Source organism: Rhinopithecus roxellana, chromosome 8 (assembly GCF_007565055.1).
Source record: "Rhinopithecus roxellana isolate Shanxi Qingling chromosome 8, ASM756505v1, whole genome shotgun sequence".
In the NCBI taxonomy this organism is placed as follows: Eukaryota; Metazoa; Chordata; class Mammalia; order Primates; family Cercopithecidae; genus Rhinopithecus; species Rhinopithecus roxellana.
Window position 1 is genome coordinate 73,939,343 of NC_044556.1, and position 72,089 is coordinate 74,011,431.

Here is a 72,089-nt window from a genome sequence, read left to right on the forward strand (position 1 = left end):
GAAAGCAGAAACCAGTATAGATATTTCAAACAGAGGAAATTTAATTTAGAGATGTGGTTACAAAATTATGGGAAGGATTGAAGAAACAAAAAGGGTAAAAAAGAAATACATGTAATTGTAGGGAGCTATTATTATACCTTCAGCTGGAGGAATTTAATGAAAGATGGTGCTACATAGAGCCCAGGTTTGCTGGTCACTGAGGCTGCTGGAGCATGCTCTGCTACTGCAGCTGTTAGAAATTCTGGCACCATGTTTTAGAGCTTGCAAAGCATGACCATCACCCCAACTTGTATAAAGTTAAGAATCTATCTGTATGTTGAATTGTAAGCCAGCTGGGAAAGAAGTCTGGGAAACATAGTTTACAGGCATACTTCCCACTATTGTGTTGTAAAGAAACGCAAAGAAGGGGGAAAAATGGAGCTGGGAGGCAAGAGACAAACAATTGACTCAAGAGATATACCAAAAAAATTTGTTTTTAATTACAAGATATTGAGGCCCAGTGCGGTGGCTCATGCCATAATCCCAGCACTTTGGGAGGTCAAGGCAAGAGGATCGCTTGAGGTCAGGAGTTCAAGACCAGTCTGGGCAACACAGCGAAACTCTGTCTCTACTAAAAATACAAAAATTAACCAGGCATGGTGGCTCATGCCTGTAATCCCAGCTGCTTGGGAGGCTGAGGCGGGAAAATTGCTTGAACCCAGGAGGTGGAGGTTGCAGTGAGCCGAGATCATGCCACTGTGCTCCAGTCTGGGCGACAGAGTGAGACTGTCTCAAAAAAAAAAAAAAAAAAGACATTGAACTTTGAATATTTAGCTTTGTTACAACAGTCTACTACATAATGTTGGTTGTCTACCTTTTACTTAAAACTCCAGTCTTGTATCAGTTACCCAATCATCCTCTGCTATGCATTGTATGTATGGGTCCCTCCAAAATGCGTATGTTGAGACTTAATACCCATTGTGGTTGTATTAAGAGGTGAAGCCTTTTGTAAAGTGATTAAGTCATGAGGGCTCCATCCTTGTGAATGGTATTAATGCCCTTATGAAAGAGACTTCTGAGAGTTGTCTGGCCCTTTCATCTCTTTGCCATATGCAGACACATTGTTCTTCCCCTCTGGAGGATACTGCAACAAGGTACCATTTTGGAAGCAGAGAGAGAGCCCTCACCAGAGACTGAATCTGTTGGAACTTTGATCTTGGACTTCCCAGCCTCCAGAACTGTAATAAATAAATGTATATTATTTACTATATCATATGTTGTAATATAGTACCATATTACTTAATCTAAAGTATTTTTTATAGCAGCCCAAATGGACTCAGATACCCACCCTCATAGGAATCAGGGCAAAACCCCATCTCCAGCTCTGGGGGTGTTGGGGTGGACTCTGATGGGTCTTAGCTTGGTTCTTGGATCAGTTTCACCACTGATGTTTGTGAATAGGTATGTGACCCAATTCTGTTTAGTGATACTGCTTGAAAAATTTGCTGAAGAAAGTTTTTCCTAGTTCTTTGATATAGCAAAGAGAAGCCAGTCTTTCCCTCCTGTCAGGCATTTGAAGAAAGCGAATAGCCACCTTGCCACTGGCAGCTCTTCTATAAGCATGAAAGGAATCAGAATTAAAGTTAACAGTAGAGATGGCCAAGCAGAGATGTGGAAAGAACCAGATCCTTTATGACATTATTGCACCACCAAATTAACCAATACTGAAATCCCACCCCACTCCTACAATTTTTATTATGCAAGCTTATACATTTAAAAAATTTTTAAACTGATTTGAGTTGGATTTTTTTTATTTGTAGCTAAGATCACTATGATAAACATTCAAGGTTTTAATAATGCTACATTTTCCCCTTTCCAATAAACCTCTCTAGTGGGAGATAAAGAGGTCAAGTTATGTCTAGGAGATTAGAAAGTATATGTAACACCAAGAACCTCTATGTGACCACAATTTATTATGTCCACTGTAGTGGTTTTTTTTTTTTTTTTTTTTTTTTTTTAAAGGTAAGTGTTATTCTAACAAATTAGGAAAGAATACAAAACCATTCTCAGCTGAGAAAATGTTTAGCTGAGCACCGAATAGATTTACGTAATAAATTATTTTGAGCCTTATTTGAAATATGGGAGAAAGATTCTACATTGTTTTAGAGGATGTAGCTAGGAGGAAACTGGCAAAATTCACACTGAAAAGTTTCAGTGCTTTAAAAAATAAAATTATAGTTTCAGAGCTGTCTAAAAATGGATGGGGCTTCTTGAAGACTAGGAAGTGAATTCTTTATCGTTGGGGATATTTAAGCAGAGATCGAATGACCACTCTGGGAGTGTTAGAGAGGAGAGTCATGTTGTGGAAGGAAGATGACATCTGAGAGTTTTCTAACTCTAAGAGTGTGATTATATTTCGGTTATAATGTGGTTATATTGACTTCGGTTGTATTTACCATAGAGTCTATGGAAGGGCACACCTAGTCAGTCTCTTGGAAGGTGAATTGCCAACGAGCAGCTCAGATGTTTTATGATGTCAAGTTTAGAGCTGCTAATATGTTGTTGTATTAATCCATTCTTACTCTGCTAACAAAGACATACTCAAGACTGGGTAATTTGTAAAAGAAAGAGGTTTAATTGACTCACAGTTCAGCCTGGCTGGGGAGCCTCAGGAAACTTACAATTACAGCAGAAGGGGAAGCAAACACTTCTTTACATGGCAACAGCAAGGAGAAATGCCAAGCAAAAGGGAGAAAACCCCTTTATAAAAGGATCAGATCTCTATCTATCAGAACTATCATGAGAACAGCATGGAGGTAACCACCCCTATAATTCAATTACCTCCTACCAGGTTCCTCCCACGACACATGGGGATTATGGGAACTACAGTTTAAGGTGAGATTTGGGTGGGGACATGGCCAAACCATATCAGTTGTGTACTTCAGAAATGATTAATTCCCTTGGGGGAAAGTTGAACCCATCAACTAAGATGAGATTTTTAGATTTTCCGTGTGCTATCTTTATACTCACCATCCCTGACTTACATCCCAGGAGTGACTGAAAGTAGGCACAAACTACACCACAAATATCAGAGAATATAGGCAAAGCCCAGACAAATTAGTGTCCATGCAGTTCACCCCATGAAGCACGCCTAGAAGTCAGGGCAAGAGCAACAATTAAAATATCACACGATGAGCTGTAGACCCCAGTAGGTAGAGCTTCTTTGTTTTATGACCTTTCTCCTAGTGTGATAGCAAATACAATAGGCTGGCCTCATAAATCATACCTCCAGAAAACATCCACAGGGCAGACTTTGACACTGTTTGCATATTCAAATGTCATCCTGTTCATAAGAGGAAAGACTAAACACTTTTTTTCCTCTCAAAAATGTCAGCATGGCTGGATTAGAAAAGATAATTCGGAAGTACTTCTAGACAATAATTACCTCTGGCACCTATCTGCAGTTACTTAATGAATGGGAAGAGAATTTTTTTTTTTAATTTTTAAAAATTATGATTATTGCAGTAATTAATCAGGTGCTCAGTGACAGCTTATCTTGAGGGGGAAAAAGTGCCTCAAAGGCCATCTTGCTTCTGTAGGGCACCTTGTTGATTTCACATCACATATGCAAAACATATCCTATTATTATTAGCAACAAAAATGCTTGTGGAAGTAGAATTAGCTTCAATTTCCTAATAGTCAGGAAACTCTCACATTTCACAAGTGAGAGAAAGAAAAAAAAAAAAAGCCAAACCACCCCTAATCCCAAATGGTAGTTGGAAAAAAAAAAGTTTTAGACTTGCTCAGCTGTGATTGTTAAAACAATCTCTTACTCTTAATTACATGCAAAAGTTCCTGGTTCTAATTATGGACCTTGGGGAAATAGCCATCTTCCCAAACCAATAACGCCTCATGTTAACTCTAGTTATTTTGTGCTTAATATCTTACTGCTGGATTTCAGCTTCCCTAGATGATCTGGAAATTTGGCTTTTTCTACTTTATTTTTCACAGTGCTTCTCAGAACAGGGGCTAGGACACTTCACTTTTCCCAGTGATTCTTTTTATCACATTTCTTGCTACTTGAGTACAAAATCCTCTAACCTGAGATACCCACATCAGAGGCAACTTCTTTCCTCCACGGTGTTCCTACCTGTTTTTCTGCAGCTCAAGGCTCTCACTTACTGCATCAAAGGTTCTTGGAGTGATGTAAGTGGCAGCATACTCATGAGGACTCACTGGCAAATACGGAGGTGAGGGTGTTTCTAGAGGTCAACTGGCCCAGGTGCCTTCCCAGCATTGGGCCCTGTACCTCTGAATATTCTGATGACTGAACAGAGCAAAATGCAGCACGAGCTGTCTGGGAGCTTAGAAACAAGAGATGATTACCACTCAAGGGGCATTAGAGAATATCCGGTCCAAACCCCTCATTTTTCAGATGAGACTGAGTTCTAGAAAAGGAAAGGAATTTGTTCATATCACAGAGGTAGTTAAAGACCAACCCAGCATCGTGCTTGGTCTACTATCCATACACACCAGGGCTGGTGCTTCGGAGTTGTCTAGATTCTATCTATTCTGTCTAGGCTAACCCAAAAGGTGGACTAGCATGAGTTACTTCAGCACTGTGGCCCTGGGTCCTCCTCTATCCCTTCTGTTAAAGAAATGTTTGACTTCATAAATATCAGTTCCCTCACCAGTGAAACAGGGGTTATACTACTCACTGTTTAATAATATTGTTAAGGGGGGAAAAAAAAGAAAAGGGGGACATGGACAAATTTGAGAAGGTCTCTTAAAGACTAAAACATTTAAAACATTCTCTAGGTTTTGCAAATATACAAGACAAAACCACCTGTAACATTTTAGAGGCTATGCTTGGATAAATCTCATTTTACATATTTCAGCAAACTATACTTTGAAAACATTAAAATAATGAGGAAATCTTGCAAAATGTGTGTGTGTGTGTACTTTCTACAGAGCTCAGGAGTTGTAACATTTTTGTATTTTACATGTAGCCAGTGTTTACTATTTTGCACATAATAGGTATTCAGTTCAGTACAGTTTGGTGAAATGAGTGAATGATGCTCTTCCCACCTACTTTCCTTTTTCACTGCCCATCTAAATCCTACCCATTTCTCAAGGCTTAGCTCAAGATTCACTGCATGACCAGCCCTCACTGATTTCTCTCTTTTTTGAAATAATGACTATTGTGCTAGAGCCAGCGTTCTGGATTCTAGAGGCAAGCTCTTGATTATAGACAATTTTCTGTTGTAATCTATTTCTCTCATGTGTGTTTACTTTAGCTTTTTAAGAAGATTGTGAATTCCGTAAGGGCAGGGGCTGTATGTTATAATTCTCTGATAGGACCCACAGTACCTGGCATGGAGCTTATTTTTAAGCAGGAAACTAATCATGCTGAAATTCAATGATTGTTGCTGACACTATGGTCTTCCGTAAAACATGTGCTTATATACATATATGGAATCTATTGACTATAATTTGTGTTAAGCATTGGTTTTGCTAACTCTTAGGTAGGTAGTAGGTGGCAGTTAACTGCTAAGGGATTTCTGTTCTTCCAGGAGACAGAATGTTTCTGAGTCACAAATAACATATTAAACAGAGCCAAGAAATCTGTTTAAGCAGAAATCTAAGGTTAGTTGGCAAATGAGAAATGGTTGGGTGAAAGTTTGTAACCTAATAAACCTGCTCAGAGACTACCCAGGATAATTCTAATTTGTTTTTGTTTGAGTAGGAGAGGGATTTCAAGGACTAAATACAGGTTATTACTTCCTTGGATGATTAAACATGTTTAGTGTGAGAATTTAGCTTAGAATGGGAAAAGGAGCATAATTTAAGTCAATAAATATGTAATGAGTGAATAAAATTTCAGAGGTAACAAAAGGAAGGTACATTAGTCCATTTTCATGCTGCTGATAAAGACATACCTGAGACTATGCAATTTACAAAAGAAAGAGGTTTAATGGACTTGCAGTTCCACATGGCTGGGGAAACCTCACAATCATGGTGGAAGACAAGGAGGAGCAAGTCACATCTTACCATGGATGGCTGCAGGCAAAAAGTGAGAGGTTGTCCAGGGAAACTCTTGTTTTTAAGCCCATCACATCTCGTGAGATTCATTCACTATCACAAGAACAGCACAGGAAAGGCCCACCTCCATAATTCAATCACCTCCCACTAGGTCCCTCCCATGACACATGGGAATTGTGGGAGTTATAATTCAAGATGAGACTTGGGTGGGGACACAGCCAAACCATATCATTCTGCCCTGGCCCCTCCCAAATCTCAAGTCCTCACATTTCAAAACCTGTTAAAGAAATTTTTGACTTCATAAATATCAGTTCCTTCACTGGTGAAACAGGGGTCATACTACTCACTGACTTCCCAATAGTCCCCCAAAGTCTTAACTCATTTCAGCATTAACTCAAAAGTCCACAGTCCAAATTCTCATCTGAGACAAGGCAAGCCTTTTCTGCCTATAAGCCTGTAAAATCAAAAGCAAATTGGTTACTTCCTAGATACAATGGGGGTACAAGCATTGGGTAAATACAGACACTCCAAATGGGAGAAATTGGTCAAACAAAGGGGCTACAGGCCCCATGCAAGTCCAAAATCTTAAAGTTCCAAAATGATCTCCTTTACCTCCATATCTCACATGCAGAGTACACTGATGCAACAGGTGGGCTCCCACAGTCTTGGGCAGCTCCACCCCTGTGGTTTTGCAGGTTATAGCCCTCTCCTGTCTGCTTTCACTGGCTGGTGTTAAGTGTCTGTGACTTTTCCAGGTATACAGTGGAAGCTGTTGGTGAATCTCCCATTCTGGGGTCTGGAGAATGGTGGCCCTCTTCTCACAGCTCCACTAGATGGTGCCCCAGTAAGGACTCTGTATGGGGGTTCCAATCCCACATTTCCCTTCTGCACTGCCCTAGAAGAGGCTCTCCATGAGGGTCCCATCCCCACAGCAAACTTCTGCCTAGGCATTCAGGTATTTCCATACATCCTTTGAAATCTTGGAGGAGGTTCCGAAACCTCAATTCTTGACTTTTGGGCACTCACAGGCTCAACACCATGTGGAAGCTGCAAAGATTTAGGCCTTACACCCTCTGAAGCAACAGCCCTAGCTGTATCTTGGCCCCTTTCAGTCATGGCTGGAGCTGTTGGGATACAGGGCACCAAGTCCCTAGACTGCACACAACAGACAGACCCTGGGTCTGACCCACAAAATCATTATTTCCTCCTAAACCTCCTGGCTTGTGATAGGAGGGGCTGCTGTAAAGGTCTCTGACATGCCCTGGAGACATTTTCCAAATTGTCTTGGTGATTAACATTCAGCTTCTCATTACTTATGCAAATTTTTGTAGTCATTTGGATTTCTTCTCAGAAAATGGAATTTTCTTTTCTATAGCATTGTCAGGCTGCAAATTTTCTGAACTTTTATGCTCTGTTTCCATTTTAAAACTGAATGCCTTTAACAGCACCCAGGTTACCTCTTAAATGCTTTGCTGCTTAGAAGTTTCTTCCACCAGATACCCTAAAACATCTCTCTCAAGTTCAAAGTTCCACGTATCTCTAGGGTGGGGGCAAAATGCTGCCAGTCTCTTTGCTAAAACACAACAAAAGTCACCTTTGTTCCATTCCCAACAAGTTCCTTATCTCCATCTGAGACCACCTCAGCCTGGATTGCATTGTCCATATCATTATGAGCATTTTGGTCAAAGCCATTCAACAAGACTCTGGGGAGTTCCAAATTTTCCCACATTTTCCTATCTTCTTCTGAGCCCCCCGAACTGCTCCAATCTCTGCTGGTTACCCAGTTCCAAAGGTGCTTCCACACTTTTGGGTATCTTTTCAGCAGCACCCCACTCTACTGGTACCAATTGATTGGATTAGTCCATGTTCACACTGCTGATAAAGACATACCCAAGATTGAGCAATTTACACAATAAAGAGGTTTAGTGGACTTACAATACCACATGGCTGGGGAGGCCTCACAATCATGGTGGAAGGCAAGGAGGAGCAGGTCACATCTCACATGGAAGGCAGCAGGCAAAAAGAGAGAACTTGTGCAGGGAAACTCCCATTTTTAAAACCATCAGATCTCATGAGACTCACTTCACTATCGCAAGAACAGTGCAGGAAAGGCCTGTCCCCATAATTCAATCACCTCTCACCGTATTCCTCCCATGGCACGTGGGAATTGTGGGAGTTACAATTCAAGATGAGATTTCAGTGGGGACAGAGCCAAAACATATCAGAAGGAATAGTAAATCTGACTACCTAAAATTAAAAAAAAGTTTCATCATGAAAAATACCACAATTAAACTCACAGCTTGGGCAAAAATATTCACAACATACATATACCACAGGCAAAGAGTTAATATCTCCAATAAAATGAAGAAATTTTAAAATTGAGGACCAAGGTACCCAAAACATGATAGTTTATAAATATAAAATTTAAATGTAAAAAGGACATAAACAATTCATAAAAATGTCCTCAAATAATCAAAAAATGTTCAATATTGCTTACAATGAGTGATATACTAATTAAAATAGCTCAGAGATGCTATTTCTCACCTATCAAATTAAAAAACATTTACAAATATGGCAACACAATGTGCTAGTGAGGCTGTAAGGAAACAAGCACTCTGGAGTAAAATTTGTCAATACCTAATAAAACTATGTATGTAAGTACTTTTTGACCCATACCCCTTAGCTAGGAATGTGCTCTGAATATTTACATCTAATAATATAAAAATTCATATGTACAAGGTTATTCATTGTAGCTTGTTTGTAATTGTAAAATATTGAAAATGACCCAAGTACACTCTGAAATTTTATTCACTCTTTTATACCCATTGTGTTAACTATGCTACATCCACACAATGGAGTCCTACATAGCCATTAAGAAAAACAATGAAAAATATATCTAGGAACCGATACAAAGTGATTTCCAGAATATGCTATTAATGAAAAAGCAAAGTGCAAAATAGTATCTATGGCATACTACCCTTCATGTAAGAAAGACTATAAGAAAATGCACATGTATCTGCTCATTTGTACAAAAAATGAATAAAAGATAAACCACAAATTAAGGAAATTGGTTACTTTCTGGAGTGGGAGGTCTGTGGGAAAGGAGTGAAATGAAGGTGAGTCGGAGTGCTTTGCAGGAATGGTGAAGGAGGTTCCTTCTCTGAGTACAACTTCTGGCTCTTGAAATCACAATAAGGTTTCACACACCCTTTGAATTCCACCAAAATAAACAAACCAATCAGGATTTGGATGGGAGACCCAACACAAAATAGAAAAAAGTAACAAATGAACTTAACTCTATAGCAGATGAACAACATAACCAGACTGAAGGGGACAGAGAAGGAAAGAACCAATGAAGTAACTTTGGAAAACATCATCTTGACTGGATACTTTAATAAGGCTATAGGCAAAAATAATTGACCACAAGAGCTGAATCTAGTCATTTAATTTGTTTTTCACAGGAGTGTGTTAATATACTTTTTCTGTATACCAGTATCAATCAAATATGTAAATATATTGTACAAATAAGGGCTAGCTTTTTTGCATCAGAGTGAAACTACAAATAAAGAATAGGGGAGGACTAAAATGAATTCTGTGGAGTCAGATGGAACTGAGAAGTATCAGTATAAACCTATGGTTTATGTACACACATATAATACATATATGTGTGTGTGCGTGTGTGTATTCCAACCCACATACACCATATACGTGTGCTCATGCACATATATATAAATATGAATATATATATGTGTGTATATATATACACACACACAAAGAGAACAGAAATACAGATGTATGTGTATACATGGGTTAGCATATATAGATGTTTGTCCTTGCTATGTCAGCTGAAGTGTCTAAAAGTAATGACACACCAATTACAATGAGCATACTTAGTGTCCAGATTTTGGTTTCTAAACACCATTATCTGAGAAATGGTTGATATGAAATCTGAGACAGGAAAAAACAAGATGTGCTTGTAGCATCTTATGGTGTCACAAAGTAAGGAAGTAAGGAAGTGCTTAAAAAAAAAGGATCTAAAAATATCCCCTAATAGTTAAGACTGGAAATGTTAATATTTGAGCCTAAAAATAATGACAGTCTGGATTCTAACCTACATAATAAATATCCATGAGTCATATTGATATAAATAGTTGAATAAATAAATAAATGGGGGAAAAGGACAGCTCTTTTTTTTTTTTTTTTTTTTTGAGATGGAGTCTTGCTCTGTTGTCCAGGCTGGAGTGCAGAGGTGCAATCTCTGCTCACTGCAAACTCCACCTCCTGGGTTCATGCTATTCTTCTGCCTCAGCCTCCCGGGTAGCTGGGACTACAGGTGCCTGCCACCACACCTGGCTAATCTTTTGTACTTTTAGTAGAGACGGGGTTTCACCGTGTTAGCCAGGATGGTCTCGATCTCCTGACCTCATGATCCATCCACCTCAGCCTCCCAGCTCTTTCTTACAGAAATAATCCAATGATAAAAGTAGAGGGAAAGAGGAAAATAGAAAAAAAGCACCATCAGGCAAACACCAAAGTGATGATTTTTGAAAGTAAGATCCACTGATGGATGTTGAAAATTGTAGGAGAAAATTTGAGAAGAAACAGGATATTTGCATAGCCTCAAAGTATGTCCACACATATTTATTAATTACAAAGGGAAAAATGTAATATTACAGAGGACAAACCTACAGATACCACAGTAACCAAGTGATCAAGGTTAATATCATCAGTTATAAGATATATCGATGTAATGGGGCCCTTGAGAAATACACATCTTTCCACGATATTCTTGCCAAAAAAGCATAATCTTATTCAAATCATGACAAACTATCAGATAAATCCACACTGAGATACAGTCTATAAAATACCTGAGCAGTACTGTTCAAAAGTGTCAAGTTCATGAAAAACAAGGAAAGACTGAGGCAGTGTCATAGATTAGAGGAGACTAAGGAAGCACAACTAAATAAAATTGAATCTTGCAACAGAAAAAGGATAATGGAAAAACTGGTAAAACTTTCACAAAGCCTAAAGTTTAGTTAACAGTTTTATTTCAAGGTTAACTTTATGGAGTTGATAATTATCCCATAATTATGTAAGTGGTTAACATGAGAAACTTCATGAGGAATACACAGAGACAATCTGTATTATTTGGTAAATACTTTGTAAGTATGAATTTAGTTCAAAATAAAAATTTAAAATAATATGTAATGAGTGCCTACTTTTAGACACTCAACCTATTCCACCTTGTCCTCCAGCCTCGTGTTTCACCAAATTAGTTCCTTATCACCTCCTGTTCATAGTCCTGTTTGCTTGGCTTCCATGATACAGCATTCTTCTGGTTTTTTCTTCTCTATCTCCTTGGAAAATTCATTCTCTAACCAGATATGAAGTGTTAGAATTCCTTAACTATTTATCCTTTTTATCTTACTCTCTTACATTGTACTTAAGTAATCTTATTGATGCTCAGATCTTCTATTACCATGTAAATCTGCAAGACTTGCAATCTTCTGTCTCAAGACCCAGTTTCTTATCTGAGCTCCATGTGTATGTATACTTGAGATTTGCATTTCCTAATGGACCCTCAACCTTAGCAAGTCAAAAACTAAGCTCATGATCTGGCACCCCATCCCACGGTGGTTTAAACCGTATCCACAGTTTAATCGACCTGCCTTTCAAAAGGTGGGGCCTAATTCCACCCTGAGTGTGGGTTGGACTTAGTAACTCACTTCTAGTGAACAGAATAAAAGCAGAAATGACAGTGTATGAATTTGGGGATTAGGTCATGAGAAGCATTTCATTTCTTGCAGCTTCTCTCTTGGATTACTCACTCTGGGGAAGCCAGATGCCGTTTTCCCTTAAGAAGCCCATGTGTTAAGGAAGGAAGGCCTCCAGCTAACAGCTACATGAGAAAGTTTGGAAATAGATTGTCTAGTCCCACTCAAGCCTTCAGGTGAATGCAACTCTGACTAACATCTTGATTACAACCTAATGGGACATCCTGAGCCAGAGCCACACAGCCCCTGATACTCAGAAATTGAGATACAGTTGTTATTTTACACCGTTAAGTGTAGGACCAACTGTTATACAGTAAAAGATAGTTGATATTCCTTTCACCCCCATAAACGACCAGATCATATTTCAATTTTGCTGTTTTTAGTGAATTACTCACTATCCCATTTATTACACAGCCAGGAAAAGAGGCATCACTCTTTTTTTTTCTTTTCTCGACTTTCATTTTATTAATAGATTCAGGGGGTACATGTGCAGGTTTGTTACAAAGGTATATTGTGTGGTGCTGAGGTTTAGAGTACTAATGAATCCACCACCCAGGTAATACACATAGTACCCAACAGGTAGTTTTCAAACTTTCCCTGTCTTTCTCTCTCTGCCCTCTTGTATTCCCCAGTGTCTATTGCTCCCATTTTTTATGACCATATGTACCCAATGTTTAGTTCCCACTTCTAAGTGAGAACAGAGGCATCACTCTTGACAACTAACTCTCTTACTGATTTCCCAACTGAAATCCATTATTAAGACCTATTGATTTAGGTTCCCAATTATCTCTCAAATCTGTTCACTTATCTCTCATCATCGTTCCCTCCATACTGGTCCACTCTACTGTTATTTCTTGCCTATATAGCCTTGTATTAGGCTCTCGACTCTGGTACCTCTCTGATACACTCTTCACATTGTTGTCAAGATAATCTTTTCAAAAACACTTACTAATCACCGATTCTAAGCTAGATATACTGCCATGGGTCCCTGGACAGCCAGAACACTCCCAGGGGCAGAAACAACAAAGAAAACGCCCTAATGGAAAAGTGTTGAGGCCAGGGGCAGTGGCTCAGGCCTGTAATCCCAGCACTTTGGGAGACCAAGCAGGCGGATCATGAGGTCAGGAGATCAAGACCATCCTCGCTAACATAGTGAAACCCCATCCCTACTAAAAAATACAAAAAAATTAGCCAGACACGGTGGCAGGCACCTGTAGTCCCAGTTACTCAGGAGGCTGAGGCAGGAGAATGGTGTGAACCCGGGAGGCAGAGCTTGCAGTAAGCCGAGATCACGCTACTGCACTCCAGACTGGGTGGCAGAGTGAGACTCCATCTCAAAAAAAAAAAAAAAAAAAAAAAAAGAAAGAGAGAAAAATGTCTTCACCAGGCTATTCATTGCCTCTGCCCTAAACATTCTTAAAGGCCACCATTTGGGGATGGATAAGTGGTCCTTGACCAACTTGCTGATTTGGAGGATTTTTATAACTTTTCATACTTTCACATTACTTTTTAATGTAATATGTGCTCATATTTAAAAAATTTGGAAAGTGCATATATTTTAAAAAGAGCAAGAAAAAGCATTTCTAATTCCATCATCCAGAAATTTTGGCTTATTTCTTTCAAACATTTGCCTCATGCTTTTAAAACCTTATTAAGATCATTCTGTATATTAATGCAATTTTCTATTCCGCTTTTTGTGCTTAAGGTTATAAGATTTTTTTCCATATCATTAAAAACTCTATGTAAATATCATTTTAATAGCTGCTTAACATTCTATGATATTAGAAATTTCATTTTGAAATTTGTTTTTTGCCCAGTGTCTAAACGAATAATTTTACTTTTGAGGGAGGTAGGTGGTGGCAGTGGGAGGCCTGTCTCCATGGCTTGATGATACTCAAAGGTTGCTGTTTAAATATGTTACAAAATTACATCTCTCTCTTTAGCTATGGCCTCAGTCCAAAAGGTAACAGCCAATCCGCTTGCTGATTCCAGCACTTTCTAACAATATTTACTCCTTGAGGCTTGTAAAGCTAAGGCACATTTGGTTTTCTAGTGGATAAGCCAATAAAGCCTCTGGGATGTCATCTGGGTCAGACACCCTGAGAAAGGGGAAGAGAGGAAGGCAAGAAACCCCAGAGGAGCTGTGCTAAGTATGCAGACATGCATTTGGCCCTTAAAATACCCACACCTAGCTGCATATATTTTCCTTACAATGTACAGTGATTAGTAATCCAGAATTTATGGTTCTAATTAATTCTTCCCTATATCATGGAGAGAGACTCACCCAAGCGTGCCATTCTGACAAAGCTCCAATACCAGGTTCCAGTGAAGCCCTGGATTTCCTTGCTGGGAACTCATTTGGCAAAACCCATTAAGCTGGCAAAAGATCCAGAGCATTAGAAAGGGGGGCACCCCTCCCCCTCCACCCACCATCACCCCATTCTACTTTATTCCAGGAAGAAACAGACTAACAGAAAACAAAGCTGACTGTGCCAGTTAACTGAGGCCACACCTCCTTCAGGAGAACCAGCTGGGGCCTGATAGTAAATAAAACATAATTGCAGCCAGGGCAAGATCACCAAAGCAGATATTCTAGACTTTGAGGCTTTGAGACGGGTTCCCAACAGGAAGAGGCAAGAGTGTGAAAATCAAATCACTTGCATGTAACACACCTCTCTGGTTCTCTTAGAACCTGCTGACCTGATTCAAGTGGATCCAAGTGTTTTAGAACTTTAAGGAAGGCTCTTGTTTATAATCTGGCTGGATCCCTGTGTAACTGAAGACTGAACATTTTCTGTCACTAGACAATGGGCCAAGGAGCCTGCTAGTCCGTACTCTACCTTTTTTGGTGAAGTATACTAGTTCATGTTGATTGAAGACTTATTGTATACCAGGGGTTTATTAATTTATTTAATGCTCACAGCAACTCACAGTGGTAGGTACTATTGTTAACTAGAGCAGACATTCCTGACAGCAGGGCCTTGGTTTGGGTCCCGGCTATATCCCCACACCCTAAAACTGGTCTGGTGTAGAGTGGTACTCAATCAGTATTTTTGTTCAATGGATGAATATTCATTTGACAGATGAGAAAACTGAGGCAGAGAACAAGTAAGTGGCAAAGTGAAATCCAGAGCTCAAGCATTTTTTTTTTTTTTTTTTTTTTTTTTGAGACAGAGTCTTGCTCTGTCACCCAGGCTGGAGTACAATGGTGAGATCTCGGCTCACTGCAACCTCCCAGGTTCACACCATTCTCCTGCCTCAGCCTCCTAAGTAGCTAGGATTACAGGCACCCACCACCATGCCCAGCTAATTTTTTGTAGTTTTAGTAGAGAGAGGGTTTCACCGTGTTAATTAGGATGGTCTCGATCTCCTGACCTCATGATCCACTCGCCTCAGCCTCCCAAAGTGCTGGGATTACAGGCGTGAGCCACCGCACCTGGCCGAGCTCATGCTTTTAAGCATCACTCAATGGTGTGTGCCCAACTTCTGCAGGAGTTTGATTTCATTTCCTTGTTTGCTGAGGGATAAATGCAACAAATGTCCTCAAGACTTTTTTTTGTTTTTTTTTGTTTTTTTTTTTTGAGATGGAGTTTCACTCTTGTTGCTTAGGCTGGAGTGCAATGGCACAATCTCAGTTCACTGCAACCTCCGCCCCCTGGGTCCAAGCGATTCTCTTGCCTCAGCCTCCCAAGTAGCTGGAATGATAGGTGCCTGCCACCACACCCAGCTAATTTTTGTATTTTTAGTAGAGATGGGGTTTCACCATGTTGGCCAGGCTGGTCTCGAACTCCAGACCTCAGGTGATCCACCCACCTCAGCCTCCCAAAGTGCTGGGATTACAGGCATAAGCCATCACCCACGGCCCTCAAGATGGATTTTTGAGTTCAAGATGTAATGTAGACACCAGATGTTAATTATCACTGGCACAGAGCGGGGCATTAGACAGGTGTAGCAGGTGATTGATAAAGGCATTGCCACTATTATATTGAAATGATCATGGCCTGCCTGTGGAGGAGACATTTATTTATTTTTCTACCCTGAGCAACCCTGAATGTTCTAAGTCCCCTTTCTTATGGCAGGCTTTGTCGGCCCTCAGACACTTTCACTCACAGGCCAAAGAAAATGGCCCAACTCTACAACCACAAGAACATATGCCCTTTATTACCACCTCACCTTTGTTCCTTTGCTGTCTCAGCTTTGATTTAATTTGATTTCTTTCTGATCTGCAGATTGATGAAATCGCTTCTCTTTTCTAAGCCTGCTTGAGCCTCAGACTGTAGCCTGGTGGGCCACGTGAGAGCAGCGCCCGCAACCACAGCTGAGAGAGGTGTTATTTACATATTTATTAGAAATTCTGTCCTGCTGGCAAGAGACGCTCACTTCTGACTTTAATTCCGATAAGTAAACAACCCCATTGGCAAGAAAGAGGGGGGGAAAACAAACCAGAGTAGTTTGCACAAGATAATATAGTAAAGCAGAAAAATATCCATAATGCAAAACCATTTGCAGTGCAAAGCAAAAGAGAGAGAGAGAGAAAAAATTCCATCTCCAAAGCCTAGCTTAGGTTAAATACTCTAAAAGAAATAATTACAAAGTAATTCAATTATATTTGGTATCAGTTGCCTCACAGGCCAGTGGAATGACAATTAATCCCAGGGTGTCTTTTTTAAAAATTTTAATACTTTGTGGTTTGTTCAGAATTACCCTCCAGCAGTTAACTGCACTCAGCAATCCTCTGGCTGATTGTGTCTCTCTTCTCATCCTCATCCATTCTGGCCCAATAACGCCCCACACCAGGGAGCCGTTCTGCCAAGTTCAACCTTCTCTGACCCGTCTCTCAAACTGTCCAGCATCCTAACATTTTGCTTAGGTGCCCTCCTGCTTCCCCTTAATTCTATTGCATTGTGAGAATTGCAACAGGGGGAGAGTTTAGAATCCTACAGCTTTCTCCTAACATCCAAAATTGAGCCAACATCATCATCCCTGTGACAACACAATGAATTAAATCCTTTTCAGCATCGCATGTCTAGCTATCCTCAGAAAAAAAATTACATTTTAGGAACATTAAAATGGACTGACTTTAATCCACAATAGCAAAAGAGGCAAGAGATAGAGCTTAAATCCTGCCTGATGTTCTGACCTGAACTTATTCTGCAGATAAAATCACACTGAATTCTTTGCATTTCTATAGCTTCTTTCAGTCGGGGATTGCAAGGTACTTTACACACAGTAATAAGCTTCACAGCCTTTCTTTGATGCTGCTTTCTAGCTCCTGGAAGGGTTCATGTGTCAGAAAACTGGAAAATGATGGATGGAAAGGGAATGGACCAGGCAACCTCCCCAGTTGACCATGGTGGAGAAAAGAGAACACAAACAGTTGGCTGCAGCACTGAACACCAATGATCAAGAAAATAATTGTACTTCTAAACTGCAAACATGCTTATAAAAATTCAAAATAAGAAATTGTGATACGAGCATTGTGCTTTGTTTTTCAGTGATTCAGTTGATCAAAGGGCATGTGAACCCAATAACTTACAGTGAAAATTATTTCTGTTATTCGACACATGTCTATTCCATCACAGTGACCCTTATGTTCATGAAACAAGCATGTTCTCAACAATGGGATATTACCAAAATCTTATCACTGGATATAGAAATAATAAAGAGGTATGTTATAAACCAGATAAGTTTGTTCATAGGATTAAAAAAAAGCCATTGAATGCTAACTAAATATAGTAGCTGCAGGTAATTCAGTGCCTATTATGGGACAGATGTTGTGCTAAGCTCTTTCTGTGCATTAACTAATACTCCCAGTAGCATGATACAGCTGTTGATTTCATTTTCCAGACGGGCACAGAGAGTTTGAACAACTTTCCTAAGTTTGCACAACCAGTATCAGAGCTAGGATTCTAATCTAGCTGGTTTGACCCCAGAATCCGTACTGAGTATTCTCTAACATAATAGAGAACATGAAATATACGTCTTGGAGTACTTAGGGGAGGAGAGGAAACACATGGCAGTGGCTGGGAAATCTTAATCTTAGACACAGAAGTGGCCCCAGTTCTTGGAAGAAATGTTTGCTGCACCTTCAACTTCCTTTACTTCCAATAGAGGAGAACCAGTGTCATGCATGTAGTGCGTGAAAGTGGAGGAGACATTTATTTATTTTTCTGCCCTAAGCAACCCTGAATGTTCTAAGTCCCCTTTCTTATGGCAGGCTTTATCAGCTCTCAGTCCAGCATAAGCTGGACTGCTTGAGTCTGAACTCCTGGTCTACCACTTTCTTCTTGTGTCACCTTAGTTCCCATGTGTCTCAAAGGCTTGCGCTGAGGATTGAGTTGATGCATGTATCCTGCTTAGAACAGTGCTTAGTGCTTGGTCTATGAATATTAATATGATTTATAATGATTTTACAAAGGCCTCTCAGGGAGGTTCATCTAGTCAACATGTCTCCTTTTGTGTTTCCAGAATCAGAAGCAAGAGCCTTGAAGTGGTGGTGGGGCATGACAGGCACAGTTTTTAAGGTTTCATTCCTTTCTGATTACCCTGGTTTAATCGGTTTTACCTTCAGACCGTACCCTCTTGTCCTTATATACTCTCCTGCCAGCTCACTTACATGTTAATTCCTATAGTGGATAACCCAAGCCTTTCATCATACAACTGGAGAATATATTCAAGAGATAAACTCCTGTGACTGAAAGTTATCCAATCATTCATGAGTGCTGGTGAGCAAAAACAGGCCACCTTCTTCTCTCATGCAGTGTGCTCTCTAGTAGCAGGCAGACAAATACATGATCACACAAATAAGGGGGAAATTACAACTGTGGCAAATTTAACAACATGAAATTATAGTAGGTGAAGGAAATGTCATTCCTGGCGAAAAGAGCAGCCTGTGTAAAACGGTGGAGAAAACATGGTAAGAAATAGAAGATGGCCAGGTAGGTGAAGTGCAGACAGAAAGAGAAGAAGAGATAGAGACAGTTTGGAAAAGATGAGATGCTATAGCTGTAGGCAGCAGCTAGGCCAAAATATTTCAATCCTTTTTCATCCCCTGAGAACAGTGGGAACCACTGGAAGAGTTTAAGCAAAAATGATGTATCAGATTTTTTCATTTAGACATCATTTTGCCTCTTTTAGTCCAGTTTTCATCACACACATAGTCACCCATTTAAATGCACAACTGCAGTATCTCCAAATGTCTAAAGTTCTTTTTCAAGTTCCTTTGTGTATGCATTCATTCTTTCACAAGCTATTATTATGAATAGTTATTATTGGCTCTTGAGCACCTGCACTGTGTATGAACACTTTGCTATACTCACAGCACGTGAATACAATTAATAAGCACATGGTCCATCAGGGAACACAGGATTAAAAGGTAAATTACGATACTGTGATCAGTGGTGGGAGAGAGGGAAGTTCAAAACAGAACTGAAAGGAGCCATTTAAATCTTGCTTTGGAAGAGGGCAAGCCTCGGGTGAAGGAATATTTGGGTTAGTCTTTTTTTTTTTTTTTTTTCCTGAGATGGCATCTCACTCTGTTGCCCAGGTTGGGGTGCAGTGGCACAGTCTCAGCTCACTGCAACCTCTATCTCTTGGGTTCAACAAATTCCCCCACGTCAGCCTCCCAAGTAGCTGGAATTACAGGCACCTGCCATCATGCCTGTCTAATTTTTGTATTTTTGTAGCGACAGGATTTCACCATTTTGGCCAGACTGGTCTTGAACTCCTGACCTCAGGTGATCCACCCGCCTTGGCCTCCCAAGGTGCTGGGATTATAGGCATGAGCCACTGCACCTGGCCAGGTTAGTCTTAAAATAATTAATATGAGTTTACCAGGGGGAAAAAGTAGAATATATTTATTGTGGAAAAACTTTGAAAATGCAGAAGGAAGTATAAAAGGAACATCAAATTACACAGAATCCTTCAACTTAGACCCTATGAAGATTATGAAAATATTGATAAAATATTTTAGAAGAGTATCCTTTAAATGTAGAAAATCCTCAACTTACAAATATATTGTGTTTCAATGCTTCAATAGCTTTTAAGGAAAAAGTTTAGAATTCAGAGTCTGCTCTTCCACAAGAATGACATTATAACTGGATTGAAGATTCTCAGGCCAAACTATTACAGTTATATATATATTAAATATATATATAACATTTAAACATATGCACATATAAAAGGCCATAAGATTCATAGATTATCGTATTAGTTTCTATTGCTATGTACCAGATTACTCCAAAACTTAGTGTCTTAAAACAAGCACTTCTTATTTCACAGGTTTTGAACCAGAGTCAGGAATATGGGCCACAGCCTAGTTCAGGATCTCTTGAAAGTTCATACTACCCTAAATCAGCTTCAGTTCCATTCTTAACATCTTCCTAGAGTTCTTGAGCCTTTTCCTGTTCTGTGCTACCTCACTCTCATTTTTAACCTAGCCTCCAAATAGTATTCCCATTTTTTGAGTGCAAAGGAATCACTGGTACAGGATGGGGCAGAGGATCCATCTGAACAAAGTTACATCAAGAGAGGGATCCCTGGTTGAGTGGCACTATATAGGTCTGATAAATAGATGTCTACTTTATGGAATTGCAGTCAGTCAAACTAATGGAAATAAGAGTTTTCAAATTATTGAGATAAATGTTTAGTGGATTTAGTGAGGTTTTTCATAGGATCATTTTTCATAAGTTGGTATTATTGGCACTTTACTTCTGAACCTGGAAATTATCTAAGACATCAGGTCTTCACCCCACTCCCACTCTTCAAATTTTCAGGTGAGCAATATCAGGAACTTCAGCTATTGTATCAAGAACAAACAATGATGGCTTCCTAATCCCTATTTCTCACCACTTGGAACGTCAGATTTGAGGAAAAAATACTCTAGCACTTTCTTCCACTAACCACAGATAACCACAGATCAAAGAACATAAAAAAGTCATTTTGAAACTTTTACTGGGCAGTTTCCTGGAGACAGAGATTTGGGTGACTTGAAAAAGGTACACTCATAGGGTCTTTTTCTTTGTTCCTCAAGCCTTGGGGGTGAACTTTAAAATCAGAAAATAAATAACTTATACATAAATGGGGGTTGTTGGGTGGCAGCTGTGGGTCAAGATTGTTCAAGGGGCAGGTGGCACTATTTTGGTTAACATAACTTAAAACATAATTCTCTGTTTAGGCAAGGATCTCTGTAAATTATGTTGTATTTGGGGGAATGATATCCAGATAAACAGAAGAAACATTTCCTATGAACAGTTGATGCTCGTAGAGTTCATCTAGATTGAGGAATTGTATTGTTATGAATGACCTTCACCAAGAGATAAAGGAATGGATTCTTGTATAAGATTAATTCTTGTGGGGTTGACCTTAGAAGAATGGTGGGGATTTGCACTGTGAATATTTGAAGGAGGAGGCATTTTTGAAAGGAGGGCGGATTCGAGGATAAGGGAAGCAAGGCTGCAAATGGGGATGGAACCTGCCTAGACCTTCTGTCAAATGCTTTTGTGTTTTCACTTGGACTATGGAAACAGATATTTTTCTTCTTCTCACTCTCTTATCTTGCAATTCACTTTACTTACCTCTTAAATAATTTCTGTAGTTGGAGCCAATATCATAGCCTTATATACATTATGGAGAATAACATCCAGGGGACTTCCTTTCTTCTCCATCTCCTTCAGTGTGGTCATGTATTATGTGATTCTTTTGTCATAAATTAAATTCTGTCACAGTCTGGAATCCACCTGCCCTCCCCATTGTCTTGATGGATTTTCTGAAAAACAAAGAAACAAACATGGTAAAATTTATTCTTTTTGGTGAACAGCTCTATGGGTTTTGACAAATGCATAGATCCATGTGTCTGTTACCACAATTGCATGTAGGAAAGCTCCATCAGCCCTGAAATCCACTGGTGCTGCCTCTTCATAGGCAACTGTTCCTCCTGCTATGGAATGCCTGGAAACCACTGTTCTATTTTTCTTCCTTAGGGTTTTCCTATTCTCCGAGTATCATATAAATTGAATCATATAACATGTATCATTTTGAATCTAGTTTCTTTCACTTAACAAAATGCATGTAGGATTCGTCCACATAGGACGGGCTCATGCCTGTAATCCCAGCATTTTGGGAGGCCAAGGTGGGCAGATCACTTGAGGTCAGGAATTCGAGACCAACTTGGCTAACATGGTGAAACCGTGTCTCTACGAAAAATATAAAAATTAGCTGGGTGTGGTGGCGTGCACCTGTAATCCCAGCCACTCAGGAAGCTGAGGCACAAGAATTGCTTGAACCTGGAAGGCAGAGGTTGCAGTGAACCAAAATCATTCCACTGCACTCTAGCCTGGGTGATAGAATGAGACTCTGTCTCAAAAAAAAAAAAAAATTAAATTAAAAGAAGATCATCCATGTTGCTTGTGAATCAATAGTCTCTTCCTACTCATTGCTGTATAGTATTATTCCCTTATACAAATCTACCATCGCTTGTTCATCAATTCTCTGGCTGAAGGACATCTGGAACGTTTTCAATTTTTGAAGAATATAAATAAAGCTCCTATAAATGTTCATACAAAGTACATGTTTTTGTAGGAACATAAGTTTTTATGTCTTTTAGTTTGATAGCTAGAAGTGGGATTAATGGATCATAGCATAGGTATATGTTTACCTTTGTAAGAATTGTTGAAGTGTTTCCCAAAGAGACTGTAATATTTTGCATTTCCACCAGCTATGTATGAGTTCTAGTTGGTTTATACCTTTGTCAATGCTTGGTATTGCTAATTTTTTTTTTTTTTTAATTAACCATTCTAATAGGTATGTAGTAATACATCATGGTAACTTTAATTTGTGTTTTCCTATCATTTATGTTGTTGGGCATCCTTTTGCAGGCTTATTTTTCATAAAAATGTTTTCTTTGGTTAAATGGTTTAGATCTTTTAACTACTTTTCTTTTCTTTTCTTCTTTTTTTTATTGAGACAAGATCTTGCTTTGTCACTCAGGCTGGAGTGCAGTGGTGTAGTCATAGCTCACTGCAGCCTTGCCCCTCCGGGCTCAGTGATCCTTCCACTTCACCCTTCTGAGTAATTGAGACCACAGGTGTGTGCCACCATGCCTGACTAATTTTCTGATTTTTTGTAGAGATAAGGTCTTCACTATGTTGCCCGGTCTGCTCAAATTCCTGGGCTCAAGTGACACTCTCGTCTTGCCCTCCCAAAGTGCTGGAATTACAAGCATGAGTCACTGGGTCTGGCCACTTTTTTTTTCTTTTTTGAAGACATCAAAGATGACTTTATAAAGATTTCTCACAATTCTATTCTAAATATACAGAATAAAAAATGGTGTCAGTTAAATTGCGAGACAAAACCAGATTTTCTTTATACTGTCTCAAAATTTAAAGATGAGTTTCCCCAGAAGGTGTGTAGTGCATCATAAAATGGTTTCATTTTTTTAGGGTGGGAGAAGAAGGACTGGGAAAGATGCATATTAAATTGTACCATGATAGATGTGCAAGACTGTTATCCAATCTAGATAATTTATATACATTTTGGTGACTTAGAAAAACAAACAGGGACTTCTCCAGTTGTATCATGTGGGCCTTTTGAAAGTAACAAATAAGGCCTGGTGCGGTGGCTCAGACCTGTAATCCCAGCACTTTGGGAGGCCGAGGGGGGCAGATCACTAGGTCAGGAGATCGAGACCATCCTCACTAACACAGTGAAACCCCATCTCTACTAAAAATACAAAAAATTAGCTGGGCATGGTGGTGGGCATCTGTAGTCCCAGCTACTCAGGAGGCTGAGGCAAGAGAATGGTGTGAACCCGGGAGGCAGAGCTTACAGCCAATTTCTGTTGAGTTTTCTGGTGAACAACACATTCCACCTTAATAAAATGCAACATGGATTGAGTTGAAGGCTGCTACCTTAATACGCAAAGAAAAGTATGTAAGAGCAAAATATGAGCTAAACTGACTTCAGGGGAAAAAAAAGTCTTTCAAATTGGAAAAGGGACATTTCCTTCCTGTATTGGAGTCCTCCCAATTTAAAGCAGACCCCATCTATTCTAATTTCTGCAGCTAAAAGCTTACTCTGCTTATTTAGTTTTCTCCTCTGAGTTTAACTGCTGCTGAATTACTTTGGCATCACTTTGTGCCATGGAATTGATGATAGGATGAAGTCAGACACCATCACAACAACGAACTTCTTCAACATCCAGGACAACAGATTTCTCCCATCTGGACTTAAAAAGCAAGGATTAGATAGGAAGAGGAATATAATACAATAGAGAGCTCTTGAAATCCTGTGAACTCTTTTTAGTGGATAAAAACTCTTCCTTCTAAAAACCCCTTAAAGGAGCAAAATCTCTCCCACTAACATATCTGGGTTAAACAAGGAGCTGTAAGTCAGGAGCTACTTCTAGCAGAAGTGTTAGTCTTCAGAGTGAGGCCAGTTCAGTGGATAATACAGACTGGTGTGGTACAAAGAATAAAATCTAACCACTTTTTAATTGGGTTGATTTCCCATTGCCGGATTTTGAGAGTTTTTATATATCCTGGACAGAAGTGCTTTGCCAGAAACGTGATTTGCAAATATTTTCTCTAGTCTGAGGCTGTGTCTTTTGAAGAGCAAACATTTTTCATTTTAATTAAGTACAATTTATTAAGCTTTTGCACTTATGGATCATGCTTTTGGTGATGTAACTAAAACTCTTTAAGTTGGCACAAATTTTCTATTTTTTTCTAGAAGTGTTATAGCTTTATATTTTATATCTATAATCTATTTAGGGCTAATCTTTGTAGAAACTGTGAGATATAGGCTGAGATTATTATCTTTTCTTTTACCTATAGACTTCCAATTGTTGCAGCACTGTTTGTTGAAGACACTGTAGTTTCTCCACTGAATTGCATTTGCACCTTTATAAAAAATCAGTTGACTATATTTTATTGGTGTGAATCTATTTCTTATTTTTTGCTATCTGATCTATTGATTTATGCATTTATCCTTTCATCAATACCACAACTGTCTTGATGACTGTAACTTTAAGTCTTGAAATAAAGAAAGGAAGTCCCCTGGATGTTATTCTCTTTCAAAACTGTTCTGGCTATTCTAGTTTCTTTGTCTTTGCACATACATTTTAGAATCACCTCATCAATATTTACAAAAGAGCCTTCTGGGATTTTGTTTCATCTCTAGACTAAATTGGGAAGAATTGATATCTTAGCAATATTGAGTCTTACAATCTATTAATACGATATGTCTCTAAATTTATTTAGGACTCTAATTTCTTTCATCAGTATTTTGCAGTTGTTAGCATACAGATCCTACATGTAATTTTGAAGATTTATATACCTCAGAACTTTTTGGCATTATAGTAAGTGGCTTTTTTTAATTAACTTTGAATTCCAATTGTTAACTTTATATTCTGTGACCTTGCTAAGCTCTTTTATTAGTTCTAGAAGTGTTGTTGTAGACTTCTTTTGGGATTTTCTACATAGATACTTATGTCGTTCATAAATAAATATTTTTTCTCTTCTTTTGTCTTAATTTTCTTGTTTTATTGCATGGCTAGGGCTTCCATAATGATATTGAGAGAGACAGAGAACATCCTTACCTTATTCTTGACTATAGGATGAAACAAATCAGTCTTTCATCATTTAATGTTCATTGTGCACTTTCTCAGATTAAGGAAGCTCTTTTATTTCTAGTTTGCTAAGAGTTTTTACCATAAATGGAAGTTTAATTTTGTCAAATAATTTTTCTGCATTTATTGATGATCATATGTTTTTTCTTCTTTCAAGTTCATTCATTTCTGGTTTTATTTATATTTAATTTTGTCTGCTTGCTTTGGACATAGTTTGCTCTTTTATTTCTAGTTTTGTAAGGTAAAAACATATCTTGTGGGTCTGAGATCTTTTTATTTCTATAGTAACCATTTTATACTGTACACTTCCGTGTAATCAATGTTTTAGTCATCTCATTTGTTGAAGTTTTGCAGGTTCATTTTCATTCACTTCAAAATACTTTAATTTTTTTTTAAGACTTCCTCTTTGATCTATGGATTATTTAGAATTGTGCTGTTTAATTTCCAAGTATTTGGAGATTTTCTAATTGGCATTCTGTTATTTTTCTCTAGGCTAATTCTGTTATGGTCTGAGAACATACTTTGTATGATTTCTGCTCTTTTTAATTTGTTGAGCTTTATTTTGAGCCTGGATAAAGTCTATCCTGGTGAGTGTTATAACGCACTTATAAAAGAAAGTATATTTTGCTGTTGCATGGTTTGCTCCAGAAATGTCAATTAGGTATAACTGGTTAATAATGTTGTTAAGGACTTCCATATTCTTGCTGGTTTTCTCTCTACATGTTCTATCAGTTACTGAGAGAAAAGTAATAAAGTCTCCAACTACAGTTCTGGCTCTGCCTTTATTTCCTTTCAGTTCTATTTGGTTTTGTCTAATGTATTTTGAAACTCTGATGTTATGTGCATAAGCGTTTAGCATTGTTATGTCTTCCTGTAAAATTGATTATTTTATCATTATGTTATGTCTCTCTTTATCCTTGATAATGTTCCTTTTTCTGAAGTCTATTTTGTTTCTTATCAAAATAGCTATTTCAGTCTTTTGGGGTTAGTGTTTACATGGTTTATTTTTTCTTTCTTTTAATTTTTACTTTATAAATGTCTTTTATTTAAAATTGATTTATTGAGGACAGCATATTGTTGGGGTTTGCTTTTTGATCCTATCTGACAATCTCCCTTTTTTAACTGGTGCATTCAGGCATTCATATTTAATGTGATTGTTGATATGGTTGGATTAACATCTACCATCATATTAGCTGTTTTGTATTTCTTCCATATGTTCCTCATTTCTTTTTAACTCTTTTTCTCTTTTCTCTTGGGTTAATTGAGCATTTTTATGATTCCATTTTATTTCCTAATTGACATTATTTATACTACTTAAAAAATGTTTTTAGTGTTTGCCCTAGGGTTTACAATATACAACTGTAATTAGATAAGCTCTTGTCTGTAGAAAGTATCCCAGGCCTAAAACAAACAAGCAAAAAGGATGCAAAATCACTGAACTTCTTTATAGATTGATATAATTAATATTTACTTCGTGTCCATCATAGTCCAGGTATAATTCTAAACACTTACATGTATTAACTGATTCATTGCTCTTAGCAACACTAAAAAGTGGATCCAATTGTTAACCCCATTTTATGGATAAAGAAATTGAAATTGAAGCCTGGAAGTTATTTACCATGATAAAATCATGTTCCCATGATCACAAGAAGACTGGTCAGACTCCAGAGCTAATACTTAAAAGCACTGTGTTATGCTGCTATGTGCTAGCCTAGAAAACTGCCATTTAGAATTTTAATACCTAGACTTTCAACTTACAAAACATCATTTGAGGGCATTTTTCCCAAATATGCTACAGAAGTTGACCTCTAGAGGGAGTGGGGGGGTGGGGGAAGAAATTGATGCTTAGCTTATATTTCTACATACTGAATTTTGTAAATCAAGTATTTTTAAGTCAGTGGTATCATAAAATGATACTTTCTAATCACCTAATTTTAAAACTGAGAGCATACTTGGATATCGTCCAATGTTCCGATTTTGCTGATAAGGGGAATCATGCCCCCAAGAAATTACATTTCTTGCCTAATAATTAGTAACAGAGCCAGAAGTTGAACCCATTATGGAGCTCCCTCCCCAAAGCTCTGCTATCCACCTCCTCTGTGCTCTCATACGGTTTTATACATACTTCTTATCACTGAACATATCATCACACTAGGGGCTATTTGTTCTTTTATATATTTGCATCCCCTATTAATTTTTTTTATTTTATTTGTTTATTTATTTTCTGATACTTTATTTATTTATTTAAGTGAAAGCAAGTTTATTCAGAAAGTAAAGGAATAAAAGAATGGCTACTCCACAGACGGAGCAGCCCCAAGGGCTGGTTGCCTATTTTTATGGTTATTTCTTTTTTAAAAAATTATACTTTAAGTTCTAGGGTACATGTGCACAATGTGCAGGTTTGTTACATATGTATACCTGTGCCATGTTGGTGTGCTGCACCCTTTAACTTGTCATTGACATTAGGTAAATTTCCTAAAGCTATCCGTCCCCAGTCCTCCCACCCCATGACAGGTCCTGGTATGTGACATTCCCCACCCTGTGTCCAGGTGTTCTCATTGTTCAATTCCCACCTATGAGTGAGAACATGCAGTGTTTGGTTGTCTGTCCTTGTGATAGTTTGCTCAGAATGATGGTTTCCAGCTTCATCCATGTCCTATGGATGAAGGACATGAACTCATCATTTTGTATGGCTGCATAATATTCCATGGGGTATATGTGCCATATTTTCTTAATCCAGTCTATCATTGATGGACATTTGGATTGGTTCAAAGTCTTTGCTATTGCAAATAGTGCCGCAGTAAACATACGTGTACATGTGTCTTTATAACAGCATGATTTATATTCCTTTGGGTATATGTCCAGTAATGCCATGGCTGGGTCAAATGGTATTTCTAGTTCTAGATCCCTGAGGAATCGCCACACTGTCTTCCACAATGGTTGACCTAATTTACAGTCCCACCAACAGTGTAAAAGTGTTCCTATTTCTCCACATCCTCTCCAGCACCTGTTGTTTCCTGAATTTTAATGATCGCCATTCTAACTCATGTGAGATGGTATCTCATCGTAGTTTTGATTTGCATTTCTCTGACGGCCAGTGATGATGTGTCTCAAAAGAAGTCTACAAAGGCAGGCAGTCCTCCTTGAGCTGTGGTGGGCTTCACCCAGTTCGAGCTTCCTGGCAGCTTTTTTTACCTACTGAAGCCTCAGCAATGGTGGATGCCCCTCCCCAGCCTCACTGCCACCTTGCAGTTAGATCTCAGACTGCTGTACTAGCCATGAGCGAGGGTCCATGGGTGTGGGACCCTCTGAGCCAGGAACGGGATATAATCTCCTGGTGTGCCGTTTGCTAAGACCATTGTAAAAGTACAGTATTAGGGTGGGAGTTTCCCGATTTTCCAGGTACCACCTGTCACGGCTTCCCTTGGCTAGGAAAGGGAATTCCCCGATCTCTTGTGCTTCCTGGGTGAGACGATGCCCCACCCTGCTTCGGTTCACACTCCATGGGCTGCACCCACTGTCAGACAAGCCCCAGTGAGAGGAACCTGGTACCTCAGTTAGAAATGCAGAAATCACCCGTCTTCTGCATCGCTCATGCTGGGAGCTGTAGACTGGAGCTCTTTCTATTTGGCAATTTTGGAACCTCCCTCCTAATGTTTTTTTAAGAGACAGGATCTTGCCATATTGCCCAGGCTGCGTTCAACCCCTGGGCTCAAGTGATCCCCCAGCTTCAAGCCTCTCAAGTCGCTATTACCTGCATGAGTGGTAGCTTCCATTCTTATTTGACTTGGTATCCTTAGCAACTGTCATAGAGCATGACACATTATAACCATGTTTTTTAAAAAGTTTGTTGAGTGAAAAGTCCCCAATTTTTGTTCCAGTCCAGAACTCTGTTCTTCAGATCATTTAATGCTTATGAAATACAAGCGACCAGACTCTGGAAGGAAGTTATACAATCTCAGGGTTAGAATTTAAACTTCTCATCAATGGAAATCAGAGCTATTTCAGGAACAACAGAAGCATATCAGGACTTAATGGCATTCACTTCTGAATTGTCTATAGCTTTTTCTTCTATAGGATGCAAATCAGGATGACTCTTACATCTTGATTATATTCAAAGACTCCCGGAGGACCATCATGGCATGCCAGGCTCTTTCTTGTGTTGCTCCTGTCTACTCCTTCATCCAAATCTCCAGCCTTATGATGATAAACTCCTTGTGGTTAGCAGAATTATCTCTATTGGTTTTTGATCTTTGTCATTGTGCATTCAGCCTCTTCTACCAGAAATACTTTGACAACTTTTGCCTGGTGAACTTTTTCTCCTTCTGTGACTCAGTGGTTGGTTTTTATGTGAACTCTTTGCCAGAAATGATGGTGTGTTACTTACTAATTGTGGTGAGTGGCACTGAAATGGTGCCAACCGTCTCAGCCTCCCAAAGTGCTGGGATTACAGGCTTGAGCCACCGCGCCCAGCCGGGAATAATTAACTTGGTAAATTTAAAGTTCATTTTGCCACTTGGGCTGGGACCACTCAAAAAGAAAAACTTCTCTTTTTGAGCCAAAGACCAGAAAGAAAATAAGATGGATTTTTACACCTTCTTGGGCATGACAAAGGAACAGTTTAGCTGCAAATCTATGTTTTATAAAAGAAAAAAAAAAAAAAAAACTTTGTAGAGTAAGTGGTAGAAGTGTTTGTAGCTCATGACCCAAGAGGACCCAATTACTGGGTGTCTGTGAAGGAGACAGAAGTGTCAGAGGGCTGATGGCAAACAAGCTCTCAAAGCCTGCTTCCAAAACCTGCTCACACAGAGCAGAATTCTAACAAGAAGCAGATGATATTCACCACCTGGGACCTGTCAGGGAGCTCCAGAGAGTCAGAGGGCCAGCTCTGGGAGGCTGACAGAGGCAGTCAAGTGCTTCTGGAGGAAGGTATGGTGAGATGAAAAATTGGGAGACTGACTCTCCTTGTTTTTCTATTGCTTTGCTGCACCTCCCAGAGAGGCTTAGAATATTGCTCAAGACACATTGATTTCCTGCATGTTCTTACTTTGTGATGGAAGGCTTCTGGGAGGGAGAGACAAGCACTGTGAACAATGAGAAATAGAAGATGAAAGTAAAATAGCACCCGAGTTGACTTCATGCCAGATCAAGCAGAGATCCCTGAAGAGTGTATGGGTGCATCAGAGGATAGGAGAAAGGGGAGAGTGGGTGAAAAGTGAGGTGGAGTCTTGGCTAAAATGAATTTTAAATTTATTGGTAAATTTCAATTACACAGGCTTTCCCTGAGGCAGGTTACTGGGATCAAAACTCTACTGTCATTCCTAACAGAGTGGAAATTCTTACACAGTCTACTTCATTTTAGAAGTGAATTAGTCCCTAGGAATGTTTAACTAAAAGAGATAATTATAACAGCACCCAATGAAAAACACACCGTCTTATCATCTTTTCAACCACAGAATAAACATTTTCCAGACACACTGAAGTGAATTTTCCTAACTCCAGGGCTTAGCACCAGCTACCAGGAGATGCTCACTAAATAATTCTTGAATGAATGAATGTCGTGAATGATCCTCTATGTGCCAGAGAGCTTTCAAGAATTGAAAAAAAGCAAAGATTAGTAAGAGGAAACTTCTGATCAATATGGTGGCCCCAGCAGAAGTAATCAAGCTTTCATTCTGCTCCAAATATGTAGAAATGCTGACTTAGATAGAACACATACCTTTTCTTAAACTATATAGCTGAAATTGAAAGCAGGAAGAAGGAAATATCACAAAGTCCCAGAAATGAACAAGAAACTCAAAGCCAGAGTGGTAGAATGATGAATGTTTGTGGGCATATACGAATCACATTTGTACCTAAGGGTGGGGACGTGTATCAGTCCTAAGTAGAATCAAACTATGACACAATATCATGGATGATAGCAAGATAATTGACTTTAATTACTCTATATTCCTCTAATTCAGTTGTATAAGAGAGATATTGATTAGTTACAGATTTAGTTAACTTTGTGCATTAGCATTATAAAGGCAAATACCAAAAAAGGGAGGAAAGAATGCAATGTTTAATTCCTAAACCAGTAGAAAGGGGAAAGAAAGGAAATAAAGGAAATGTGGACCGGGCATGGTGGCTCATGCCTGTAATCCCAGTGCTTTGGGAGGCAGAGGAAGCAGATCACCTGAGGTCAGGAGTTCAACACCAGCCTGACCAATATGGTGAAACCCCATCTTTACTAAAAATACAAAAATTAGCCGGGCATGATGGCGCACGCCTATCATCCCAGCTACTCAGGAGGCTGAGGCAGGAGAATTGCTTGAAATCAGGAAGCAGAGGTTGCAGTGAGCCAAGATTGCACCACTGCACTCCAGCCTGGGCAACAGGGCAAAACTCCATCTCAAAAAAAAAAAAAAAAAAAAAAAAAAAAGAGTGCTTGTGCATGCACATGCATGAAAGAGAGGGTGTGGGAAGAGGTACGGGAATGAACTCATCCTTTAATCAAGAATCCACTCCCATAATAACAAACCCACTCCTGCAATAACAGTCTTAATCCATCTTGAGGGGAGAGTCTTCAGGACCTATTCACCTCTTAAAGGTCCTGCCTGTCAACAATGGGATTGGGAATTAAATTTCCAACAAATGAACTTTGGGGAGCACATTCAAACTACAGCAACAGCTAACAGGAGTGCTTTTCTATCTGTAAAATCAAACAACAAATTCAAGGTTGCTAATAACAAGGCTGAGAGCCATCATTCCAATAAAAATTACAATCCCCTGTCCAATATCCAGTTTTTAAACCCAGAACCCATTGACTTGAGAAGAGGCCCTTTTAGAGGAGCCCTGCAAAATCATGACAAATGTATGTGGTAGTGGCTACTTCAGATTTTCTCAAAGGGAACTACTGCCTTCTATTGGGTAATTGTAGCCTAGGGAAAGTGGAATATCCAAATACTTTAAAGACTGTTGGAAACAGATTCCAAGCTGATATTGATGTCAAAGTGTCATTATGATTTTTCTGTCAGAGTGGGGACCTGGGATAACCAAGTCCAGCCCACAGTGTGTTTACCATGTCTATGAACTCATCCAGTGGTCATTTCTGCAGACCCCAAATAATAATTGTAACAGACATGCTTGGTAGTTGGCACAATCTCCACATTGAATTTTTACCCTACAGGATTAAGGGAAAAGTTAAGAAGAAGTCTGTGAAAACAGCTCATCCTCCCATACTTGTTTCAAGATAGTTACTTCAAAAAAATATTGTCCAATATGAATGGTTGAACTTAGTGCCATTTTACAGTTTTTTAAAGGATACAGGAATGATGGTCCCCATCAGTCTCTGTTTAATTCACCAATCTGATTTCTTCAAAAACAAAACGTATTATTACTGTGGACTACTGCAAACACAGCCAGGCATTGGACCCAGTGGCAGATGTGGTATCTTTGCTAGAGCAGATTAACATGTCATCAGATATATGGTATGCAGCCATATTTCCACTGCTCTGGAAAATATGTTTTTTCATCATTAGGAGGAGGAAATGAAAATAATTTCATTTAAAGTGGACAACTGAATCAATTACATGTTTGTTTCAAGGCTGTGTTAACTCCTCTGGCCTTTGTTTAAATACAGTATGAAGAGATACAGACCATTTAGACATCCATACAGAATACCACATTTGTTCACTATATTGACAACATGCTAATGGAACCAGATGAGCCAAATATAGATGCTAGTTGGAGGATTTGCTAAGAAGCATATTCCCTGGAGAGTTGGAGTTAAACCCTATGAATATTCAGGGCCTGGCGCATTAGTAAAATTATGGATGTATGGTGTTTATGGCATGATAAGAGTCACCCATCCTCCCCAAATAAAGAAAAAATGATCAAGATTTGTATTATCAGCATGAAGAAGGAAGTAAAATGCCTAGCAGGTTTCTTTGGGCTACAAAGGCAGCATATTCCACATTATGGGAACCATATCTGGCAATACTAATGTGACCTAAACACCAGATGATATGAAAGGCTGCCGGATTTTAATAGGGCCCAGCTATGGCTCCTGTCTAGCACTTTGGGCAATTCATGCCAAAGGGTCAGCAGGTAAGGAAATGAATCACCATCTTGGCAGGAGTAAGTCAGGATGCTGTTACACAATGAGAACATTAGGAATATATTTAGCAGCCAGATAATACACTTAAGTATCTTTGAGTGTTTCTGTATCAAGTTTTGACAATAATTGCACAAATACAGTAACTCTGGTCTGAGAAGGTAATGATAATGAGGAAGGGAATTAGACCGCACAGGGTTGAAGATCTAGTTCACATCACCAGGGAAGTCTCCAAGACCACCATAGGTGCTAGCTGAGGGTAAGGGAAATTTATAATAAGTGGTAGAGAAGGGAGATAGTGAAGACCATGTATGGACTTGAGATAAGCAAAAGTGATGGGGACTGTAGTTTATCATCATATATTTTTTTTTCTTTTCTAAGTTTGTCCTCTGGAATGTTAGAAGAGTCACTCCCAGGACCTATATGAGGAAGTGAATCCAGGCAGCTTGAGGTGTAGTCTGTGGTGAGTACTATAATATGCCTCCAGATTCCTCTTTACTAATTAAGGACATACTCCCCCAGCTTCTAGAAGTACTGATGAAAGACAGTCTTCAGCTGTAAACTTCTCCTGAGAGATTGCCTTTACCAAAAAAACTGTCTCATCCCAAATCACACTTCTTTCAGCGAAGTCCACATCTGGTGACTGATCATCCAGAGGTTATAAAGTCCTGGCACCCTTACCTTAACTGGGCAAACTCTAAAGAACCATCCCAGCTCCAGAGCTCTTCATGTGGTCATCTTAGATCTCTGTTGAGACTACATCACAGCTCAACTTCTCCCTCTGCCCAATCGTGGTTGGTTTTTTTTTCCTTTTCTTCTACAGGTTTTGATCCCAGGAGTGCCACCTAATAAACGTCTTACCTGTTAATCACTATCTCATGGTTGCCTCTCAGAGAACTTAAACTGTATCAAACATTATATACTGATACTATGACTGAAACCATAACTATCATGAATTTATATATATACGTTTTCTTACTCTTCTCATGCTGCTAATAAAGACATACCTTAGACTGGGTAATTTATAAAGGAAAGAGGTTTAATTGACTCACACAGCTCTACATGGCTGGGGAGGCCTCACAATCATAGCAGAAGGTGATGGAGAAGCAAAGTCATGTCTTACATGGCAGCAGTCAAGAGAACGTGTGCAGGGGACCTCCCATTTATAAAGCCATCAGATCATGAGATGTATTCACTACCATGAGAACAGTATGGGGGAAACTCCCCCCGTGGTTCAATTATCTCTCCCTGGCCCTGCCCTTGACATGTAGAGACTATTACAATTCAAGATGAGATTTGGGCAGGGACACAGCCAAACCATTTACAAATTTATAAAATAAATGCTGATAGAATTACATGAAGGAATTTAGAAGTATACAATACTTGTGTAAAGATTTTAACACCTATTTTAGAAACTGATAGATCAGGAAGTCAATATTAGTACAGATACTAAAGATTTGAATAAAATAGCTGTTTTCTCTCAGGTAATATAATGTAACATATCATAATACAACGTAACTATATTCTTATGTAAGGAATGAGGTGCACATATGTTTTTTTAAATATACATGTATCATTTTAAAAAGCTGGTCATGCATTAGTTTATAAAAGGTCTCAAAAATGTCCAAATAATTGATATCATATAGAACATTTCATCTTAGCAAAGTATAAGACACAGTAAAATAGAATTAATACAGTTGGGCCTTCACAAACCTGTATTAGAAAAATAATGATCTATAACAAAAATTAATTAGTAATCAAAAATTCTCCCTAAAAAGGCACCAATCCCACATAATTTTATAGAGAAGTTTTTACCACAAATCAGAAGCTCATAATTCCTTTCTGATACAGTCTCTTTCAGCAAATGAACAAAGAGAGTAAACTACCTATTATTTGATATCAAAATTAGGCACAGGAAATATAAGAAATGAGATATATTGTCCAATCTCACTATAGCACAGATGAACAAATTATAACAAACCCAGAATTGGATTGATAGTACATCAGGATAAAACAGATTATCCCAAGTACGCGAAGATATGTCAATATTTAAAAGATCTATAAATCTTCATTCAACACATTAACAAAAAAAAGACAAAAACGTGAGCATCTCAGTGAATGTAGAAAAATATTTTATAAGGTCAATATTCATTCACAAATTAAGGAAAAGACCAGTACATAAGAAAAGAACTTCCTTAACCTTATAAAGAGCATCTATCCCAAACCCACAGAAAATGCCATACTTTATGGTCAGATTTTAGAAGCATTCATATTAAACTCAAGACAAGAAATTATTCACTAAAACCGCTTCTATGTAGCAATTACTGGAAGTTTTAACCCATTCAAAAATGCAATAAAAAGAAATAAGTGATATAATTATTTGAAAAAAAGAAGCACAATTGTTATTTGCAGATGGTATCATTGTTTGCATATGAAATGCAAAAAGAATTCACAGACTATTTAGAATTTAAAAAGTTCAGGAAGAATGCCGGAAATAAGATCAACATACAAAAATAATTAGTGAGATTTTATTTAACAATAATTGGAAAATAGAAAACATTATTTTTTAAAGATCTCATTCACAATTGCATTCAAATTTACACAGTGCCTAGGGCAAAAATAATCTAACAAATAGTATTTAATACTTTTATAAAGAAAATTACATAACTATACAAGGTCAAAAAGGAGCTTGGTTATGAACATGCAAGTTCAACATCCTGAATATATGCTATAAATTATTTCTCACATTGATCTATAAATTCAATGTAATTCCAACAAAAATTGCAATGAAATTATTTTCCATGGATTTGATGGACTTATTTTATTTATTTATTTATTTATTTATTTATTTATTTATTTACAGAGTCTCTCTCTCTCTATCACCCAAGCTAGAGTGCAGGGGCACGATCTCAGCTCACTGCAACCTCTGCCTCCCAAGCTCAAGTAATTCTCGCACCTCAGCCATCCAAGTAGATGGGATTGCAGGCAGGCACCACCATGCTCAGCTAATTTTTCTATTTTTAGTAGAGATGGGGTTTCACCATGTTGGCCAGGCTGTCCTCAAGCTTCTGGTCTCAAGTGATCCTCCCGCCTCAGCCTCCCAAAGTGCTGGGATTACAGGTGTGAGCCACCGTGCCCAGCCATGATGGACTTATTTTAAAATTCCTGTTTATGAGTAAATGTTCAAGAATAGGCAGGGCAGTAAAGAACAAGAACTAAGAGGAGTTATTCTCCTGAATTTCAATAACTGGTTTAAAGCTGTAGTAATTAGAGCAGTGTGGTATTTTACAGGGTTAAAAATATGTTAATTCGATAGACTCAAGGGCTCAGGAATAGACGCTGGGGTATATAGGAACTTGATTTATGAGAGAAGTGGTTTCACAAATCAAAATTTATTTAAATACTTATCTGTATGAGACCAGGTGTGGTGGCTCACACCTGTAATCCCAGCACTTTGGGAGGCTAATGTGGGCAGATCACTTGAGGTCAGGAGTTCAAGATCAGCCTGGCTAACATGGTAAAACCTCATCTCTACTAAAAGTAGAAAAATTATCTGGGTATGGTGGCTCTATCCTGTAGTCCCAGCTGCTTGGAAGGCTGAGGCAGGAGAATAACTTGAACCTGGGAGGCAGAGGTTGCAGTGAGCCAAGACTGCACCACTACACTCCAGCCTGAGTGACTGAGAGAGACTCTATCTCAAAAAAACAAAAACAAAAACAAAACAAACAAACAAAAAAATCCAAAAAAGTTATCTGTATGAAAAGAAAATTAGAGATGTACCTCTATATAAAAACAAATTAAAGGTAGACAAAGGTTTAAATTAAAAAAAAAGATTGTAAAAGTTAAAATAGGAGCACAACTTTATGATCCTATGAAGAAAAATATGTTTGCATAGAAAAAAAGGACAAATTATAAAGAAAATTGATAAATTTACACTAAAATTTCAAATACATTCATGACAAAAGTTTACAAAGTTAAAAGACAAAGAAGATTTTTGTAACATACTTAATAGACAAAGAATCAGTCTGGAATACATAGAGAACACTCCTTGAAGATGATAATAATAGCTACCATTTATTAAGCAGTTACTATATTCCAGGATCTCTTCTAACAGGTTAATATGTATTAACTCTCTTAACCACCACAAAAATCCTATGAGATACTACTTTTTTTTTTTCCATTTTAGAGCTGAAGAAAGTGAGCCAAGGAGAGGTTAAGTCACATCCCCAAGTACACATGCCTATTAAGTGACACATTTATAATGGGAATTCATGATGATTGGCTCCAGAGTGTTAGCTCCAAAAAAAGAAAAAAAAGAGAGAGAAGAAAAAGACAGATCATTCAGTTGAACAGAAGGCAAAAGATTTGAGCAGGTTATTCATGGAAGAGAAAGCCAGAACTGCCAATAAAGATGAAAATATACCCATCCTCACTAATCAGGGAAATGCAATTTAAAACCTCAGTGACGTTTCTCAACCATCAGATGGGCAACATTTTTAAAAGTCTAAGAAATACTAAATGTTGACCAGATTTGACAAAAAAGGGGGATTCATATATCCTGCTGAAGGGAGTATAAATTGGTACACACACTTTTGGAAGCGAGTTGGCTGTATCTAGTAAAATTGGCGCAGCATATACCTAATGACTCAGCGATTTCACTTTCCAGGTATAGTCACATGCAAAGGAAACATGTATAAGGATATTCAATGCGATTTTGAACTGTAAATAGAGAACTGGAAAGAGTTTAGGGAACAAGAAAAATAAATTGCAGTGTAATAGTAGGATATAATGCTCTTTAGCAATTAAAATTAATGAGTTAAATTTGTATGCATCAAATTGTATGGATCTCTAAGATTGTACTATTGAATGAAAGAAGTACTGTGTAGTCCCTATACATGTGTGGAATATTACATCTTTTATGTAAGTTTTTAGAACATAAAAAAAACTATGTGTTGTTTATGGTACTTAAAGTAGAAATACGTGAAGTGTAGGGCATAAACTTACTTAATAATGGTTGCTTCTGGAAAGGGAGGGAGGTGAATATGACTTCAGAGACATACTAGAATTTAGTCACATATTTAATATTTATTATATAAAGATAATGCACATATGACAATGTATTCTGGTGATAGGTGCATGGGTTGATTATCGTCTGCATATTTTACTATATTTTTAATAATAAAATAGAATAAAGGGACAAGAAAGATGATTAAGACATAGTCCATACTTACAAAGATCTCATCTCTATTCATTCTGACACAAAGCTCTATAAGTAAACAGTATCCTTTAAACAGTAAAGACATACACAAGAGTAACGCTTCCTGCCTACCTAGCTTGTATTCTGTCCTCCTGGGTATCTGCTTTTGCCTGCAGCTGGGAGAAAAATCAGAGTTGAGGCAGGACACAAACATCATCTATGGCCCTCACGGAAGAGATGAGGAAACTGAGCTACAATGGGAGAACTGGCCTAGGATCAAGGATTATAGAAAGCCAATAAGTCATAGGACTTAGACCAGAACCTAGACCTCAAGATTTATAAAATAGAAAGTACAAATTGGAGGCCAGCAGGTCAAATTAGGTCCACAGACTTCTATGTAGTTTCTTTTATTTTTTTTTTAAAGAAATGTGAACATTATTATAATATTATATTAAATGTGTATAGTTAGCCACAACCTCTTGAAATCCCTATTTTCTCATGTGAACACTTTACTCATTGATGTTACCCTTAAGTATATTTAAATATATTTGTGTTTGTGACCTTCATCATGGAATCTTTGACATGGAAGAAACCTTAGGGAAAAAAGGTGACATGTTCTCAATGTAGTAATTGCCTCGACGACATCCCTGACAGTTGGAACATGCCTCTGCTTGTACACTTCAGCTATAGGATGCTTACCAACTCTCAACATCGCCCAGAAAATCTTTGAACAGCTCTGTTAGAAAGTTCTGCCTTTTATGGAGTCAAAGTGTGTCTGACTTCCTTCTCACTCATTATTCTTAGTCCAGTCCTCTAAAGGTGCCTGAAATAAATCTAATTGCTCTTCTGAAAATATTTGAAGACAGCTAACATTGTTGAACTAAATCATTTCTTCTTCAGGATAAACACTTTTGCTTCTTCTCACTCTTCTAGAGTTACTGGTTTTCAAACTCTTAGTGATGCGTTCCAACTCCTTGCTACCTGAAGATGAGGGAGAAAGATTGGTTATAAAGGTATTAGTCCATTTTCACACTGCTATAAAGAACTTCCTTAAGACTGGGTTGTTTATAAAGGAAAGAAGTTTGACTCACAATTTGGCATGGCTGAGAAGGCCTCAGGATACTCACAGTCATGGCAGAAGGGGAAGCAGGCACCTGCTTCATAAGGCAGCAGGAAAGAACAAAGGAGGAACTTCCAAACACTTATAAAATTATCAGGTCTTATGTGAATTCACTCACTATCATGAGAACAGCATGGGGGAACCTGCCCCCATGATCCAGTCACCTCCCTCCCTCAACACCTGGGGATTACAGGTCCCTCCCTCAACATACGGGAATTACCATTTGAGATGAGATTTGGTTGGGAACACAGAGCCAAACCATATCAATGGGTATCAGAGTTAACACTCTTCATCCACTGCTTTACCATTCATCTACTTACATTCAGAAGAATGTATGGCTTCCTCCCTACTTCTCCAGCCCTTTTCCCACTTACTTCACTTCATTTTCTTTTATCCTTTCTTCTCTTTGCCTTCAGCCTGTGCCATATTGACACGTTGTTTTCACTCCAGCAACCATGAACAATATTTGAAGTTCTCTGAACAAAGCATGCTATATAAAATAGTATCACTATGTCACTTCATATCCTGCTTTCTCCACATGAAATATCTCACTAATGATTTCCCCCTGGGAACTTCCATTTATTCTTCAAAACTCAGCTTCAATGTCACTGTCTACTGAGGCTTTCCTATGCCTTCAGCCATCTCCTTCTCCTCTTTTACACTCCAATCAAAGTCAATCCCTTCCTCCTGCATGCTGACTTCCGCGTTATGCAAACTTCTATTCTTGCACATCTCCCACTGGATTACAATTATTTGTTTGCATTTCTAGTTCCGTCTTTTTTATTATAATCTATTGGAGGGAAGGGCTTTTGTTAATCCTTTTTGTAATTCCAACATTAAGCCCAGTACTGGCACACAATAGGTGCTTAATAAAATGCTTCCTAAGTTAACTGCAACTCTGAGATCACTGGATATTTTGTACAGATACAATTTGCCTTAAGGCCAGCTTGAGTATTCTCCATTCTCCAATTAGAATTGAGGTGCCCAAGAACAGGAATCATGTTTTGTTTTCCTTGCTTTCCTAATACCACGTACAATTTCCATCATCACTCAGATAATTGTTAAAGGAACAAAGATGATTCACAGGCATATGTTGTGTTGCAAGCATTAAGAAATACAGATTTTTTTAAACTCTCCATTGTAAAGAAGGTTAAAAATGTATATACACATAAACATTACATTTGTATTCATATGCATATATGTACACAAATATTTGTATACAGCTATCACCATATATATGTGTAAATAAAAGAGTGTTGCCTTTGCACATTCCAGCATATATACATCTTCTGAATTGCAAAGTGCACTCCAGTTTATCTGAAGTTCTGCACAATATGTCCAACCTCCTAGGCAAAGTTTCTTGTTAATTTCCTTTACCTCCATGAATGTATGATTTATTTAATGAAACGCCTGCCATGCAGCAAATAAAACCTTTGTTCTACCTAGGGGAATCGTTCTCCAACATCACAGAATTCATAGCCCCAGTTACAGAAGTTTACATAGGAGCAGTGGTCCAACTCAGAATCCCAAGTACAACGTCTCCTAGCCCATTCTCACTAGATACATTCCAGTGTCTAACTACCCCAGGGTAGAGGGGATGAGAAAAAAAATTTAAACAGAACAAAACAAAACCGTAGTCCTAACAATGTTTGTGGTGGTTGTGTTTTTTTTCCATTTTTGTTTCTCTTCGTCCTCAATTCTTATCACTTCACAGGAATGTGTACAGAAACTAATGTAATTAACTGGATCTCTTTCTTTCTTCTCTTCCTTTATCCCTCTCACACCTTAAAAGAAAACTTATATTTTTATTGTTCAATCAGTGAATACTAAACAGTTAACCATCTGTTTCAAAATTGATTTTATAGAAAAAGACCTTGAGTCATTTCAGTCTGAACCTCTGGGAATGTATCCAAAAGAGATGAGAAATGTATTACACCTGAATTTCACTCTGCTCCTTTGCAATCCCAACCCAAATTGAAGAAACTATAAGATAAACTGCAAAGTGAGGAATCTATAAATTATTAAATATCAACAAAGAACATTATTTTGAAGCTTGCAAATATGTATCACCCTAAAGCAAGGCCTATTTCTGACCAGCAGTAGGCAGATTTGTTTGATAAGTTCTAATAATATTTTAGCTTTTATTCCCAGTTCCCCTAAGACTTAACATTGTAGAAGATGTTCTTTGTTGTGAGGTTTACTCTTAGCACATGTAACATCTGGGTTCATGATTGCACATGCTTTTTTGTTTGTTTAACAATATGCATTCATTCATACAATCAACATTTACTGAACCTTTACTTTAAGAATACAAACATAAATGGTATAGTATCTATCTTGGTAGTATCCTAGTTAACTAGGATGCACTAGTTAACTAGCACTCCTTAAAGTGCCACGCTTTATAAATTTTGCTCACAGATTCTGTGGATCAGGAATTCAGAGAGGGTGTGGTGAGGATAGGGTGGCTCTCCCTCACAATGCCTGTGGCCTCAGCTGACAAAACTCAAGGCTGAGGGTGACCAGATGGCTGAGAGCTAACACCATGTGAAGGTATAGTTGGCAGTCATATTTCTGGCAGTAGATTAACTCAGTGGCTGGGACATCAGCTGGGGCTGTTTGTCAGTGTTCATGTGGCCTCATATGTGCTTGGGCTTCCTTGCTGCATGGTGGCCTTGCAGAAGTTGAACTTCCTATGTGATTCCAAAGGAGGATGTCCTAGCTGTAAGAAAGTTGTAGAATCTTTTCTGACTTTTTCTTAGAAGTCAGACAGAATCATCCACTGCATTGTATTGGTTACATGCAAGTCACCAGCTAGAGTCCAAGGAAGAGGACATAGATCCTATCTCTTAATGGAAGGTGTGTCAGGTCACACTGTAGAATAACATGTATAATAGGAGATACTTTCACTGCCATCATTGGAAAATGCAACCAGCCACAAGCAGCTTATAGTTTAGTAGGAAAGTTAGACATGTAAATGGATCAATTCAAGAAAGGGTTATAGTGCTATTAAAAAGAAAGGACTTGTTGAGTACAGCAAAATACCTGGTCAATCATATCAAGAGAAAATGAGGTCAGTAAAAGGTTAAAAGAGGAAGTGGCTCAAAGTTGGTAAGTGATAACTTCCACCTCTTGGTGGAAGTTGTTATGGAAGGAGTAACTTACACAAAACACCCTTCTAGGCCAGGCGCGGTGGCTCCAGCCTGTAATCCCAGCACTTTGGGAGGCCGAGACGGGCGGATCACGAGGTCAGGAGATCGAGACCATCCTGGCTAACATGGTGAAACCCCGTCTCTACTAAAAAATACAAAAAACTAGCCGGGCGAGGTGGCGGGCGCCTGTAGTCCCAGCTACTCGGGAGGCTGAGGCAGGAGAATGGCATGAACCCGGGAGGCGGAGCTTGCAGTGAGCTGAGATCCGGCCACTGCACTCCAGCCCCGGCGACAGAGTGAGACTCCGTCTCAAAAACAAAAAAACAAAAAAACAAAAAAACAAAAAACACCCTTCTATCAGTAACACATATACAGTACTTAAAACATGTCTTATGTTAAAGAAAAAAAAATAACACCCAAAACCCAGAAAGCCACTGTATTCTCCAATGCCTTTCAAAATCCCTTTGCTAGTTGGGGAATGAGCATGAGATAAGGTGAGAACACCTGAAAAATGGTGACTTCCCTGGGGCTGGAATGAGCAAAGGGCAGGATTAGAAATTACATTGTAATTTTTGCCAACCCACATCACCACAACAACCCTTGACCTGCATAGGAGCTCCTGAAGCTGTGATGGGCCAGCAGGAGAGTGCTACTCAGACAGGACTTACCTGTCCTCTCTCAGGCACATCTCTAGTATCACAGAGCAGATGTGTCCAAGGATCACCCAACCCAAGTTGCTATAAGCTTGATGTGTTGTCTGTTCTCCCCAGGTCTTGGGACTTGATAAAATGATGGATTTGTTGAGGCTTCAGGGGTTGTTTCCCCAGGGATTCAAGCATTTTCAGACTTTATTTAAGGCTAAGGTCAATCTTTGCAGCTTTGAAGCAGCACAAAGGCATTAAGAAAGTGTCCAATGTTCCTAGAGAGGAGAGAGGCAAAGCATGTGTGCATGAACGTCCCCCAAAGCTAACTGGAAAACCTTTTCCATGTTTTATTTATTTTGTGTTATTAAAGCAGCATTGTCATCCGTGCTGAGCCAGAGCTTCTAATTCAGTGGAAATGAAATTCCAGCCCAGTGTGTGCTTAACTTCCCCAGCACAGCAAATCCATTTCTCTTTTTGTCTCTGTCTCATCTCCCCCTTTGTAGTGAAGAGATGTACAGTGCAGCGATGAAGTCTGTCAGTGGGAAACCACTCTGGCAATTTCGGAGTGATGTCTGAAGAAATGAATTGAGCCGGCTTGCCTGGGGTGGAGACACAAGACAGACCATGCTTTTACAGTCACTGCTGGGTTTGCGATTTGTTGTGTGCTGCCTATCTATGCAGATTCTTTTCTGTTCCAACACATAAAGAAAAACATTCCCAGTCAGATGCTCCCAGCTTATCACTCCATATCAACCCAGAAGCAACACAGGTTTTCAATTTCTCCATTTGCAAGTGCAATTGAAAATTGGCAGAGGTTGCTATGCAGGGATAAAATGAACAGTGGTGCAGTTTGGCCTCTACAGATAGAGATAGCATCCATGAGGTTGTGGGGCGAGAGTGGGATAAAGGATCTGGGAATCATCTCACCCATATTTGATTGCTGGAAGCTCTAGCAAGCCATATTATGCTATTCCTTTCTGTGCTTAGGCTAGCTCTCTTTTGCTTCTGAGCATTTGCCCATGTTATCCGCCTCTACTTAGAACTCTCTCCAGTCGCCCCATTATAGCCCATCTTCTTCCATGCTCCTGTTTCATCTTTCTTTCTTATTTTTTTAGAGATAGTGTCTCATCCTGTCACCCAGTCTGAGTGCAGTGGCATGATCATGGCTCACTGAAGCCTCAAACTCCTGGACTCAAGCCTCCCACCTCAGCCTCCCTAGTAGCGGGGACTACAGGCATGTGCCACCACACCTGGCTAGTTTTATTTATTATGTTGTATGTATGTATGTATATGTGTTTTTAGAGATGAGTCTTGCTATGTTGCTCAGGCTGGTCTCAAACTCCTGGGCTCAAGGGTTCCTCCCACCTCAGCCTCCTGAGTAGGTGAAATTCCAGGTGTAAGCCACCACAGCCTGCTTTCCTCTTCATCTTTCCAACTTTAGCTTGCCCAATTTCCATTTTGATGTCACCTCTAACTGAATGCCTTCCTTTCCCCATTAATATTTGATTTGGCCCCTCCCTCATTGTGCTTCTTTAGTCCCTGAACTTATTTTCAACACAAACTTCTGATATGGTATTATAATTTCCTTTTTTTCTTATTTGATTCCCTCACTAGATTATAAGGTATCTGAGAGCAGGAAACCCATGTTTCTCTGCTGTTCTGTTTCTATGCACCTAATACAATATCTACCACATTGCAGATGCTCAAAAATGATGAATTAATAAGGTAAGAAAATGTAAGGTAGATCCTTTGTCCCACTCCTGCTCCCCCACCTAACACATACTATCTCTATCTGTAATGGCCAGTCTGTACCACTGTTCATTTTATCCCCACGGAATCTTCTGTCAACTTTCAATTGCACTTACAAATAGAGACATTGAAACGTTATATATAAATTGAATTAATAGGTAAATATGTGATTAGAGTTCAAATGGATTCGTCAAATAATGAAAAGGGAGTTAGGTTTTATACCAACTAGATGTGAAAACAGAAAATATAATGCATATTAGTCAGCTCAGGCTGCTGTAATAAAATGCCATAGACCAGGTGACTTAAACAACAGACACTTATCACAGTTCCGGAGTCTTGGAAGTCCAAGATCATGGTGGCAGCAGATTCTGTTTCTGGCGAGGGCTCTCTTGCTGGCTTGCAGATGGCTGTCTGCTCATTGTATCTTCACATGTTGGAGACAGAGAAACAAGTTGTTTGGTGTCTTTCTTTTTTTTTTTTTTTTGTTTTTAGAAGTAAGGGCACTAATCCCATTCTAGGGACCCAATCCTCATGACCTCATCTCAACCTAATTACCTCCCAAAGGCCTCATTTCTAAATACTATCATATTGGGGTTTAGGGCTTCAAAATGGGAATTTTGCACAGTGACAGTAACAGTGAGATCTTGGTGAAAGTTTTACATATACTCAGAAAACAGCAATATTATAAAAGTAGGATATCTTTAGAAAGAAATACATCAATTGGAATAAAAAACTCTATAGTATAGTATACCAAATTGAATCTATAATCGTACTTCTGGCAATATAACCTAAGAAAATAATCTTAAAGTAGGAAAAAGCTGTATACATGAAGAGTCTTCATTTTAGCATTGTTTACAATACTGAGAAATTGGAAACAATTTGAACAGTGCAGGAATGGTTAAATAAATGACAATATCATGCACTATAATACTATATTATGTAGCCATTAAAATGATAGATTTGAGGCTTATTTTGTAATATAAAAATATTTATTGTGTAGTTTTAGGTTAAACAATCAAATTGTACCTATACTGTGGTTTAAATTATATAAAATTATGTTTTTGAATGGACAAGTTCTGAATAGGAATAAATGGAAATAGCTGTACTTACTGGCGTGGTTGAATGTAGTGCAATTTTAGCATTCTTTTAGCTTTTTTAGTGCTATAATGCATGACTTTAAAATGATACTTTAAAAGAAAGATCCTGAAGAAGCTACTGAGAACTGAGTCATAAGGCTGATGGATTCTTCTTTCAAAACATCTTCCTGGGATTTGTGTCAGACAATCTTGGCTAAAGGGTACAGAAATCTCCTTTCACTCCTCTCAATATGGAAACCTCAAGATTAAATGAGAAAGATCTAGTATATGGGTGTTTGAATGATTTTTTCTTCAATTTTCACCTTCTGGTGAGGCCAACTACATGTTGGGAGCGTATCTTCCCATTGTCAAACAATTGTTTGTCCAAATAAAGGAATCTGTAAATTTACCAAGGCGATTATTACATGACCAACCATGGATTGGCTACAGAGTCCCATTTTATTGCTTCCTATTTGTTCACAAAGGTATTTTTGAGCACAAACCTGAACTTTTTCTAAATCCTCACTCAAGAAAAAAATATATCAGAGACATTTTTGTTGTTGTTGTTGTTGTTGTTGTTGTTGTTGAGATGAAGTCTCGCTCCGTCGCCCAGGCTGGAGTGCAGTGGCCGGATCTCAGCTCACTGCAAGCTCCGCCTCCTGGGTTTACACCATTCTCCTGCCTCAGCCTCCCAAGTAGCTGGGACTACAGGCACCCCCCACCTCGCCCGGGTAGTTTTTTTTTTTTTGTTGTTGTTGTTGTTGTTGTTGTTTTGTATTTTTTTAGTAGAGACGGGGTTTCACTGTGTTAGCCAGGATGGTCTCGATCTCCTGACCTCGTGATCCACCCGTCTTGACCTCCCAAAGTGCTGGGATTACAGGCTTGAGCCGCCGCGCCTGGCCAAGACATTTTTATCTACATTCATTTGAATGTAGGATGATCTGTCTGACTAGGAGCATGTGAGGCAACTTGGGATGGTGGAAAGATGGAGTCTTTGTGGTAGACAACCTCAGTTTATTTAGGACCATGGCCAAGTTAGGTAATCTTTCTAGGTCTCGATCTCATCTGAGAAATTTGGAGGCTAATCACTACCTTATGTGATTCTTATAAAGAATCAGTGAGATAATCTGTGTAACACACTCAGTTTACTAACTGCCATACAGAATCCTCTTCTTCAGTTTAACAAACCTTGAACACCTACCATATACCAGGCTAACTGGGACATGTAGCCAGTTGATCCAGCTTACCCCTTCACACAGACTGCTCTGTGCTCATGAAAAAGTCAGGATCACTTTTATGGCTAAATTGCAGTCACATGGTTTGTGAATACAATACTGAGAGACTGGGACCCCTTAGAGGACTATGGCCTACAGTGGGTGACTGTATGGCCTATCAGAGATTAGAGATTCAGACACTGTCTTCCTTAATCCAGTGAGAAATTCACAGGAGAGAGTGCTGCACCCTGTAAGTGAGGCAACAACAGCATTTATAGAGGCAAAATGTGCAGTCAACAAAATATAGACAATTAAATCCATGTCTCATTGACCTAGCTTTGTCTGCATTCTGGGACCCTTTGTAGCAGTGACTTTAGTTCTAGTCAGAAGTACTTCATCCACATTAAACTGACCAAAAGAATAGTTTTTTCTCTAACTCTCTTCTCACTGTTTGCAGAATAAAAGTTGTTTTTGATTGGCAAGCGATCTTATGCAAGAATGTAACAGGAGATCAAGGAAGTCTAATTTTAGTCTCTCTCCCCCGGAAACGCTGTGTGATTTGGGGACATATAGTTGAAGTTTTCTGTTTTCCAATTTTCATGTTTTAAACGGTTTTAATAATTCCACAAGATTCCTATCCACAAATAATTCCCCAAGGAAGAAAGGAGAACACCGCAGGAAGCCTGGTGAGCTCGGAGGAAGAAGAATGCTATGAAATCTGTAGTCCCGCAGATCTGCACACCAGGGTGGTCTGCACGTGTTTGCTGATCTCTGACCTGGACTACATCCATGCACTCTAAACATATTTACCTCATTAAACAAAGTTTGGTTTTTGGCCATCACTTCAAATTCAGCACAATCATTTTCCAGGCCTCTACCCTCGCCAAAAAAAATCACAATCAGTTCCTTCTCCAGCATCCTGTCTACTGAGGACACTTAAACCCACAAAGTCATTGTCTACTCATTTTGCTTCCTGATTGCTACCTTCCTACAGCATCTGACATCATTTTCTGAAATGTATGTGGCCTCTTTTCCCCTTCCACCGTTTTTACCCTCCTGGAGGTCATATCAGTTCTCCCCAGGAATTCTGTCAGAGACCCTACACTATGTATTTTCCTCTCTTCGACCCACAGCAGCATACACTTCCTTAATGCTTATTTTGTCCTGGTTGTCTTCTGATAGTAAAAACTCTGCTCACTTTTCAGTTTTGTGTGTGTGTGTGTGTGTGTGTGTGTGTGTGTGATGGAGTTTTGCTCTTGTCACCCAGGCTGGAATGCAGTGGCATGGTCTTGGCTCACTGCAACCTCTGCCTCCTGGGTTCAAGGGATTCTCATGCCTCAGCCTCCTGCGTAGCTGGATTGCAGGTGCCCACCACCACGCCCAGTTAATTTTTGTATTTTTAGTAGAGACTGGGTTTCACCATGTTGGCCAGGCTGGTCTTGAACTCCTGACCTCAGGTGATCCGCCCTCCTCAGCCTCCCAAAGTGCTGAGATTACAGATGTGAGCCACCGCGCCTGGTTACTTTCTATTTCCTCTTGCATCAAGTCTCATTTTCTCTCCCTGACTCCTAAGGACCTCTGCAGCGTCTTCACCCCGGGCTTTTGACAATTCAGCCACACCCTGCTCCCCAGCTACTGCAGTACCACTTCTCTTTTCAGAACAATTTTCCACCTCTCTCCCTCATAGCTTTTTGGTCTGGTCCAATACGGTGTCCCAGAACTGCCTCTCAGGCCTGTGCTGCTTTCTTTGCCACCATTTACCTTTCATGCTGCTGGTTCTGGGGACTCAGGTGGCGTTTTATTCGTCTTTTAAGAACAACACCCTCTCTCCGGGAAGTACAAAGTTAGACAGTGTTTTCAGAGGCGTGCTCTCTGATCCATCACTTCTCTGTCTGTGATTATTTCTTTGTTATGATTTCTGAAAGCGCTGCGTGCAAACCTCCCTCTTTGGTTGTACAGATAGAGTCATAAAATCAACTGTCATGACAACTTGGAAAAATTAATCTTCTTTATTTCATCTATAACTCCTGCAATTTCCCTCTCTAGCCTCCAACTTGCAGAATAGGAAGAAAAAAATTAATTCTTTTCAGTCTAAGGTGGTCTAGAAAAGCAACAGCGCCAGCAGGACTTCAGCTCCTTGACCAAGTTTCCCACCCTGTTAGTATGGCTAGGACGCTGATTGTTGCAGGGGCAATTTAAAGAAAAGAGGGACTAGAGGCAGAGGGTCCTGCTGCTCCCTGTACATGCCCCATCCTCATGATCTGATGTGTCTGTGCATTCCAAGCCTAAGTTCAGAGAGTGGAAACACAAAGACGCCCATGGTCACCCTGCTTCCCTCCTCCTTCCCCTTCTCTTTGCTATCCCTTTGCCATTCAGTGGCCTAATGCGGGAAACTTTCCCCCTTTTTGGACACTTATACCTTTTATGGATGCCCAGCATCTTTGAACAGCATTGCTTCTTTGTTTCCCTGCTCTCCCCCCTCTGCATTTCCCACCTTCTGTCCTCAAAAGTAGAAGCCAGAACTTGGTTTTCCAGTCCCCCTTATGGCCCGTGACCTAGACTCAGTTATTAGAGGCACCATCAGTGTGAAACCTGGATTTAGAAGACAGGTGGGGAGAAGGAGGTGCTGTCTGCCATGGTTTCCTGGTGAATATGGGCGACACAGCAGAGAGCTACTGAGTCATAGAGGTGCTGGTGTACTTGCTGGCTCTTCTGCTCTATGGTAGCAGGATCACTCTTAGTGTGCATTCTGGTGGCATGATTTAAAAGTTGGTGGAGATGCTGCTTCTGAGCCTGATTGTCTGGCTTGTTGGACAATTTCATAAACTATCTAATATTCTTTAATACTTCTGCTTCAAGGGGCCAGAGCATTTTCACTCTAAATACTAACATAATACCCTTTCATCCTCACACATGCACTGACTTTCTTGCCTGGACCACTGTTACATAAAACATATGGGCCTATTTTGATCCTTGATATATGCTAACTGGAAGTTTACAAGTATCTGTTTTTCAAGTTCAGTCTTGCCAGGAGTTAGGTTCCCATTATCCTACGTAAATGTAAATCATTACTCCAGAGTAGTTAGGAGATAGAAGGTTGCAAGGGAAAAGTATTTGAGAATAATATTAAAATGCATCAATTTAATATTTAAAAGAACATGACCCCATTAAATATGGTTTCTGGGAAAATTATGCTTATCTTTTTCCCCAGGGAGACCCCATTTCTCTGGGTATTTTCTGAAAAATTCAACGGTATGGATAATTCACATCCCACAGTCCAAGGATCATTTGCATGTTTGAGGAATGCCAGACTGGGCGAAAGCCCTTCTTCCTTTGGGACATTTCATTACAAGTGCATCCCTGCTATATGTTCTCCCTCGTTGCTGCACTTTTGCTTCTGCTGGTCCTCTCCCAAGGAAATCCTAGCCACACCCAGGATGATGCTTCCCAAACCACTCGCCCTTCACAGTGCAGTTTCTCTTGATGACACTGATTCCCAGTGAATTCCCTCCCCTGTACCTGGTTTAACATTTAGAGTAAGTGTCACACACTTTAGCACTTAATCATTGCGATATGTATCACACTTTGGCAGAAATAAACCTTAAGAGAGAGTATTCTAAGAAATGTAGTTTCTCCATTTTCCCCCAACTAGAATTCAGAATCTTGATTATTATAGATAAAAAGAGTCAGTTCAGCCTAGTGTCACATATTACAATAAAAATAGCATAAGGGAGCTTGTTTCTTCTCAGAACTCTAGATTTGTGTATTTCCTTTGGGGTCTAATAGGCATCTTGACACAATATGTCCAAAACTGAAATACTTTTTCCCCAAAAGCTGCTCCTTATGTGATCTTCCCATCTCCATAAATGGCAACATGGTCCTTCTTAGTAGCTCTGGCTAAAAGCCTTGGACTTGGCCAGGTGTGGTGGCTCATGTCTGTAATCCAAGCATTCTGGGAGGTTGGAGCAGGAGGATTGCTTGAGCCCAGGAATTTGAGGTTGCAGTGAGCTATAATTGCACCACTGCACTCCAGCTTGGGTGACAGAAAGAGACCCTGTCTCAAAATAAATAAATAAAAGCCTTGGACTTATCCTCTGTTCCTCTCTTTCTCTGCCAAACATATCTAATCCACTTGTAAATTTCATGGGCTCAACCTTTAAGTGTATCTAAAGTACAATCACTTCCTGCCAGCTCCAGACTACCATCATCTCTTCCCGATTATTGCAATTGCCTCCTATGAGAATAGTCCTGGTACATCTGGCACTCCCAATTCTGCTTCTGCCCCCTGCCTTAAGCCTCAGCACATTCTCAACACAATCCTTGAAATAAAACTTTCAGACTTTATGCCATGTCATGAAACTCCTCTCTTCTAAAGTGTCTATTGGTTTCCCATGTCACTCAGAGTGAAAGCAAAAGTCCCTACAATAGCTAAGAAGATCTTGTATGATGAAGCTCATGACTACCTTCCTAACCTCATCTCTCACTCTCCCCAGCTCAGTGTTCCAACCATGTCAGCATCTCTGCTGCTCCTCAGCTAAAGAAAGCCTGATGATACTTCAGAGTGTTTATCCTTGCTCGTTCTTTTATTTGGAATGCTTCCTATCCACATTTCCAAATAACCACTTCTTTCCTTCCTTTGGGTTTTGCTCTAATGTTACCATTTCAGTGAGACCTTCTCAAACTAACCTATTTAACCAGCACCCTATTTACCTTTCCCCAGTCTTCTGTCTTCTAATTTTCTCCATAGCACATCTTACTGTCTGCCACACTATAGAAATGCTAGGTTATTTATTTTTTGTCTGTCTCCTCCCATTAGAATGTAAGCTCCATGACAGCAGAGATGAAAACAGAGCCTGGGGAACAATAGGAACTGAATTAATAGTTCTTAAATATGTGAATTCATTAATAAATGAAAGCATAGGGCCAAGTATTATTTGAGAATAGATTAACCTGTATGTTTCTATAAGAAAGAAATCATGGAATTTTCTACATAGTTAACTTTGACATAAATTTTTAAGGAATCTATAAAAACTAAAGTGTGTAATTTTAATAACAACTTCTAGTCTCTCTGCAGTAAGCATATTAACTTAATAATTTTTTTTTTTTTTGAAACGGAATGCTCTGTTACCCAAGCTGGAGTGCAATGGCGTGATCTTGGCTCACTGTAACCTCCACCTCCCAGGTTCAAGCAATTCTCCTGCCTCAGCCTCCTGAGTAGCTGGGATTATAAGCACCTGCCATCACGCTCAGCTAATTTTTGTATTTTTGTAGAAATGGGATTTCACCATGTTGGCCAGGCTGGTCTTGAACTCCTGACCTCAGGTGATCCACCCATCTCAGCCTCCCAAAGTGCTGGGATTACAGGCATGAGCCACTGCGCCCAGTCTAACTTAAGAATCGTTCACTATTGTGGCCAAGAGAAAAGTCTTGGATTTGGATAAATTGGATGCTTCTTTTTCCCTGTCTTGGGTATGCATGTCTATTTTTAAAAAATCTTTCTCTCTGTATGTGTCCCAGTGAGAATAGTCCTGGTACATCTGAGATTGTGATGACTGATGCCTTCCTTTGAGGACCTGATTACAAAGTTTTGTTATGTTGGTTTACACAGTTGGTTTAAATAAATTTTTATGGAAGCTTTATATTTCCTCAGCAACTTTGCATAGCACTTGCTGCCTGTTTGATATATTCCCTTTGGTATGTGCCCTCTCTCTCACTCTCCATGTCTGTGTCTCTCCCTCTGTCATCTGCATACATTTTTATCTACACACTGTGGCTCCTGCCAGACCTTCAGTATTCTCTCCCTACTATATTCTCTGCATTTTCTCTGATACTTTACAAGGAAGGTAAAAGTTTTATTTTGCTTCCTTTAGTGAGAAGAGTCATTTGCTTGTTAATATCCAAGGTGAAAGAAGATTCTCCTATGTAGCCTCATAAAACATCTTTCTATCTGCCAAAGTTGTAGGCTATTGCTGTGATCTAAGCTTGACCCCAGTCCTGTGGGCTAAAAGATATTAATACATAGTTTGATGTTAATCTTGTTACCCAACTAATTATAGGTTCCCTAAGGACTTGGGAGCAAATATCTGTTTTCTTATAGCACTTAGTATAGTTGGGTACATCATCAGTTCCTAATAAGTACTTGTTTAACTTATTCTTTCTTTTGGTCAGGTCTTTTTTCATTTGACAAGTATGTGTGGACCCACCATATGCCAGGCATTCTTCTATTACCGGAGATACAGCACTAAAAAACAGACTTGAATCTCTGCTGTCATAGAGGTTTTCACTCTAGGGAAGGGAGGCAGACAATGAGCAAAAAATAAGTGAATATGCAATACATCAAATAGTGATCAGTGCTAGGAAGAAAATTGAGTCACAGAAATAGGGAGTGCTTGGAAAGGGAGAATTGAAAGGCCATATATGGCAAACCCACAGCTAACATCATAGTGAATGGGGAAAAGCTGAAAGTCTTTCCTGTGAGAACTGGAACAAGACAAGAATATCCACTGTCACTACTCTTATTCAACATAGTACTGGAAGTCCCAGCCAGAGCAATTAGGCAAGAGAAAGAAAGAAAAGGCCCCAAAATTGGAAAAGAGGAAGTAAAATTATCCTTCCTTTCAGACAGCCTTACCTTATATATAGAAAAGCTTTTAAAATCCACCAACAAACTCTCAAAACTGATAAGCGAATTCAGTAAAGTTGAAAACACAAAATCAACACACAAAAATCAGTACTGTTTCTATACACCAATAACAAACTAGCTGAGATGGAAATCAAGAAAATCCCATTTACAATAGCTCCAAAAGTAATTAAAATGCTTAGGAATAAATTTAACCAAGAAGGTTACACCAACAACTACAAAAAAATTGATTAAAGAGGCCAGGCACGGTGGCTCACGCCTGTAATCCCAGCACTTTGGGAGGCCCAGTCAGGCAGATCATAAGGTCAGGAGATCAAGACCATCCTGGCTAACACAGTGAAATCCCATCTCTACTAAAAAAATACAAAAAATTGCCTGGTGTGGTGGCTCACGCCTGTAATCCCAGCACTTTGGGAGGCCGAGGCGGGCGGATCACGAGGTCAAGAGTTTGAGACCAACCTGGGCAACATGGTGAAACCCCATCTCTACTAAGAATACAAAATTTAGCCGGGCATAGTGGCGCACGCCTGTAATCCCAGCCACTCGGGAGGCTGAGGCAGGAGAATTGCTTGCACCCAGGAGGCGGAGGTTGCAGTGAGCAGAGATCAGGCCACTGCACTCCAGCCTGGGCCATGGAGCAAGACTCCGTCTCGAAAACAAAACAAAACAAACAAACAAACAAATTTAGCGGGGCGTGGTGGCGGGCGCCTGTAGTCCCAGCTACTCCAGAGGCTGAGGCAGGAGAATGGCGTGAACCTGGGAGGCAGAGCTTGCAGTGAGCCGAGATTGCGCCACTGTACTCCAGCCTGGGCCACAAAGCGAAAGACTCCGTCTCAAAAAGAAAAATTGATTAAAGAAATTAAAGAGAGAGCCAGGTGCAGTGGTTCATGCCTGTAATCCCAGCACTTTGGGAGGCCGAAGCAGGTGGATCACGAGGTCAGGAGATTGAGACTATCTGGCTAACACGGTGAAACCCCACTAAAAAAAAAAAAAAAATAGCCGGGTGTGTTGTCATGTGCCTGTATTCTCAGCTACCCGAAGGCTGAAGCAGAATCGCTTGAACCTGGGAGGCGGAGGTTGCAGTAAGCCGAGATGGTGCCACTGCACTCCAGCCTGGGGGACACAGCGAGACTCCGTCTCAAAGAAAAAAAAAGAAAGAAAGAAATTAAAGAGGACACAAGCAAATGAAAAGACGTCCCATGTTTACGGATTGAAAGGATTAATATCATTAAAATGAGCATACTATCCATGGACCATCTATTTTTCAATGCAATCCCTATCACAATACCAATGACATTCTTTACAGACATAGCAAAAACAATCCTAAAATGTATTTATATGCAACCACAAAAGACTACGAATAGCCAAAGCAATACCGGAACAAAAACAAAGCTGGAGGCTTCACACTACCTGACTTTAAAATACACTACAAAGTGATAGTAGGCCAGGCATGGTGCTCATGCCTATAATCCTGGCATTTTGGGAGGTGAAGGCAGGAAGATCACTTGGGACCAGGAGTTTGAGACCAGCTTGGACAACATAGCAAGACCCATCTCTACAGAAAAAATAAAAAAATTAGCTGGGTGTCATGATGTGTGCCTATAGTCCCAGCTACTGAGGAGTTTGAGGCTGGAGGATTACTTGAGGCCAGGAGTTTGAGGCTGCAGTGTGCTATGCTTGTGCTATTCACTCTAGCCTGGATGACACAGTGAGACCCTGTCTCAAAAACCAAATGAATAAACAAACAAAAAACCTCCAAAACAATAGGAATCAAAATAGGGTGGTATTGAGACACATAGACCAATAGAACAGAATAGAGAACCCAGAAATAAATCAATGTATTTATAGCCAACTGATCTTTGACAAAGGAGCTAAAAACATATTTTGGTAAAAGGTCACCCACTTCAGGAAACAGTGCTGGAAAAACTAGATATCTACATGCAGAAGAATAAAACTAGACCCCCAATCTCACCATATACAAAAATCAACTCAAAATGGATTAAAGACAAATGTATGATCTGAAATTACAAAATTACTAGATGAAAACAGGGGGACTGCTTCAGGAAATGGGTCTAGGCAAAGATTTTATGGCTAAGACTTTAAAAGCAAGGCAACAAAACCAAAAATAGACAAATTGGACCATATTAAACTTAAAAAGCTTCTGTACAGCAAAGAAAACAATCAATAAAGGGAAGAGAAAAGCTAGAGAATGGAAGAAAATATTTGCAAACTATTCATATGACAAGGAACTAATATCCAGAATATACATGGAATTCATACAACTCAATAGTGAAGAACCAAATAATCTCATTAAAAAGTGGGCAAAGAATCTGAAGAGACATTTCTCAAAAGAAGACATAAAAATGGCTAACAGATACGTGAAAAAGTGCTCAACATCACTAATCATCAGGGAAATGCAAATCAAAGCCATAATGAGATGCCATCTTATCCTAGTTAAAATGGCCAATATAAAAAAGACAACAGTTAAATGCTGGCAAGGATGCAGAGTAGAGGTAACTTGTACACTGTTGGCGGGAATGTAAATTAGTATAGTCACTATGGAAAACAGTATGGGGATTTCTCAAAAAACTAAAAATAGAACTACCATAAAATTCAGCAATCCTACTTCTGGGTATTTATCCACAGGAAAGGAAATCAGTATATCAAAGGGATATCTGCACCACCATGTTTATTGCAGCACTTTTCACAGTAGCCAAGACATGGAATCAGCCTAAGTGTTCATCAACAAATGAATGGAAATAAGATATATATACACAACAAATTTAGCCATGAAAAAGAGTAAAGAATAGACTCCTGTCGTTTGCAGCAACATGGATGGTACTGGGAGTCATTATGTTAAGTGAATGGATCCAGGCACAGAAAGACAAATATCACATGTTCTCACCCATGTGTTAGTACTAAAAAAGTGGATCTCATACAGACAGAAAGTAGAATGGTAGTTACCAGAGCCTGGAAACAGGGGTAGGGGGAAAAAGAGAGGTTGGTTAATGAGTACAATCATTTGGTTAGATAGATGCAATAAGATCTAGTGTTTGATAGCACAGTGTAGTAATTATAGTTAATGATAATACATAGCATAGTTTGAAATAGCTAGAAAAGATTTAAATTGTTCCAACACAAAGAAATTATAACTGTTTGAGGTGATGGATATCCTAAATACCCTGATTTAATTATTACACATTGTATGCAAGTATCAAAATATCACATGTATCCCACAAATATACAATTATTATGTATCAATAAACAGAAATCATTTTTTTTTTTTTTTGGGTGGGCGCGGTGGCTCACGCCTGTAATCCCAGTACTTCGGGAGGCCGAGTCAGGCAGATCACAAGGTCAAGAGTTCAAGAACAGCCTGGCCAACATGGTGAAACCCCGTCTCTACTAAAAATACAAAAATTAGCCAGGTGTGGTGGTGCAAGCCTGTAATCCCAGCTACTTGGGAGCCTGCGGCAGGAGAATTGCTTGAACCTGGGAGGCACAAGTTGCAGCAAGCCGAGATTGTGCCATTGTACTCCAGCTCTGGGTGACAGAGCAAAACTCCATCTCTGAAAAGCAAACAAAAAAAAAATCAATTTTAAAAAAATCTCACAACATGTAAGGAGAGATCTGAGGAAGTATAGGTGCAAGCAATTAGGATATCTGAGGGGAACCATGTTCTAGGGAGATGGAGAAACAAATGCAAGGGTCTTCAGGTGAAGATGTGTTTCTTGAGTCCAGGAAAATCCGGGAAGCTACTATGGCCAGAATGCAGTGAGCAAGGTGGAGGGTATTAGAGATAAAATCATCAAGGTACTGGGGGAAACAGATTTGAAGGTATTAAAGAAACTTTGTAAGTTCTAGACAGGGGAGTGACTTTACTAACTTACATTTTGAAAGAATCATTCTCAATGATTTGTTGGAAATAAATGAGAAAGCATAAGGGAAGAAGCAGGGAAATTAGTTAATAAACTATTGTAATAATCCCAGCAAGAGATGGCATTGCTTGAACAAAAGTGGTACCTGGGGAGGTGGTAAAAAGTTGTTGGATTCTGAACATACGTTGAAAATAGAACTTACTATATTTGTCAGTGGATCAGAGGAGGGGTACAAGAAAAGGAGCAGAGTCAAAATGACTCCCAAATTTTTCAACCTGAGCCAAAAATGATTGCCAATTATAGCATGATTGTACAATTGTAAGAATCATCAGTCATGAGAGAAAAAATGATGATATGAGAGGGAGATGAAGAATTGCTGGAGTAGACGAGAAGGAGTGGAAAACCTTAGCAAGCACAGACTATTCATCCATGAAGACAGAAGGATAGGGCAAGCATTCAGTGACAGATGCAGGTAGGTGGTTGGGAGTGCATTTCTGGTTACCCTGCTATCTTAGTCACATGGGAAGCAAGGCCATTATTCCACAGTGATAATTGGGGAGGAGATAATAGAAGTTTGAAGAGAGTGGAAAAGGTGTGAAGTGGTCAACTACAAGTGAGAGGATGAAAGGATTTGGGAAATATTGCCTTACAAAACCAATGGCTTACTGGCTTACTTAAGATCACAAATGTATTCTGCAAAATTGTGTAATTTTATCTAGACACATTTATTTATTATTTTCATTTGAATATATCCATGGGGCACAACTGCACTTTTGCTATATTGATATATTGCATTGTGCTAAGGTAAGGGCCTTTAGTGTATCTGGAGCAACACACATTGAACCCAACAAGCAACTTCCCATCATCCACCTCCCTTGCACTCCCCAACACACAGTCCAAGTTTCTATTGTCCATCATTCTATGCTCTGTTTCCATGTTTACACATTATTTAACTCCCACTTATAAGCGAGAACATGTGGTATTTGTATTTCTATGTCTGAATTGTTCATTTAACATAATGAATTCTATCCGTGTTGCTGCAAATGACAGGATTTCATTCTTTTTATGGTGGAATAGCATTCTATTGTGTATATACACCATATTTTCTTTATCCAGTACTCCGCTGATGGACACTGAGGTTGATTCCATATGTTGACTTAGTGAATAGTGCTTTGATAAGCATATGACTGCAAGTATCTTTTTGATACACTGATGTATTTTCCTTTGGGTAAGATACACAGTAGTGAGATTGCTAGATCATATGGTAGTTCTACGTTTAGTTCTTTGAGAAATCGCCATATTTTTTTCCATAGAGGTTGCACTAATTTAATTCCCATCAACAGTGTATAAGTGTTCCTTTTTCTCTGCATCCTCTACAACATGGTTTTTTTTTTTTTTTTTTTTTTTGTCTTTTTAGTAATAGCTATTCTGATTAGTGTAAGATATATCTCATTCTGGCTTTAATTTGCATTTCTCTGATGACTAACAATGTTGGACATTTTAAAATATGCTTGTTGACCATTTGTTTCTTTTGAAAAATATCTATTCATGTTCTTAACCCCCTTTTTAAAGATTATTTCGTGTTCTGTTGTCGCTGAGTTGAGTTCCTTGTAAATTTTGGATATTAGTTTGCTATCTGATGTATAGTTTGCAAATATTTTCTTCCATTCCACAGGTTGCCAATTCACTCTGATGATTATTTATTTTTCTGTGCAGAAGCTGTTTAGTTTAATATAGTCCCATTTGTCTATTTTTGTTGTTGTTGTTGTTGTTACTTGTGCTTTTGAGGTCTTAGTCATGAATTCTTTGCAAAGACCAATGTCTGGAAATCTTTCTCTAGGTTTTCTTCCAGTATTATTATAATTTCAAGATTTACACTCAAGTCTTTCATCCATCTTGAGTTGATTTTTGTGTATAATGACTTAGGGGTCCAGTTTCATTTTTTTTTTTTTTTTTTTTTTTTTTTTTTTTTTTTTTTTTGAGACAGTGTCTCATTCTGTTGCCCAGGCTGGAGAGCCGTGGCACGATCTCCATTCACTGCAAGCTCTGCCCCCCAGATTCACGCCATTCTCCTGCCTCAGTCTCCCGAGTAGCTGGGACTACAGGTGCTCACCACCATGCCCGGCTATTTTTTTTTTTTTTTTTTTTTTTGTATTTTTAGTAGAGATGAGGTTTCAATGTGTTCGCCAGGATGGTCTCAATCTCTTGACCTCATGATCCACTTGCCCCAGCCTCCCAAAGTGCTGGGATTACAGGCCTGATCCACCCCACCTGGCCTGGTTTCATTCTTATGATCATGACAATCCACTTTTCCCAGCACCATTAATTGAAAGGAGTGTTATTTTCCCAGTGTATATTCTTCTTGACTTTTCAAAAATCAGTTAGCTGTAAGTATGTGGCTTTATTTCTGGGTTTTCATCTGTTCCATTGATCAGTGTCTATTCTTAATTCTAGTACCATGCTGTTTTGGTTATTATAGCCTTGTAATATAATTTAAAGTTAGAGAATATGATGCCTACAGCTTTATTCTTTTTTGCTTATAATTGCATTGGCTATTCAGGCTCATTTTTGGTGCCATATGAACATTAGAATTGTTTTTTCTAATTCTGTGAAAAATGACATTGGTATTTGGGTAGGGATGGCATTGAACCTCTAGATTTCATACTTTGGGCAGTATGGCTACTTTAATGATATTAATTCCTTCAATCTATGAGCATGTTTATTAGACTGTTCTTACATTGGTATAAAGAAATACCTGAGACTGGGTGGACACCCAGGCTTTCTTATTCATCCTCTGAATACTAGGCAGAGACTGCCAATAATTTACCACTCTTGTACTCAGTGTACCTGAAGACTTAACACCATGTGGAAGCTCCCAAGGCTTACAGTTTGCATTCTCCAGAGCAGCAGCCCAAGCTGCATCTGGGTCCCCTTTAGTCACAACTGGAGCTAGAGTGGCCAGGATGTGGGGGGCAGTGTCCCAAGGCTGTGCAGGACAGTGGGGCCCTGTGCCTGGTCCATGAAAGCATTCTTCCCTTCTAGGCATATGGGCCTGTGATGGGAGGGACTGCCACAGGGTCTATAAAATGCCTTTGAGGCCTTTTCTCCATTTTCTTGAATAGTAGCACTTGAATCCCTTTTAGTTATGCAAATATCTCTAGCTAGCAGCTGCTTCACAGCCTGGTTGGATCCCTCTCCTAAAAAAGCTTTTGCTTCCTCTGCCACATGGCCAGGCTGAAAATTTTCCAAACTTTTATGCCCTGCTTCCTGTCTAAATATAAATTTCAAGTATGAGTCATTTCTTTGCTCCCACAACTGAGGCTGTTAAAAGCAGCCAGGCCACATCTTGAATGCTTTGCTTCTTAGATAATTATTTTCCCAGATACCCTAAATCATCAACATGAAATTCAAAGTTCCAACACAGCCAAGTTTTTTGCTAAGGGATAACACACATTACCGTTTGGATGAACGGAAGCAAGATGGCGCACTTCCGGGTTCTTCATCCCCCAACTTTTCCCGCACGCGCGAAAATCCAGCCGGCGACCCGGGAAGGTGCAGACCAACTAGGCATGCGCCAGGTGATGTCAATCTGAAGAGACCAAGATTTACCTGGTCGCACCTGCCGAACGCCCCCAGACACGCCCCTGCCCCGCCTATCGCCCTCCCACTCCTAGAAAAGCCGCTCGGGAGGATCGCCACGCACGGACTTCCCAGCTTCCCCACTGCGGTCGGTTCCCCACTGCGGTCGGGACTGTTTGAACTCCCTCCGAGAGCTGTACGGGTGACTCTGGGGGCCCCTTTTGTCGGGGGCCAACAGACCTCTCCCTACCCACCTTCTTCCCTTGAAGCTAGGTGACCAAAATAAACTTGCAGTTTTGCTCCTACACTTGCCTACTCGCTGGTTCTTTTGTGCCCGCTCTGGTGGTCTTAGAAAAACAAAACAATTACCACTGCTCTAGTTCCCAATAAGTTCCACATCTCCATCTGAGACCTTGTCAGCCTATACTTTACTGTCCATATCACTATCAGCATTTTGGTCACAACTACTAAACCATTCTCTAAGAAGTTCCAAACTTTTCCTCATCTTTCTGTCTTCTTCTGAGCCCTCCAAACTCTTCCAACATTTGCCCATTACCCGGTTTCAAAGCCATTTCCACATTTTCAGCAATGCCCTTTTCTTGGTACCAATTTTTTGTTTTAGGCTGTTCTTACATTACTATGAAGAAATACCTGACACTGGGTGGTTTTTAAAAGAAAGGTTTAATTGACTTATGGTTCTACAGGGTTTATAGGGAGCCTGGTGCTGGCATCTGCTTGGCTTCTAGGGAGGTGTCAGGAAGCTTAAAATCATGGTGGAAGTTGAAGGGGAAGCAGGCACATCACACGGCCAGAGCAAAATCAACAGAGAGAGTGGGGTGGGATATGCCATACACTTTTAAAAGAACAGATCTAATGAGAACTCACTACCACAAAGATAGCACCAAGTCATGAGGGATTCTGTCCCATGATCCAAACACCTTCCACCAGGCCCCATCTCCAGCACTGGGGTTTACAGTTGAACATGAAATTTGGTTTGGGACAAATATCCAAACTACATTAGCATGGGAAGTTTTTCCATTTCTATCAGCTACAATTTGTTTCATCAGTATTTTGTACTTTTCCTTGTAGAGATCTTTCACCTCCTTGTTAAGTTTACTCCTAGGTATTTTGGTTAAATACACTCCTAGGTAAATGGGATTGCCTTCTTGATATGTTCCTCAACTATTTCATTATGGGTATATGAAAATGCTACTGATTTTTGCCTGTTGATTTTGCATCTTGAGGTTTTACTTAATTCATTTATCAAATCTAAGAGTTTTTTGGTGGTCATTAGGGTTTTCTGGATATAAGATGGTATCATCAGGAAGCAGGGATAATTTGACTTTGTCTTTTCCAATTTCAGCATTTTTCTTTTTTTCTCTTGCCTGATTGATCTAGCAAGAACTTCCAGTACTATGGTAAATAAGAGTGGTAAAAGTGGGCATCCTTGTCTTGTTTCAGTTCTTAGAGAGAATGCTATGAATTTTTCCCCCCTGAACATTATGTTTGTGGGGGATTTGTCATGTTGGCCTTTATTATGTTGAGGTATGTCCCTTCTGTGTTGAGGACTTTTATCATGAAGGGATCCTGAATTTTATCAAAGGGGTTTTCAGCATCTATTGAGATGACCATATGTTTTTTGTCTTTAATTATGTTTATATGATGTACCACATTTATTGATTTGCATATGGTGAACCATCCTTGCATCCCTGTGATATATCCCAATTGATCTTAGGATTACATCTTTTTAATGTGCTGTTGGATTCAATTTGGTAGAATTTTGTTGAGGAATTTTGCATCTGTGTTCATCAGGGATATTTGTCTGTAGTTTTCTTTTTATGTTGTGCTCTTGTCTGGTTTTTGTATCAAGGTATACTTGTCTCAGAGAATGAGTTAGGTAGTATTCTCTCCTCCTTTATTTTTGAAATAGTTTCAGGATAATAGGTATGTATGTTTGGTAGAAATTGGCTGTAAATCCATCTGGTCCTGGGCTCTTTTGTTGTTGGGAGATTTTTTAAAAAATTACTGATTCAATCTTGCTACTCATTATTCATCTGTTCAGGACTTCCATTTCTTCCTGGTTCAATTTTGGGTGGTTATATGTCCAGAAATTTATTCATTTCTTCTAGGTTTTTCTAGACACATTTAAATGCTTAGGTGGGAATTTTGCTGGGTGATTTTGGTGAAGAGAAAAAAGATGAGAGAAAGTCAAGGGTGTCAAAATTGTGCACAACGGAATGATTATAGTTATTCATCATGGCATGTATGCCCACATAAAGGAAATGATGTCATGAAGGGAGTGAGAGATATTGAAAAGCTTGTGCGAAGGATAGATTTTTAGATATAGTTTGGCAAGTTTGCACAAAAGAAATACTGGAGATGAGGCACTTGAGTCAGAAAGACAAGAGATGCTGGCAAGATTAGAAGATGCTTAAAATTGATATTAAGGTGGTGTTATTGGTAATGACAAGATCTAGTGAATGACCATGGGATTGGGAAGAATTACTGGAGATGAGGCACTTAGAATGAGTTGGAAAGACAAGATATGCTGGTAAGATAAAGATGACGCTTAAAATTGATATGAGTGCATTGTTATTGATAATGGCAAGGTCTAGGGAATGACCATGGGATTGGTTGGCTGAGAAAATGGAAGAGATTAAGTCATGGAACTGAGAGTCTAGTATTGAAAGGGGCATCTTCAGGCATATTAAAATCAGGAAGAATTGTGACAGGAGTTGTTTAGAGAGAGTATCAGTAAACCAGGGGCTAAAACCAACAAGGAATAAAGAGGCTTAATCCATCTTGGGATCACTAGATGAAAAGGAGGATGGGGTGATAATATAATTTGATGGTGTTGCCATCAAAGCCAGAGAGGAGAAAGAAGGAGTTATGTAGGTATAAGGGCTAAAGGTCTGGAAGTGGCAATAGGAAACATGGACTTCAGATGGCCTGCCTATAGACAGTGTTATCAGTGGTATGGAGGCCTTGAGTTTTCTAGAATTTTCTAAGTTAAATCACTTGGAAGGGCTGCAAGAAAGGCAGTATCTTTTGGAAACAGTCAGGTGTCAGTCAAAGCAACAAATTTCAAAGAAGGGATTATGTACATAGAGGTTTCTGATGACCTCAGAAGCATTTTAGAATATATTTTGTGCCTCAGAATTTTTGTTTACATTTTGATGATCATGATACTGTAGATATGCTTAAATGGCATTTTATAGAGAACTCTGAACAGCCAAGTTTACTATGTTATTATTTTGACAGTTCTGTGTCCTTATCACATAAATAACATTATAAACATAAGACATCTCTCTGCACATGACAATGGGAATAGTCTTTGACTTTATTCTGGAAGTATGTTCAGACTTTTCCCCAGAGCATCAATGTGCTGGGAACCATGTGTCTTTTCCTCTGAACTAGGGCCTCAAGTCAAGAAGAAGAACAACTTTCAATTTTCTGTGCTTGTTTGCTTTCTGCCCTGAATACACAGAAAAGACATTTGAGCAAACTTTTGGGTTAAGTTTTCAGGGCATCCTTCCATTTCTCACCACAAAGGATTTAAAAGCCAATTGCTCCTGAGACCCAGGAGTTTGTTCTTATTATTTAAATGTGGGTGTCTTCACAGCAAAACAACCTCAAAAATTCAACCCAAGCCCCTCAACCCACCACCATTTGCTTAATGAAGCAAAACACCATAATAGACTTAATGATGTGGATTTATCTCTTAACTGTTGTTTTGAGATCACAACAAATCATTAAAATCATTAACTCTCCTAGTTAAATTAGAGAACAGATTTTCTAGAGTGCATAGCCTATGCGTTTTTTTCTATAACATCCTCACCCCCGTTCCTTTATTATTTATGCTTCTCAGATTTCTTCCATGCAGAATAAACTAGCTTAATATATTCCAAGTCACACTTGAAAATAGCTTTGTTACCTCCCTCCATGCTCATTCCTCCCCTGTTTCCCAGAGTCACTTCCCTAAGAAATGTAGGCAGCAGAGAGCTAAGCTAAGGGATTTGAATCAATGCTGACTTTAGGAGCCTATAACAAACTATAAACAGCCAGCGGAGTTTTGGCTCTCCCAGGGCTCCTGTGTAAGCAGAAGCCCTCACCACTACATCTGGAAAAGGAGAAGGATATGTCAGCAGATGCCACTCTCGGAATGAAGACGAAGTAGAGTTTAGATTCTGATTCACTCTGTTTCTTTTCTAAGATTTGTCACTTACTGCCTCCCCAGCCCATTCAATCCTACAAAAGTAGAGGTAAGAAAGCATGTCTTATATTTCTGGCCCCAACAGTGTGGAGGGCAGAAAGAAAGTGGGTCATGTTGATGCAGGTTATCCCCAAAATTGGAGCTTAGTCCAGGAGGGTTCTTGGCTTTCTTCAGGAAAGAATTCAAGAGTGGGCTGGCAGTGAAAGAAAGCAAGTTTATTTGAGCAGCAGTGTGTAGCAAAATGACTGCTCAATAGACAGAGCAGGGCTATCCCACAGGCAAAGTAGCATTTGTGGATTGTTGGCTAACTACATTTATACCTGCTTCAAATTATATGCTAATTAAGGGGTGGATTACTTACAAATTTTCTAGAAAAGGGTCAGAGAGTTCCTAGAACCATATAAGATAACTTCCAGGTCATTGCTATGGCAGTTTTAAACCATCATGGTGCTGGTGGGAGTGTTTTATGCAAATGTATTATAATTCCAAGTCTTGACTGTTTTTGATTGGTTTCTTTGCTATATCCTGTTTTGATTATCAGAGTCTTGACTGGTGTGCAGAAAACAAGTCCTGCTGATCTCTTACTTCTATGTGGGCATTGAAGAAGTGGATGGAGCCTCTCAGACCAATATATATAGGAGAAATTCATATGCATTCTTCTAGAAGATTCGTAAGGAAATAGAACAATGTGGTACTCAAATAACCTGGAGATGACCATTTATTCATCTTTCCTCTAGGTAGGAAGAAAGGAGGCATATGTACCATGCAGTAAAGTGCTGGTTTAATACATCCAGTGCTTGACAAAGATGGATAATTAAAAGGGTTTAGGTAGACTGGTTAAACTGAACTAGGTGAGATGATTCAAGCTTATCTTACACTAACTGCTGAACTAAGTTACTGTTAATCAGTAACATATCTCAGTGTTGCTCAGGTACTAGGAGATGTCCAATTAATGTTGGTTGAATTAAAGACTATAGATAAAAATCTTCTTTTGGGGTCTAGAGTTTTCTAACTTAAACTTACTTTACAAGGAAGTTAATTTTTTTTTTTTTTTTAATTTGGTCACCAGTAGGCCGTTGTGTAGTTGAAGCCTGTAGGGCTCTTACAAAGCTGGCTGGTGCAAGTTTCTCATAATTCAGTAGTTTGAATTCAAATTCCAAAGATATGTTGGAAATCTAAGTTTTGTGACTTAATCTCAGTCATGTATATTTAAAAGATTAGTTAATTGCTTTTGATAGGGAGGCCCTGCTTGGGGTGTCTGGCCATTCTTGATGTACTTGGGGAGCCCAACTCTGAATTCCTAGGTCCCTTTCAGGATAATTAGTTTTTTCAATCTATGCTTGATAAGGATTGTGAATTAAAAGGGGTGGTTAAAAAGAAAAAAAGAAAGTGACCCACTGGAGTAGAAACCCTCAACCTGCTTCTATGGTTGGAAGTTCTACCTATTTCTTCCCATTAGATTTCCAGAAGAAATCTGGAGTGACCATGAAAGCTTTCTTATGTTTTAATTATATTCTGTAAGTCCAAGTGTGTGTGTAAAATTCTACTTATCTTCATACAGAAGAACCTGCTCTAGGCTCTATCTTTGGTGCTAGAAAATTAGTCTTTTTTCAGTCTGATTCAAGGGTCAAGTGAAGAACTATAGAACATAAAATCAATGACCTTTTCTAGATAGGCAAAGTCAGGAGAATGAAAGGCTGTGAGCTGGGCAAAAGGAATACATATCTACTCTAAGTTGCTGCTTATAGGAGAGAAAACCGTAAGGTGGACGGAAAGAAAAGAGATTTCCCATACTATGGCAGTTCTATGCTTAGCCTCAGAGAGTGATGTCTGGGTTCAGTGCACACTTACAAGTTCATTTCTCTGGGCAACCTGGGAGCTCTTGCTTCAGTCTCATCTCCACTGTGGGCAAGTATTATACAACGTGTCCCTGCAACCTCACTCCCAGACCTCAGACTGCCTTGTCTATGCTTTTTTTAGTCCAGTGGCTTGTGGAAAAGGCATGGAGGGACTGAGCAGTCATTGCCAAGGGTCTGAGCTAAGAATGGCTGTTCTATGTGGCTGCTCCAAGCCTGCTTCCCCACTCACAATCCTACTCCAATCCCTGGTCATTTTCTTAGTGAATCTGGGCTGTCTCTGTAGCCTTCACCTCTGTTGACTCTGAAGGAACCATGAGTGGCAGCTGGTGAGCACTGTTTTATGGCCCAGTTGTTTACACATGAGGCTCTCACACAACCCAAGTGTGTTGCTCTCTGGGAGCCAGAGCAGGGATCCTGCAACAGCTGCTGATGAACTGTGATAAAGCAAAACATCAGAGCAAGGGTAAGGGTTGTATATATGATGCATTGACAAAATATTCCTTGCTTCCTTTTCCTGCCAATTCTGTGAACTATTATAACCTACATTTTATGATTCAGGAAGATGAGGTAAAAATAGTTTAAATGACTTGTAGAAGGTCATAGAGCTAGTAAAAGGCAGGGTGGAATTTAACCCCAAACTCCCCTAATTCTAACTGTAGGACTTTACTGCCACAAGATATGGCCTAGGTAAGCCTGTTAAAGTAAAGATCATACCATACAGGACGCCTGTCTAAAGACAAGCTGGACACGTCGCACCAAATCCTCCGGACACACACACACAACACACACATACACACACACATTCCCCCTGTTCTGATTTTATTTCTGTCTTGCCTTGCTGAAGAAATGACCTAACCACCCAGGCTCACCTTTACATATTCATTGCCATTCTGTGGCTCTTCTGCCTTTAGGAAGTGCAGGGCACCAGGGACTCCTGTAATGACATGGACCTGACCGAGGGCTTGTGCAGCTGCCAGTTATTACTTTGGCTATTACAGTTTTCCCTGCTTTGTTGTTTCTTTGTTTGTTTGGGGCAACAAAAGCAAGATAGGCAATCAGACATGGCCCAGATTCTCAAATGTGGATTCTTGTCACAGCTGGGGTCTTTTCTGCCTCCATTCTAAGTCCATCTTGCATTGAGGCAACATGTTTATGCTTAGCATAGTGCTTGGCATGTTGTAAGAGTTTATGAAACGCTTCTATCAGAAGAGTCATTTTCAAAATGTCACTTTTCCTATATTACTCTCTTGATAAACTTTTAAGGGCTCCCTGTGTCCTGCTCCAAGGTCATGCACATGGTTCCCACTCTATTCCTTCACAAACCCAGTGCCAGATGTGACACCTTCACTGCTACCCCTTATCTTTTTCTATGAGAGTCCTCTGACTGGAATCCCTCCTGCTCCTCCCTCAAGACCAGAAGTTGAAGTCCCAACTGCCCCTGGCGTCCTTCCCTCACCATTCCAACCCTCTGGGCTTTTTGCCTGAGCTAAACTCTTAGACACTTACTGTCTGAACAACTCCAGGTACTTTACCACATGCTATCTTATTTTGCTACTTAATATTAATAGTTTAATGAGTAATGTCTTAAAAATTGTGAAACCATCAAGAACCAGAACATAGCGTAAATGCTTTCTGTCGTACCCAGAGTGCTAGCCCAGTGTTAGAACTATAATAAGAATTTTTAAATATTTGAATTAATTTAAATTAAAATTCTATTCTACTCAGAGCTTACACAGTATATTATGTATCAATCTTGAATGCATGTACACCCTTTAGAGAAAAAAATTTCTCATAAACACTGTTAATTTTTATTATGTCACTTAAGCATATAAACATAAAACTAAGTATATTTTCCTAATAAAAGCTTCAGGTCCTTAAACCACTATAAATCGCAAATGAATTTATAAAATTAAATATAAAAATAGTATAAACGCTGTAAAATTGGAATTAATCATTTACATTTATTGTGATGTATGGTGTTTGCCAAAGCAAACCACATCACAGATATGGGAGTGCTGTGATCTCAGTTCCTTTGAGATTCTGAGCTTGGCATGATTCATTTCTTACACCACTTTCTTCTATTCAGTATACAACACAGCAAAATCTTCATTTCTTCAATGTGGTATTAGGTCAATGGAATCCTATTTGGCAAAATGACATCATTATAATTAAGACGGTTCTTTTCTTACCCTGAGACAGTCACGATGGGCTGCAATCACTTGGCAATGTTTGTGTGTATGTGTAGCATCCAGAAGATCCAGATATGCTCATGAATTAAACTAATCTAAATTAAAATATTCTTTAAGAAAACTTTTGGACCATCAAAAATCTATCTGTAGATCCCTGGAAATCTGTTGAGTAACACTGTCAACACACTAATGGGAGAATTATTTAAAGAAGAAAAAAATAGAATTGTTCTCTCACTTTTTATGAGACTATCAGTGAGAGAAGCATCATCTTATTTTTTCTATTATTAAATCTATGCTTTTAAAATGATTACTAAAATCTAGTTTTTTTCCTTACAAGAAAGCAACACACTTATTGTAAAAAGTTTGTTAGCCAAGGAAAGAAACTAAGATCCCCAGAATTCCACCTTCCAGAGATAACCATTGATGGCCCACATAATAGTACTTCATCTCCTTCTATTGCTACTAATAAGACCATCAGCAACTGACAGATCGTGATTACCATATGCCAGGAAATGTTCAAAGCATTTAATGTATATTAGTTCATTTACTCTACACAACAATCTTATGGTGTAGGTACTATTAGTATTCCTATGTTACACATAATGAATTGAAGGCAAAAAATTTAAGCCGTAAGTAACTTTCAAACACATAGTCAGTAGGTTATAGAGTAGGATTCTAATTGAGGTAAAATATAGTAAAAATATATAAATAAAACAAAGGATATTGAATATGGGATCACATTGAATCAGAGTTTGGAGTTCTGCTTATTTCTTTTAAAAATATCATAAACATATTTTTTGTTTTGGTAACCAGTAGTGTTTGTAAGTATCAGATGGGTATATTCCATTATAAAAATACATCACATAATTAAACCAATACTCCACTGACTGTCTTTTAAGTAGTTTTCAATCTTTAACTGTTACAAACAGTGCCAGGATGATTATACTTAGACCTAAATCTTTAAGAACATCCTTACTTATGTAAACATTTTTATTTCTTATGCGTTACTAAACAATCTGAGAAGAAAAGTACACAGAAATCGCATCATGAACCAGTCTAACGTTGTTGTTGTAACCGTTGATTTTATTCACTGGATAAGTACTTAGTTTCACACAATGTTCAATTATATGTATTTGTTTAGCATTCAATCCATTTTGAACTTTCCTCAATGCTAATAGATGTTTTTCAACTGTAAGTACGCATGAGAATGAGCTAGTATGAAACATACAGTAACATTTTAAAATCTGTGTGTAAATTTTAGAAATTAAAAGAGCCTCAATTCAGTTCTAAACCAGAAATTATTGTTCCCCATGGGTAGATAGCACTTTATTAGGTACTCCTTTAAACCATGTTTTAACTGTTTATTTGGAGTGGGAAGGAATGGGGAATTTTTAGATTAACCTCACATCTTCATGCTTATATAAACCTAACTCTAAATCTTAGTCTTTGGACATTTTAATTTATTTTATCAAAACATAGACATAATTTAAAGGTTTTTTTGGGGTGCTGGTGTCTCCTCACCATCCATCCTTTTCTGCTCTCGAGAGGCAACATCTTCTAAGTTGTCTTTTTTTGTTGTTGTTTTTAGGGTTTTCTTTTTATTTTCTTCTCCTCTGTTTCCTCTTTCTTTTCCCCATCCCTTCTCCTCTTCTCTCTTCTCCCCTTCCTGGTTTTAGGGTATAGAGAATATCGCATTCTTAGAACGCCTCCTGTTCTTCCATCTTACCAGTACAGTCATATCACAGTGATGAATTGCCTGATTTTTTCCCTTCATTTGCTTGTTTTTCCTTGAAATTTTGACTATGTCTTTGAATAACCTCCACTAGCCTCTGAATGCAATTTTCTGCCACTAAATGTATGAGATGATCCATAAGTTCCTTTACTCTTATTTGTTTCCTGGAAATATCCCTTCTGGGTCTCTCTGGACTCCTGCTGTAATCTGGATTATTTAGTCACCAAGCCTGCTCTCCAACAGCCATCCTGGAAATTCTGCTCACTTTCTTCCTGGGACTTTCCTTCACTTCTACTCTATACGAAAGTCTCTATTTCCTAGTTTCCGTGTATCCTT

General features: G+C 39.1%; 1 long non-coding RNA gene across 1 annotated transcript; it reads right to left on the reverse strand.

Moving 5' to 3' along the window:
* Positions 1 to 43,956: 43,956 nt before the first annotated feature.
* Positions 43,957 to 46,805, reverse strand: LOC104664173. Its single transcript, XR_748216.2, has 2 exons — positions 46,484 to 46,805; positions 43,957 to 44,223 (listed from the first exon to the last, which is right to left on the reverse strand). It is a non-coding gene; the product is annotated as an uncharacterized LOC104664173 (long non-coding RNA).
* Positions 46,806 to 72,089: the final 25,284 nt, after the last annotated feature.